The 70,127-nt window shown below is 35.5% G+C and overlaps 8 protein-coding genes and 1 pseudogene across 12 annotated transcripts in view; 4 read left to right on the top strand and 5 right to left on the bottom strand.

Moving 5' to 3' along the window:
• Positions 1-52, top strand: part of LOC133872758 (uncharacterized) — a 10,589-nt gene extending 10,537 nt beyond the window's left edge. Inside the window, exon 18 of the mRNA XM_062310355.1 lies at positions 1-52. This exon is cut by the window's left edge and continues 384 nt beyond it. The gene's annotated coding sequence lies outside the window, so the exon portion shown is untranslated.
• Positions 53-2,484: 2,432 nt separating this feature from the next.
• On the bottom strand, positions 2,485-5,306 carry LOC133872663 (probable serine/threonine-protein kinase PBL7). The gene is made up of 5 exons (XM_062310243.1): positions 5,022-5,306; positions 4,447-4,637; positions 3,783-3,972; positions 3,303-3,694; positions 2,485-3,190 (listed from the first exon to the last, which is right to left on the bottom strand). The coding sequence occupies exons 1-5, from the start codon at positions 5,134-5,136 to the stop codon at positions 2,903-2,905; spliced, it is 1,176 nt and encodes a 391-aa protein (XP_062166227.1). The 5' UTR covers positions 5,137-5,306; the 3' UTR covers positions 2,485-2,902.
• Positions 5,307-10,237: 4,931 nt separating this feature from the next.
• Positions 10,238-16,954, bottom strand: LOC133872886 (WRKY transcription factor 44). Of its 3 annotated transcripts, XM_062310524.1 has the most exons (7): positions 16,661-16,954; positions 16,421-16,507; positions 12,649-13,108; positions 12,439-12,570; positions 11,520-12,256; positions 10,919-11,077; positions 10,238-10,787 (listed from the first exon to the last, which is right to left on the bottom strand). In XM_062310524.1, exons 3-7 carry the CDS (start codon positions 12,865-12,867, stop codon positions 10,601-10,603), a joined length of 1,434 nt encoding a protein of 477 aa, XP_062166508.1. In that variant the 5' UTR covers positions 12,868-13,108; positions 16,421-16,507; positions 16,661-16,954; the 3' UTR covers positions 10,238-10,600. The 3 variants fall into 3 exon arrangements, with proteins under 3 accessions (XP_062166508.1, XP_062166510.1, XP_062166509.1); XM_062310526.1 differs by lacking the exon at positions 16,421-16,507; XM_062310525.1 differs by lacking the exon at positions 16,661-16,954 and having other exon boundaries at positions 16,421-16,549.
• An 8,542-nt stretch (positions 16,955-25,496) lies between these two features.
• Positions 25,497-30,305, bottom strand: LOC133872223 (adenylate kinase 1, chloroplastic). The gene is made up of 4 exons (XM_062309671.1): positions 29,956-30,305; positions 28,764-28,904; positions 26,495-26,767; positions 25,497-26,220 (listed from the first exon to the last, which is right to left on the bottom strand). Exons 1-4 carry the CDS (start codon positions 30,226-30,228, stop codon positions 26,077-26,079), a joined length of 831 nt encoding a protein of 276 aa, XP_062165655.1. The 5' UTR covers positions 30,229-30,305; the 3' UTR covers positions 25,497-26,076.
• A 200-nt stretch (positions 30,306-30,505) lies between these two features.
• LOC133872188 (thioredoxin-like protein AAED1, chloroplastic) lies at positions 30,506-35,263 on the top strand. 3 transcript variants are annotated; one of them, XR_009900990.1, is made up of 9 exons: positions 30,506-30,753; positions 30,934-31,075; positions 31,168-31,213; positions 31,514-31,573; positions 31,952-31,988; positions 33,613-33,692; positions 33,830-33,921; positions 34,491-34,573; positions 34,968-35,003. XR_009900990.1 is itself a non-coding variant. In XM_062309629.1 (9 exons), exons 1-9 carry the CDS (start codon positions 30,561-30,563, stop codon positions 35,025-35,027), a joined length of 771 nt encoding a protein of 256 aa, XP_062165613.1. In that variant the 5' UTR covers positions 30,506-30,560; the 3' UTR covers positions 35,028-35,263. The 3 variants fall into 3 exon arrangements, 2 of the variants coding, with proteins under 2 accessions (XP_062165613.1, XP_062165614.1); XM_062309629.1 differs by having other exon boundaries at positions 34,513-34,573; positions 34,968-35,263; XM_062309630.1 differs by lacking the exon at positions 34,491-34,573 and having other exon boundaries at positions 34,968-35,263.
• Positions 35,264-37,464: 2,201 nt separating this feature from the next.
• Positions 37,465-39,105, top strand: LOC133872789 (DNA topoisomerase 6 subunit A). The gene has a single exon (XM_062310394.1). It carries the CDS (start codon positions 37,602-37,604, stop codon positions 38,865-38,867), a length of 1,266 nt encoding a protein of 421 aa, XP_062166378.1. The 5' UTR covers positions 37,465-37,601; the 3' UTR covers positions 38,868-39,105.
• Positions 39,055-45,180, bottom strand: LOC133872788 (pentatricopeptide repeat-containing protein At5g02830, chloroplastic). Its single transcript, XM_062310393.1, has 12 exons — positions 44,592-45,180; positions 44,035-44,122; positions 43,581-43,785; positions 43,126-43,233; positions 42,447-42,611; positions 41,680-42,273; positions 41,364-41,429; positions 41,136-41,216; positions 40,703-40,800; positions 39,977-40,187; positions 39,683-39,746; positions 39,055-39,512 (listed from the first exon to the last, which is right to left on the bottom strand). Exons 1-12 carry the CDS (start codon positions 45,124-45,126, stop codon positions 39,196-39,198), a joined length of 2,532 nt encoding a protein of 843 aa, XP_062166377.1. The 5' UTR covers positions 45,127-45,180; the 3' UTR covers positions 39,055-39,195.
• A 967-nt stretch (positions 45,181-46,147) lies between these two features.
• On the top strand, positions 46,148-52,498 carry LOC133872283 (zinc finger CCCH domain-containing protein 11-like). The gene is given in 9 exon segments (XM_062309762.1): positions 46,148-46,516; positions 47,152-47,236; positions 47,348-47,488; positions 47,633-47,721; positions 48,889-49,044; positions 49,046-49,078; positions 49,270-49,400; positions 49,532-49,634; positions 51,962-52,498. Coding segments are annotated over 9 exon segments (1,074 nt in total). The 5' UTR covers positions 46,148-46,345; the 3' UTR covers positions 52,127-52,498.
• An 8,791-nt stretch (positions 52,499-61,289) lies between these two features.
• On the bottom strand, positions 61,290-63,791 carry LOC133873331 (uncharacterized; annotated as a pseudogene).
• Positions 63,792-70,127: the final 6,336 nt, after the last annotated feature.

The raw sequence follows: 70,127 nt of genomic DNA, 5'->3' as shown, positions 1-70,127 counted from the left end.
CATTTTTTATTAGTCATTAATTTATAAGACTAGTTTGATTCAATGCACATAATCACCGTCTCAGAATTGATATAATTTTTTTTTTTTTTTTTTGTCAAATATATGCGTCAATGGTTTCCTTTGCTTGCTATGTCTTCATCTCAAAAAAGTTAAATACACGACCTCAAGAAAAGCGTTGTTTTTTCACACATGCAGGAAGGACCCTACAATCAGTTTGATGGAGCTACGAAAGAAGGGTGAAGCTGAAGGGGCTAGAGCTTTGTCTGATCTCTTCAAGAAACAAAAGATCAGATTCTATGAAGTCTAGGCATAAGGGAGCAAGAGGTTAGAAAACAAAATGGCCAAAAAAAAAAAAAAATTTGTTAGAAAACAACGGTCCAGCTCGCCTCCCAATGCCTTTCCAATGCCTCTATGATCTTCAAAAAAAAAAAAAAAAACTTTCTATTCACGGTTCAAAATATGACAACTCATCCAAACTTGATCCATTCTAATTTGATAATTACTTGCCCAAAAAAGAAAAAAGAAAAACTTTTTCTTCTCTTTCCAGTCATTCTCCCCCTTCTTCACCATCTCCAACCCCCCAGCCCACTCCTATAATGGGTCCACCACCATTTCGAAGGTTTTGGTTAGCAATGGAGGCAACCCACCTTGTGCCGCGCCCTCCATTGACCATTGGCTGTGGTGACCCGCTCGAAGATGAAAAGGGTGATGATCCTGCAGCGCCTTCCCCAATTTTTTTTTTTTTTTTTTATTATTATTGGTAAGATTAAACTTTATTAGTAAAGGAAAGTAATTACAAGAGGGGGGTGGGGGCCCCAACATCAAAGCCCCAAAACAAATAAATTCAATGCTTGAAAAAAGCTAACAAATAAATGGAAATGGGTCAAAAAAAAAAAAAAAAAAAACTCGGACCATTGTTTCTTGGATTGAACACCAAGAATAGCCTCTCTCCTTTCTGGCAATTTTTTATGCAACAATGAGTGAGTCTGCTTGAGGTGACGCTTGCAACAATAAGAGGACTTGGAGGCCGCGGCAGAAAGGGTGCACCGTGATTAATTGATTTGAAGCCATTTACAAGGAACTTCGTATTGATGTCCAACAAGAGGGGTGGCCAATGAATGACATGCAGAGGACATTGATTTATGCAGTTTTCACAGCAAAAGGCGGGGCACTTGTAACGGAGGAGACGGGAAACGATTGAAGATAACAAAAAACATAGATTTGCAACTTTTGTGGGGTGGAAGAACAATAGGGAGTCGTGAGGCACACGTGGGAAGGCTAGGGAGGGGGCATCAAAGGTGGTGGTTGATGTTGAATGGCAAATCTTAGCTTGAGAGCCCTAGATCTGGCAACTAAGGGTGGCACGTGAGGCTTACTCAAAGAGGGAAAGGGTTGGAGGAGCGAAGAGGGGGCGTGTGAGGGCGGGGGTGAGCCGTGGAGGTGGTTATGGTGGAGGCTAGGGAGTCGTAGACTTGGATTTGCAAAACAAAGAAATGAGAACGGAAGAAAGGAAAAACAGAAGAGTAGAGGGAGGAAAAAGGCAGAGGAAAAGAGGGTGGGGTGGTGCTCATAGGGGAGGCGGTGAGGGCGCACACGGGAGAGAAGGGGGTCTCTTACTGAGGAAAAATGAGAGCTTCTCAACGTGGGCCTTGTCACCATTTATTTTTATTTCACTATCACTCCTTCCATAGCTTTGTTAGTTGGGGAACTTTGGCGAGTTGATATTTGAAGCAAAGTTGAGTTTAGTTGAGATTTTATGACTACTACTTATGAAGCTTGAGATTTTAAGACTACTACATTTTTTACTACTTATGAAGCAAAAGAGAGTGAATTTAGCTTCTGGGGGGGGGGGAGAGTTAAGGGGTGAACAGTGAACGTGGGCACAAAAAAGATAGGATTATGCAAAGTCATCAATGTTTTGGCGGTGGTGATGGTGGTTGGAAATTTGGAGAATGGGCCAAAAGATTTTTGTGGTTTGTTTTGAAAAGTATATTAGTTGGGCCACGTGTGAAAACCGTTTAGTCATGAAGAAGAGATCAAATTTAGATGAGATAACATACTTTTTTAACCATGAATGAGAGAGAATAAAGGAAACAGAATGTAATTCAATGTATGGGCCTTCACAGTATGTACTGGCGTGTGTAAACTACAAGACATCACCAAACCACCAACTCAAGGATTTCCAGCCATATGTACTAATGTACATAGGAAGCTAGCTGTACCCACTTTTAAGCTACATTATTATCATTTCAAGTCAGTGATTTTCATTCAACAACTGTAGTCTTCATATGCATTCATGGAACATAATGCAACTCCCTTTCCTCTTCTTTCTTCTTTTTCTTTTTCTTTTTCTTTTTTCTTGGAAAAGAGTAGCAATTCCTCTTAAATTGGATGAAATGGGCATAGTTCATATTTTATAGAGATTTCATAGGTGGAATACACAAAACAATACCAGGAGTAAGCAAAGGCTGAGACAGCTGGGACTAATAAAGAATGTGTGCTTTTTTAAAAACAAGGGAGGAATCACTGCCAAGTTTGAAGGCCTGTATGTGTACAGCAACCTGGGTTCACAAATGCATTGAGCAAAGAACATACAAATATCTTCCGAAGACAAATGTATAATGGTGTAGGGAAATCCACATGTTATTTAGACCGTCGCAAAATTTGACGACTAAGGAACGACTGTAATGCAATGAAAAACCGTCGACGACGACTGTTTGTGCTTCTGATCACCAACCACAATATATAATGCCATCCCGATGAGCGTCAACCGCTATATTACCACGGCGGTGGCCATGGTTGGCATGGCTGGCAGCAGCCCACCCAACATCGAAGGAACCATTTGGATTCACAACTATCATAGAGCACTCTTAAGTTAATCTTCTATTTAATCTCTCTCAGATCAACGACCACCATTGATCTTCTTATCACCATTCTTTGTTCGAGGGGAAGAACAGGGGGCCTGGCCGGAGCTTTGCACCCGCTGTGCATTAGGATCATATTTTTGCCCAGCAAGGTAAGTCAAACCAGTGACAACGTCAGCTACGACCGGTCGCAAATGAGGCTCTTCCTGAACACACATTGCTGCAATAGCAAGAGCTTGGTACAAACCCCTGTAAGGATACTGACCTTGAAGCAATGGATCAGCCATTTGTGAGATTCTCGCTCGATCTTTGAACAAGGGTCTTGCCTGTCATCAAGTCAGGATAAAATTTGATAATCAAACATACTTCAACAATAACAAGGAAAGCCTCAAAACCCTATCAACATCAGTAAAAAAAAACTACGTTGCAACCTCTTACCCATGCAACCAGATTCTGCTCTGCTGGAGCTTTTGAACTGTCAATGGCTTTCCTGCCTGTAATGATCTCCAAAAGAACAACCCCAAAGCTATAAACATCTGATTTCAGAGTCAGTTGACCTGTCATTGCATACTCTGGAGCACAATATCCATAGGTGCCCATGACCCTTGTGGATACATGTGTGTTATCCCCAACAGGCCCAAGTTTGGCCAACCCAAAATCAGATAGCTTGGGATGATATCCTTCACCAAGCAAAATGTTGGAGCATTTCAAATCTCTGTATATAACAGGAGGACTAGCTTTGTTGTGTAAATATTCCAATCCCTTTGCTGCCCCAGCGGCAATTTTCATTCTTGTATTCCAATCCAGTCGTTTCTTACCAGGTGGAATGTCTGCAAAATAGCCATATCAGACCAATATCAAGAAGGAAAAAGAACAGAACTAAAGCATGGGGCTGTAAGTGTAACACAGTATACATACCATGTAAATGGTCTTCCAAAGATCCTAGAGGCATATATTCATAAACCAGAAGCCTTTGATCTCCATCAGCACAATAACCAATCAAATTAACAAGGTTAGAATGGTGTAGCAGACTTAACATCAAGACTTCAACAAGAAATTCCCTGTTCCCTTGTAGCCCATTACGATCCAGCTGCTTGATAGCTACAACCTATACCAAACACCATTAAAAGGATAATGGTTAATTGTCAACTTAGTTCACACACATTAAAACCTTAATTATTCAAATCAGTCTAAATTATTGGAGATGAGATTTCACTTTTTTTTAGCACTCCTCTTCCTTTCGGTGCTGAACGTGAATTCCTATCGTGTTATTCAGTGAGATTATGAATTACGTGCGATTTTATCTTTATTTTCTTTTGTTCATCCTTTGTCTCGCATCAGTTATTTTTGTATTCCCATATCTTGTAGGCTATAAAAACCATTGCAGAAAACAAAAGCAACTGTTGGCAGAAAAAAAAAAAAAGGAATAAATATGACTTTTTTCTTTTCTTTTTTATCTTTATATTTTTTGTGGGTTAAGCAATCAAATGTGCAAATTATAGACAGTTAAGTATGATGAAATTATTATAACTTCATCTTTTCTTCTTTTATAAACAGTTCAAATATAATGAGCTCAACTAACCTGACAGGTATTTTCCAAACGGCCCTTATACACCCTACCAAAACCTCCTTCACCCAAAAAAGAGTCCGCTCTAAAATTTCTAGTTGCAGCAGCCAACTCACGGAATGCAAATGTCTGCGCCGAAATCTGATCGGAGCCTCCACTTTTAGCGGCCTCCTTGACATCCAGTGAGGAACTTGGCTTCAACTTTTCTGGAAACTCGCACGTGGAAAACAAAAGCAGAAGACAATGAAAAACTTCGGAAAGAGCCAAAAGATTTTCAGAAAAAGGAGATCAAACCAGAATCATCAGCACCTCAACAAAGAATGCAAAAGACAGAATATGCTTTATTTTTTCTTTAGCATCCCGAGAAAAAAAAATAATAAAATAAAATAAAATTCAGAACTCCAAATGGGCATGCAAATACAATCGAATTAATCAATATCGATCAATTTACCGCAAACCCAGATAAGAAATCCAGAAAATTTATCAAAATAAAAAATTTTAGAATCCAATCACTGCAGAAACCGATTGAAAGCACGATCAACGCAAAAGGGTCACACAGTCGTTCATGTACTCACACTAATGTTAAATACCTGAAGTGGGTTCGATCCGATCAAGTGGCTTATCCTGTAGCTTCACTTTATTCTGCTTCTTCTTCTTCGTCTTCGCTTTACTGTGTGATCTTCCAGAGCAGGGAATCCAACCCATGTTTTTATTCTTGAAATACCAGCAAAGTTTTAATCGAGAAAGGAAGACGAAGACCAGTGTTTGATATAGAGAGAGAGAGAGAGGCCGTAGAACTTGAATTGGAATAGAGCCCACAATTCTCTCTCTCTCTCTCTCTCTACTTTTCCTGTAACTTTTACTTCTGATTGGGAGGCCAGTTTTGAAGATAGATAGACGTGCGACGCTGTGGTTTGGGACTAAAAATCTTGTTCTTTTTTTTCTTTCTTTTTTTAATTTTATTTTAGAACATGACTAAAACTTGTTCTATAATTGGATGTTTGACCATCGGAATTTTTTGTTTACTAATTTAATTTGTTCCGTGCAGACATAACACTGTAACTAGGGACCCGCCACCTATCATAATAGGATGCTCTTTTTCTTCTTCTCTCTTTGTTTATACATGAAATCATATCATCATTACCGCGTTGATCTGGGCAAACCAACATCTTCTTAACAAGCCTAGTCTTCTTTCTCTTTTTCTCTCCATTCAAATCTAATCGCTGTCAGATTTTGGAGTATGTCGCTGCTGTATATTTACCTTCTAATGGTGATTTTCACTTTTTCGAAAAGAATATGCATTTAAAAATATGTTTTTTTGAGATTGCTAGAACTAGCGTTTCTTTTGAATATATTAACCGCGCAACAAAGACAGGATGTAAATCAGGTCTTACATACCTAATATTAAAAATTCACGTTCACACCGAATTGAATTTGTTCTATTAAAATAAACCCACTATTTTGACAGGCAATCACCTTAGGGGTAGCCGTGCGGCCATTCTTGCCAAAACGAAGGGCATGTTTGGTAAGTAATTGTGTTAAGAAATATTTTTGTGTTGTATAATAAGAAATAATTGATGTAATGTAAAATTTGAGAATGTTTTATAAAAAAGTGAAAAAATTTTGTTTTGTAGTGAATTTTTTTATTTTAATAGTAATAAAATATGATTGATGTGATATAAAAAGTGTAAAAAAGTTAGAATGTTTTTTATTTGATTTTTTTAAGAAAAGTTAAAAAAAAAAAAAAAAAAAAAAAAAAAAAAAAGAGAAAAAAAAAAAAGGAAAAAGTTTGGAATGGTTTGTCAAACAAAGTACTATGGGTTTCTCTTTAACTAGGCATATTCGATTTGGAATGGATATGCATTTTGGGTATTGTGTTCCAACTTTCTAAGTTGAAGTGATGGCTCCCCATAGAAGGATATAAAGGACCTAATTTACTAGGTTTACTTGAAGTTATTCTCTTTTCATTTGTGGGAGACAAACCTTTAACAAGAGACATTATTATGTTCACATCCTAAATTGTCTTTCTAAAAAAAAAACCCCATATGAGCTTATGATTTTTTTTTTTTTTGGTACGAGCATTTAACCGTTGAGCCATCTTAATTTAAAGTGAAATTAAGAGAAGTCATTTTACAACTAAAGTTTATCGTATTATTTTATTTCATATAACACCGCATCATTTAAAATTTTTAAATAACATGGTAATATATCCTCCACATAACATCACTTAAACTACTAAATAAAACTAAATAAAATGCAAAATCTCTTATAACAAGTGGTTGGTGCAACTTTGTGTGAGGACATTGGTGATTTTGATATTATTCTTGAAGATGATTCCTAACAAGTTGTGAAAGAGATTAATGAGGGGTTCCCAAATGCTAGTAGGTATGGTCACTTTGTGGATAGCATAAAAATTATTTTACAATCTTTTCTATCTTCTCGGGTAGTCGGGTGATTCATGTGAAGCAGAATGTCAAATCAGTTGTACATTGACCTATAAAAGAAGTTTTCATTTATGTCATAGATATTATTTGAATGGAAGAAACTCCATTAATCGTTTATAATATTTTAAGCAAGGAACTCTTTGGTTCCTAGTTTTTCTAAATCTCTATTTATTTGTTCAAAAAAAAAGAAAAAGAAGTGGAATTAATATCAAATGAGAGGTATATAAATCAAGACCCCAAAGTGTTGTGCAAGCCTTTAGTGCTGTTGGAGTTGTTTCCTCCCAGTGTTTCACTGGTGGAGGTTGTTTTGTTGTGGTTGTTTTTTTCTTTCTTTTGTTTTTGTTTCGTCTTTGTTGGTGCAAGCAGAGGCTTTGGTTTCTGACTCGTGGAGATAGACGGGTGCGGGCGAAGGGCTGATGGAGATGGCGGTCAAAGCTAGATCTATTAACCTCGGTTGGCTCTCCTCCGACAGGAATCTTCCTGTGGCGGTCTTCGGCCTTCTCCGGTCTTGATGGTCACCTGGCAGAACCGTGCTGCTCTCTCCTGTACGACGCGTGATCCGCACGCGCCGGGGGTCTTCCTTCCTGCCCTCGCGCGTGCGGGTTATGGCTTGTTCCTCCGGCTTCGCAAGGTGTCGATCTGGACTTCTGATGGTCGTCCGCTGATGGGGAGGTTCCCGGAGACGATGTGTGTCCTGCACGCGCTGGCTGTTTCCAGCCGTTTGTTTCCTGTGCTAGTTTCCTGAGCTTCTTCTTGTTTGGTTGTAAATCCTTCCTTTGTTTCACAGTCTACCGGTTTCCGGTAGCTGCTTTAAGTTAGGGTATACCCTGGCTTTGTGATTAGAGGTTCTTTACCTTTAGTTACTGATTTCGGCCTTCGGCCTTTGTTTTAGCTTCGCCTTTGGGCGACTGTAATTACCTTCTTTCTCTGTTCAGTGTATTTGTTATGATCTTTGTAATCTTTGGGTGCTTTCGGGCGATTGTTCCGGAAATGATGAATGAAGAAGGTTTTTACGTTAAAAAAAAAAAAAAGTATGGTTTTCCTCAATCCATATTTACACTCGTCACACACCATTCTGTTGGTTGGTTTTTTTAGTTGCAACTGTCTGTATTTATTTGAGTCTGACTCAAATTGCTTGTACACCTCGGGTGGATGATTGCTGGAATGTATGTAGTCTGAAATGTTTGTTGTAATGATTGATTATATCAATGAAAGTTCAACTTTCCTTCAAAAAAATATTTACACTCGTCGTGACAGCTGTCCACAAACGGCTCTATTTGGCCCCCCGCCAATTTGGTTCCATCTGTTTCATTCAACATCACAATAAATTTAGCTGTTGACATGGCGTTGGCTAGATTATAACGCCAGTAAGGATTTTATAATGATATTATATTTTTATTTTATCTTATTAATTTGACAGCATTAAATCTTTATTTTTATTTTTTTTTAAAAAAAATACTGACTATCACGGATTCACGGACTCATTTTGTTGAACAAAAAATTAGTTTTTAACATTACTTTTTATAATAAAAATGATGAAAAACTTCACTTAATCTCTTTAAATTTTTATTATATTTTTAGTTGCTTTTTTAAATTTAAAAAACTCGTAATTTAGTATATTCATTTTCTTACAATTCCATCCCTTATTTAGGATTTTTTGTTAAATCCTAACCGTAGGATGTCAAAATTTTTAAAATAACCCTCAAGAAAAATAGAATTTACAAAAATACCCACGCGTGAATTTTTGAATTTTTTTTTTTAAAAAAAGAAATATAAATATTTTAAAATTTTTGATTAGATTTAACGAAAAAACTTAGCGGATGAAAGAATTGAAAACAATTAAAAGATGAATATAAAAGTTAAAAGGAGGGTGTGTATTTTATTATGATTTTTTTGATGGTGGGTCATGATTTGGGGTATCGATATTCAACTGTGAAACCGTGTTTGGGGGGCAGTTATTCCTCGTAATCTTTTGAAAATCAAATAAAACCAAGACCCAAGTTAGGTGGGAAGGAATTGAATTTTCGTAATGATTGAGGAGGAAGAGTATCCAACTTCCAAAAGACGCCATTGGAGAAATGTACACGACAACACTGTAGGGACACAGCACCTTAACCAAGTCCCCTGCAACAAATACAATCGTGCCACCCTCCATTTTTCTCATTCTATATCCAAAAGCTCCATCTTTGCTTTAAAATAAGGGGGCATTTCTGTTATTTTATTTGTTCCCTCGATGATAATCCATGGGACGGCCAAGATTTCTCAAGATTCTCTAAGCCATAACGGCCGTCCAGGTGTCCAGCCTGGAAGACACGATTTATATATTATATTAATCCTCATTCATCCCTCAACCATTCTCGAGTATAATTATAGTATATATACTCGGACGGTGGCTTCTTTTAAGAGTGTTTGTTGGGCTCAAAAAGTTGAGAAATGCTTTTTGTAATATCCTTGCTGGACCTGCTGCACTTTTTTTTTTTTTTTTTTTTATTTTTATTTTTATTTTTTAATTTTATGAAAGGCACTAGTTGCGTAATATTAATTCTCACGTTTGAGAACAAGATAAGAAAATGAATGTCTTGCTTTGAACAAACTCTAGGGCAATAATCATCCATAAATGGTTGGAATTACTGATGAATTGAGGTCCGTGTAAATCTCTAGAATTGCAGAGCCTGCAATTTCTTAAACCTAGGCCGTTAGTTGAAAAGGAGCATACTAAATTAAGCCATGTAAACATTAATATTTTTTTTTTTTTTTTTAAAAAAAATAGTTAAAAGAGGATAGCCAGATTATTATTTTAAAGTAGTCGGTCACTCCTAAGAGAGTGACCGACCATCCTCACCCTTTGAGAAGATGGTCAGATATCCTAATAAAATGATTTCAGTAATCCAACCATATTTAAAAAAGTGATTGGGGTGGTCACTCCATCCCTCACCCTTTAAGAAGACGATCGATCATCTCAAGCTATTGGTTTTAGTGGTCCGACCAGTTTTAGCCTCATGTAAAAAAGTGATTGGAATGATCTGCCACTTAAAAAAAATAAAGCTTTAAGGGTGATCGACCACTCTTGAGCCATTTATAAGGGTGGTCGACCACCTTCTCAAAGGGTGAGGAGGTGGTGAGCCATACTTTTGACTTCTTTTAGTTTTTTAGGTCTTCTTTTTTTCCGTTTAATATTTACGCGGCTTAATCTAGGCTGTTCATTTTTGAATGAATGGCTTGGATCAAAGGAATTGTAGGCTTGTAATTGTCTAGAGTAATTATCTTAAATTGTAGGGACCTCAATCTCTTAAACTCATATGCATTGGAATGGTGGAAACGCGCAAACCATGTGGGAATGATAAATATAAAGGAAATTCACATGTTGAAGAAGGTTTGTAATTTAAAGCGCACATATACATTACATTGGATGTGTAATGCAAGTCTCTACTTATTATATGGAGTGGAAAACAATTAAAAAAGTGAAAGAATGTACTCATAAGCTCAGTGATCCATCAAGAAGGCTTTAAAAGGACTGCTTTTTAAGATGGTCCAAGTTGCTCACGAAAGGAGGGAAAACAAAAAAGCTGTCTTCATCAAGAAAGCTATGAGATTCAAGGAAAAATTATCCACCATTGCAGATTGCTTTAGCCGTCTGGCTGCTGAAGCCCTTGAACTCTACCTGACCCTACTTTGCCTGATTAAAATGATGGGGTTGTTGAAGTTTCCAATCCACGGTCTCTCAATCACCGCTTGTCTTTACTTTTAGGAGCCTGTGGCTCTGTTTCAGAGGCCACTGGATTTGTGTTCCTCACTGGCATTTCATGGTTATGTTTCCCCTCGTATGTTGTGACAAAAGCTCTTGGATCATCTGATGCTCTTTCCACATGTTTGCGCACATTGCATTTGAGACTGGTACATCTGTAATAACTTCTGCAAGACAGATCAAAATGGTGGTTATGAAATATTCTCTGGAAGGAAAGACCAAACACTTTTTTACTTTTAAGAGGATCCTAAAAAGGCCACATTATCAACATAAAATGCATATGCATATGAATCTCAACCTGGGATAAGGATTTCCTTTGACAACCTTCTGCCCATATTTCCTCCAGCGAAAGCCATCAACCATAATCTCGGTATCCGTGGAGTTTTGCACCACAACGCGGGGCTCTTGTACGCCTTCCCCTGATACGCCTGCCTCATTGGATTGATTCTCACTTTTCCTGAAGCAGAGAGAGCATATTTCAGCAAAACATATCACTTTCAACTTGAATGAAAGGAATGATTATGATGATGTTCACAGAAAAGAGAAAGCTTACTGACTGTGCAAGGACAGCAGGGGAAGATTTATAGGAAGAAAGAAAAAAAGGCAAACAAATTAGCATAAGACAAACTTATTTAGTTCTTTAATATTCTGAATTTTGGACATATCCCTATAATTCTTTCAGCATATATTGGATAGGGCCAATGACCTTGGTGATACCTGTTATTGGTTTCACTTTAGGTCGCTATAGGCATTCATTATTAATCTTACCTTCTTTTACTTTTTTTTTTTTTTTAAGTAATTGAGATATCATTGAAAAGCGAAGGAGCAACCCAGGTACATAGGAACTATACAAGAGAAAACCCCTAGCTAGAAGGAGAAAAAAGAACAAGAAAACTTACCTTCTTTTACTTCTGGGCTCATCATCCTCTGGCTCTGTTGCTTTGCTCCCTTCTTCACATTCTCCGCTAAGACCACAGGAATTATCAGGAGTTCCACCACCAGCATTAGTTACTCCAGTTGCTACAGGATCGTAAGGCAGTGGAGCATTGCCCTGATAAGTCAAACGTGAAGATAATCCTACTTCATTCTGGTTTTCAACTCTACCTTCAGACCCTTCATTTCCTTCATTGTTGTGATTAGCCCACAAAGGAATGTTAGTATCTTGAACAGGCCCATCAGATACAAATCCTACTGCTTGTGACCCCGACGAGTTGCGCTTAGGAGGTTGAGGCTTTGAATGGTTGTGCTCACCCTTGTAGACAATCTCTGCAATCTGACCGTCCAACGATCTCTCAACCTTCTTTTTCACAGGACAATTTGGATGCGTACACTTATAATAACTTCTTGGGTACTCACTTCCTTTGACTTGCTTTTGGCCATATTTCCTCCAATTATATCCATCATAAGAAGGTCTATCAGCATTAGCTGTGATAGGCAAAGATTTTGGCTCCTCCTCCATGTTCTGGGATGCTACCTTTGAGGGCCCGACTGTCTGATTTGTTTCAACATGTGATGGAATGTTCTGGTGAAGATTCGAGGTAATTTGGGATCTGAAATTTTGTTTATCTTGGCTTGGATGTTGGACAGAGGCCTCAACTGATGGTTGTAGTTGTTGATGGCTAGTATTGAAGTTTCCCTGGTAACAAAAGAAAAAAAAAAATTATTATATTTTTGGAAGTACACACCTATCCAAGTTCCATTTTTTGTCTTCTGCACATGTATTATTGCATAGGATGGCAAGTTCATTAGAGGACAGAACAAAGAGATAAAGAAAGAGGTACCCCTATAAAACAACAAAGACAGGTTTTAGTAACTGACCATATTTGCCAAGAGAGAAACAGTTGTCTTCGATACAAGTTTAGCCAATGGTTTGTATATCACAGTTGATTTGCTATCAAATTTCGAAACCTTGTCAGATGAGTTACAAACAGCTGTTCCAGAGACCTCAGCCTGAAATTAACGGGCACCATAAAGATCAGATTATAAGAAGAACTGAATGAAGGACACTTTGAAGAACTAGAAGGTCACCTGGGAAGAAACCAATCCAGCTGGAGCATGATTCACCATTGGCTTGAACCTCACTGTCTTTGGTCTAATGGCAGTAACTGCAGTTTCGGCGCATACATTAGAAGGCGAGGCATCAATTGCGCCTGCGAGAAGTTCTGAGAAAGATCTAAAACTGGAACAAGTAGGCCTTGAAGCAACTGGCTTAGCAATAACTATTCTCTCTGCTTCCTTAATATCCATCCCGAACGATTAGAATGCTCTTCTAATTACGTTTTCATGGAGCATGATATATAAACCTATGAACTCATGGAAAGCTTTGAACTCCATTCATCGTATGCCTGGAGTACACGGTATTCCTCTAGTAGAGATAGCAAGATAAATTATGAACCTAGGAGGTGATGCTTTTAAGTAGAAGGACAAGTAAGATATGCTTTTGTCCACATTGGTTCCAGATGTACAAAGCTGAAATTCTTCTTCAAATCTGCACAATACCGTTATTATTAGATAAACAACTAGTGAGTAGAATAATAAAATGACGAGAAGGAAGAAAAGCGAAGGAATTAATGCCACATGCATCCGCACACATCACTTGATATAAAAATGCCTGCTATATGAAACATGCATTGCAAATCTGACTTGTAACCCAATGCTGATGTAATAGTGCCAAGGCATGTATATCGACATCAGTTGTTATATCTCTCACCTCCAGAATATTCGTTCATCAAACAGACTGACCTTTCCATAATTGAACTAAACATAAATATAGGATAGGATCATAGGAAGATGGGAAGATACCAAAGACATTAGTGAGGAAATTTTGAAGCACGCTAATCAGCTAGCTAACTTCAGAAGAAATCCTCTGCTTGTAAAATCTTTCAAAAAATAAAAAATAAGACACAAGATAAACTCTAAAACTAGAAGCAAATCATATTTTTCTTCTATTTTTGAAGTTCTTTTTAGTTGAAGGACTTTACATTAAGTTTTAACCCTTCCCTTTAAAAGAAAAAAGCAAACACTCTTCCGTATGACTTTTGACTATAAAGCAATTATAATCAGTTCTAAATTTCATTTTTATCCCTTCCTTTGTCGGAAATATGCTGAAAGTGGTTTAGAAAGAAGGATGAAGTAAGGGTAGCAATTCGTGTTCGTGTGTCGGGTTTAGGTCATATTGAGGCATGGGAATAAGATTATATAAGTTAACCCTAACCCGACCCATTTAATTAAACGGGTCATACTATTCAACTATAATCCGCTAATTTCGTGTTGGGCTCGTGTCTAGTTCGCGGGTCGTGTTGGTCAGCCTTTGGATGAAGTTCAATGGTCACCAAATCATTGTGTGATGCAAGGGCCTTATTTTCTGAACCTTTAATGCCTAATCAATTCAAAGTACAAAGAGTAGAAATACTAAGGCCTCGTTTGGTTTGTGGAATGACTATTCCATTAGGAAGATGAATAGTTATTTCTAGGAATAGAAGGTGGCAGAATGGAATGGCTATTCCTAATCTTTAGTTTGGTAAGAATACATATATTTTAATTTGAATTCAATCAAAATTACTAAAAAAACCCCATATTTTTTTAAAAAGAAAATCAAATTAAACAAAAAACAAACAAACAAACAAAAAGAAAACCCATGGGTGGCTGACCACCCATTGAGGTGGTCGGCCGCCCACCGATTCACTTCGGGGGTGGCTGCAACCACCCCCGGAGTGGTCTCTAGGGGTGGTCGCGAGCGAATCGGGGGTGGCCAGGCCACCCCCAAAATACTCGTCTGGGGTGGCCTGTAGCGCCAGGGGTGGTCGCACCACCCCCGGATCCATATACTGGCTGGCCAGCCACCCTAGTCAGTTAAGGGTTTGGTTTTTTTTTTTTTTTTTTTTTTTTTTTTTTTTTTTTTAAATAATAATAAAATATAAAATAATGGTTTTTTTTTGGAAAATATTGCATTTACTCCAAGGAATAGCTATTCCTCTCATTTTTTAGAGGAATAGGTATTCCTCTTCGTAAAAGAATAGGTACTTATTCCAAGGAATAGACCCCTACCAAATAAAAGAATGATTATTCCATAGGAATAGCCATTCCATTATATAGGTCTATTGAGCGAACCAAACGAGGCCTAAAGTAAAATAGTAAAGCCCAAAATACAGTTACAAAAAACTACCACTGCTACCAACTTCCACGCAAAAATATAAGTTATAAAAGAACTAAATTTCTGATAATCCCTACTGAATGATAACAAATGAACATCATCACCCCCCCCCCCCCCCCCCCCCCCCCCCCCCAAAAAAAAAAAAAAAAAACTCAATATCTCCAGAAGTCATTTCCAAAATGCAGGCTGGAGATCACCCCTTGTTTAACTCATATAATATGCACCAATAGAAAGCAAAATACCAACTAAAACGCACAACCAAAATTGCATTGATTCTCAGTTAAGACAAACTGAGCCCAAACAGCATTTGGTACTATAGAAACGCAGAACTAGGAACTTGACCCAGAAAAACCCTTCTGCTTTCAGGTTTTCTCTGCTACTACCAAACAAATTTCTGTAATTTTCACCGTATTAAAGAGGTAGTGCTCTTTATTTGGGGCAATCAAGGAATTCTTCCCAACAAAATATTAATCTTTTCAGTCGTGAAGTCATAACAGGTCAAATTCTGGAACCATTTCCAGGATCAATTGGGTTTTGACAACCATCAAAGTTGCATGAAAATATGAGTTGCTTTTTCTTTTATGGAAACTAGTTCCCTATCAGACAAGCTAAGAGCCATAACTGAATGCCTCAGCACTAAGACATTGGAAACAAGTCCATGCCACTCTCAAAAGAAGGAAAAAAAAAACAAACAAACACCGATGGATAGAATGAGAAATAGCCTATAGTTTCCCCAAATACTCATTTGAATGACTGAAAAGTCTCTCTCAAGCTTCAACCAAGATTTTGCCTTACTTGAATAATGGATTTTGTGCCTCATAACTAGGAAGAAATTCTCCCTCTGCAATCTTCAAACCCTCTATTAAAGCATCCATTCATTCTCTTCAGCAAAAATACAACACAATATCAGATAGATATGAGATATCCCTCGGTGGATTTCGCTATCCAACTTACATCTGTGAGCAGGCGTAATGATTGTTTCTCATTGCAACCACAAGTTTGCCACTTGCAAAATAATTCTCTCTCTAAAAAGATCAGCTCCTCTGTTAGTAGTCGTCATCAATCCAAATATAGATAATAAACCTTACTATATTTTCTAATCGGCCAGCGCCTGAGGACTATAAAGCGTTGTAATAACCTGGAATTTTCCTCTTCAAAAATCACAATGCCAAGAATATAGCTGCGACTCCTTGCAGATCCGAGAACTACCATAAAAGATCTCCAACTGTATATGGGGACAATATTCTTAAACGCTAAATCAAGAAACTCACCAACACCCAACCTAGATTCTTTCATCTTTTCAAGGAAAAAAAAAAAACACAGAAAAAGAAGAGAAAAACCCAACGCAATAGGCAACAAAAGCTTCTAAGAATTCTACAACATCAATTAAAATAACTGCCCGGAAACAGAGCAGCCAGCATATTGAATGACAACAAACAGAAAACAATTTCACCTCAAACCTTTTGCTCCCTCCTAATTCACAACAACAATCAATTAAATTTTCCCAAAAAAGACAGAAAAGGTAAAAATCCCAGAAACTCCAGTGACCCTGAGAACTAAAGCACATACACATAAATCATAGATCAAAACCCAAAAAGATTTACTTGGTCAAAATCAAAATAAACAGGAAAGGAAGTGAGAACTAACCAGACTGACAATAACTAACAAAGCTAAGAAGTTGGTTGGCTTCTTGAAATACCATTTACCAACTCGTTTTATAACATTCAGCTCCACCTGTATTTCACAGTGGAGAACTCTCTAAGAAATGAATAGAATCTGGAACTCAGAAGATTAAAAGAAAAAAGTCTCATAAGTACAAGAACTTGATAGGGGAGAGAGAGAGAGAGAGAGAGAGAGAGAGAGAGAGAGAGAGAGAGAGAGAGAAACCTTAACCAATTAAACAAGTGAAGACCAGTAGTATTCTGGGCTTGTCTTTTTGGTGCAGAACACAACCTTGAAAAGAAAAAACAAAAAACAAAATGAAAAATGATGGGGTTTTTTTTAGTGGTTTCTTGAGTTGCTGAGGTTTTTGGACAGTTCCCAATCTAGAGAGAGAGAGCGAGAGAAAAGTTGAGAGTTTGACACAGAGAAAAGTCGCAGCAGAAAGAGGAGGAAAATCCCACCATTTTCCAACTATTTTCTATTTTGTTTTCTTTGGTTTTTTTGGGGTTTCAGACTTTCAGTAATTTTGTCTCAAACACTGTGATCGGTGGTTTGGACCAGGAGCCCCCCTAAGCCTAACTGTACGGCCAACTAACGGTCTCTATTTCCAACCATTTGACTCTCTCAGAATCTCATTTATATGCGTGGCGCGTGCAATGCACTCGAAATCCCAGTGGTTGGTAAAACGGATCTTGTCCGTTGGTCAGGAAACCGTGACATACTGTGGAAATCTGGCACTCTAATTGAATTTAAATTTAACGCTTACAAACGTGTGAGAGGTCCCGTGATTTTTGAAAGAAACATTTGGATTTTGTAGGATAAATTAGTAAAATTACACTTCAATTATCACCCAATTTTATTAACTCCTTCAAACTATAATTATAATGCACCACAATTCAAACCTATAAATTATCAAAATATTTGAATTCCCCCTTCCATTATTTTAGATTTTATTTTTTCTAAAAAAAAAAAAAACAGTACACGTGTCACATTTATCTAAATCATTTTTTCTTCCAAAAATACCTCCGATTTAGGAGAACAAAAAAAAATTATGAAATTATCTTGATCATCTTGAAGAATGGAGGGTAGGAATGACTTAGGACCATCCCTCTAGCATGAACAGCAACCCCCTAACAAAGGGGTACTACGACGGGTAATGCAACATGTTATATATTTTTTTTTTGTGTATTTTTAAAAAATAATGTGACTTTTAAATTATCATTAAATTTGTAATAGATTAATATTGAATTTCAATCTAATGCTGATTTTAAAAGTTAGATTATTTTTTAAGGGACATAAGAATAACATTTAAAATTACTCTTACTACAACTTCCAATTAGGGGTGACAAATAGTTTTCGGGTGTCAAGTTCAAATCATGTTGAGGTATGAGTATAAGATTATATAGGTCAACCTTAACTCGACCCATTTAATTAAAATGATCAGACCCATTAACCATAACTCGTTAATTTTGTGTTGGATTCGTGTTGAGTTCGCGGGTCATTAAAAATTACCATCCCTAAATGTCATGTGTCGGTTTGGGTCATATCAAATATAAGACTATATAAGTTAACCATAATCCGACTCATTTAATTTAATGGGTCAAACTGATCATCAACCCTCGTCCGCTAATTTTGTATTATATTCGTGTCGAGTTCATGGATTGTGTCAAAAATTGTCAAACATACTCCTAACCCATAAGACGTGGTCACGAGTTTCTCAAATTAGAAGTTTTTCTTTTTTTGTACAAAAATTATGGTCAAATTTGATGGAAGTGATAACTCAAATTAAACATTTTAACGTACAGTTTATACGTTACATGCAATGAATTTTAATTTAGTAATGTAAATAAAATCGAGGTAATAATTTGAGATCCTAAAGATTGAAAGTTGGTAGGGGAAGAGATTGAATTTGTATCGTTGGGACTTGAAGACTCTTACAGGATCGATTTTCTTGTTAGCAACCATATTTCAGTCGAAGAATGTTTCATGTTCTTGTTAGCAACCATATTTCAGTGGAAGAACATATGTTCATGTTCTTGTTAGCTAGCAACCATATTTCAGAGAGGAAATTAATGTGCATGAGTCCAAGATGTTTTTGATCGAGCTGAGAATTCTGACTCTTCTTCTTGTTAGCAACCATATTTCATGAGTTTAATTATCACACGTGTGATAAACTCATTAAATATGGTTGACAATGTACGGACAGGACGACATGATAAATAATGTTGCATGTCGATCAGTTTATCATGCACACGTGTTAAATGTTAAGGTTACGTACCCAATGTCGAGTCAGTTGCATATATATATACAAAACATCGAGTTCGAGTTAATCGTTTGTTGGCATTGGTGGCCGGAAGTGATCTTAGGTCTTCAAAAGAAATTTTGGTGAAAGTGTTTCCAAAATGCACGTGTTTTCTCTATCAAATAATTGGATCCTAGAATCTTTCTTCATGACGTTTTTGATAATTTGAAGAATAAGCTTTTGAAAGAGAAAAATATATAGATTGTGGGAGAATTATAGATCCAAATTCTACGGATGGAGCGGTCTATGTTAGAGAATATAGCCTCCGTATAATTATGATCGAGTATGATAGGAGAATATATGAGATTGTGTAATTTAATTGTAATTGATTATAATCAAATCAAAATTGAAAGTTCATAAATAATTGAACATCTCATTGTCAATGTTTAGTATATATTATTATTTAATAATAATATTAAAATATATTTTGTTTTTGGCCTTTTTTTTTTTTAATAAATTAAAATTGAGAAGAATGAATGAGATTCAATAAACATAATTTAATTTCTATTAGAATGTTAATTAATTGATTAAATATGATATTTCTTATTAGTTTAAGTTTTTAGGACAAACGGTGGTTTAATATGGTATCAGATCGAAAATTATGAGTTCAAACATTTTCTTCGTAATTCACATTCCATTTTAATTAAATATTTAACGTGTCAGACTTTACTTATTGATAGAGTTTTTTATCTCCTTAAAGTTTTAGGAAAATCGGTGATTTAACGATTTAATTTCCATCTGAAAATGAATAATCTATTTGTATTTCTAACTTATATTTATTCAAACAAAAAGAAAAGAATGAGAATAAATAGATACGAGATGAGCATATTGTTGTTATATAATATGAGCTATAACTTGCTCTCCACAAAGACGTTACCCTTGTGGAAAGTTAATTAATAAAATTTACAGGCTTTATATTTTTATTATATGTACACATGCACTTAATGGCCCTCCAATATACAAATATATAAATAAATAATGAAAATATCTATAAACAAAAAAAAAATGACTCAACCAAAAAAAATAAAAAATTATATATATATATATATATATATATTAATGTCTAGATAGGGCATAGGTTTGTCATGTAGTATGTATTGGGGATTAGTTGTGGTTCGGACCTTGGAAAGTTAGTTGGGGTTGAAATGGCACGTGTGACGGTTTCATCCACGTATAAGATCCAACCTCCAAATTCCCAACTGACATTCTACGGCTGTGACTGGTAGTTGTGTTATCCAACGCACGTGCCAAGGTAATTGCTCCAAGGTCCTGCAATTCCTGCAAATTGCAATATATCTCACAATCCCCTCTCTAAATATATTGCAATTTGCAGGAATTGCAGGATCACTTATCTCACATAAATTCGGAGAGGTATTGTGAGATATCATTTAAGAGAACCAGCTAACTAAATAAATAAAAATTAATATGTTTAATTACTTATCTGGTCAGGTGGGTCTTATAAGTGGTCTCTCATAATCTTCTGTCCGAATTTTCTCAAATTTTGACAAATATTTTGAGAGGATCTTTATCGGATTAGGATTCTCTACAATTTCAAATAAATTTTAGATTCTCAAATTATGTGAATTTAAACATTTTTTTACATCGAATGACGTAAAAAATGCTATATATTCACTTTTGAAAAGACGCTTCTTCTTTACTAAACTAAAAGATAGTTTTTTGTTTAAAACTTTTATACGACATAAAATGTAAGAACCTGATAAAAATATACTCAATTCTTATTATTAACATGTTACATTTTTAATATATAGCATTTTTCATGCCGTTTGATGCATGAAACGACCTAAATTCATATAATTTAAAAATCTACAATTTTAAAATATTGGAAGAAAAATCGACAATTTTAAAAAATCCGTCTTTATTCATCTCACAAAGCTTTTTTTTTTTTTTTTAATTCATATTCCCGAGAAATTAAAATATATGCACAATTACAATAAAGTCGAATTTCATAAATTTTCCTCGAGGTCAGTGTTCAGTATTGAAAATCACAAATCCCAAAAATATAATAAATTATGGAAAATGCATGGCACGTGACCTTTTGGCTCTTTTCTTTTTCTTAATAAATTCGCTCATAAATTTGATGCGTCATGGATAAATGTACTCTGTTCTGTCCATCTTGTCTTCATAACTAAGCATTAATTTATTTTTCTTAATTTGCAGACAGCTTGCAGCACATGAAAGTTGATGGAACGTAACCATTATTGTTATTATATGTATAATATATCTATATTTATGTTTGTGTGAACACAAAAATAAATAAATAAATAAATAAATAAGAAAATAACCTAAAACTGTCCATGGCCAGTATATTAAATTTCTTAATTATCAGCTTCTACGAATAACACGTGTCCGACGCACATATTTTTTTAATAATATTTAGGGTTTATTATAAAAAATCTTTCAAACTATCGGTCGGTTTTAAAGTAATTTCTTTAACTATCAAATGTACTAATATGACATTCTAAACTATAAAAGAGTGCAAAAAAGTTACTTTTGTCAAAATATTTTTATAATAGTATAATAAAAGCTTTAAAAAAAATAATAAAAAAAAAGAGAGCGGTGGCTCGAGCCATCCATTTGGGCAAAATGGGGTAGTTTGAAGGCATCAAGTGTCGCAAATGATAGTTTTTGAAATGTTTGCAAATGACCGGTCGGAGTAAGTATATTTTCATGGGTAAGATTAACTTATATAAAATTTTCTTTGACTTTTAAAATTAATTTTTTTAATTGAATATATGACACCTGGCAATGATATTATAAGAATATTTCGACAAAATTTACTTTTTTGGTAGTATACTTGATAGTTCAGGGAACTACTTTAAAAACGACCGGTAGATTGAAGGGTTTTTATAATTAACCCTAATATTAATAGAATTTTCACATATTTAAAGAAGAGATGTCATTTTTATAAGGTGATTTGTACGAAAACTTTGTCCGTTTTGTATTTGCTTGAAAACCATGTTAACCAAAACAGAATCTTGTTTTTATTTATGCAATGTTCAGACAGCAAATGATATTTGTTGCCCAAGAAAAACTGAAAAAGAGTTGGCCTCCAATTATGCTTTTTGGAAAAGAGGTGGAATTATGTCCCCTTCCTTAATTAATTATGTCTCTTTTCTACTTTTTAGGACAAAAAAAAAAAAAAAAAAAAAAAAATCACATTAAATGTTCTAGCATTTCTTTTATTTTTTTGGGTTGATGTGATAGTGTTTATCTTTAGATTTTTATTTAATAATAATTGATTTAATGACTAATAAACACTATTATATTAACCAAATAAGATACAAGTTAGATGAAAGTAGAGGTTGCCGACAATGCCGAGGCTGCATGCCAACAACCTATGATGAAATCTACATTGATTCATCGCCCCAAGCACAAGAATTAGTCAAGTCCAGTTTACAATTATTGATACAGATGAAGATTTTAAGAATCCTCCGAGAGTAAAGAGAGACAGAATTTGTCATCTTATTAGACATAGTGACAAAGTGGGTATTCCGTTAAGGAAGGTAAGAAACAGATAATGACCATGTGGATAAGAAATGCAAGGAAACGTCTCCACGTACACCAAGACGACAGAATCTCCTCATTCTAACAAGTCATCATCAAGATCATGATTCCAATAATCGCAAGTTATATTTTGTCACAAATCCATAAATTGAAATTATGTAACTTTGTGATGATATTTTCTGTGAGAACGACAATGTAACGTGTCTCTAAGTTAGAGAGGGTTGGTTGGATCATAAGGTTAGGCCCATACCCGTAACCCAATAGCCCGATGAATGCCGTGATTCGGCCTATACAACTCTTGCTGACCAGCACAGAAGGCATTATAGAAAATTTTCAGTGCCATGTCACGTAATTTTTCTGATATTTTCGGCGGAGGGTAAGCAATTGTTGTAACTACAAAAGAGTGGGAGATCAATTGCGGTACTCCCCTAAGCCCATACCCTACCGGGAAAGAGGCGGTAAAAGATGCTTTATAAGTAGAAAGGAAGTAGCCTTCAAGAGGTCAGAGCCCATTCATTCACTCACTTGTCTTTTGTTGAACCTCTCCAAAGTTTATACACTTAATTAAGCATCAGAGTGATCCATTATCAGCACATATGATAAGTTCCTTTGCTTATTTTTCTTTTTGTAACATGCATTCTTGATTGAAGTCTGGGTGTTTGGTCAACTGTATAAACAGTTGTGCACCGTAAAACTCAAGCGGGCATAACACCAAGAGGAAGGTAGTCATATAAATGCCCACATAAATGATTTGCAAGCCAAATTAGAAGAGATGGTTAGGGCAATGAATGGTAAACACTCATCTACCGTCTAGAGCCTCCCCTCCCCTCCCCCCACCTTTTTCTTTTTTCTCAAAAAGTTCAAGGCCCCTTAGATTGACATGCATGACGGATTGAAGTTCAAGGTCCTTTATCTAGAGTTTTTCATAACCCTAAAACCAAGTCCTCTCCAAATGAGGATCTACAACAATTAGGTAACAATTTGAACAGTTTTTGTGAGAGAGGCCATGTGAAATTCAACTGCCCAAATAAATTTTGGGCACCTAATTGTTGTGGATCCCAATCCGTCCTCTATCTTCACGAGCATTGCTTGTCATGGGGTATAAGAATATCATTAATCAATAAGAAGAGCATTTTTATTCATAAGGAAAAGCATTGAATTAGCTACTGGTTGGCCTTTTGTGTTTTCACTCGCAGTTGGCCGCACAAATTGTCCTCAAATGCGAGGTCGCTTATGTACTACAAGCTCTAGTTTTTCCAATGATTGTTCTGTTCAAAAGCTATAAAATGACCCCAAAAAAAAATCCCATATGGCTCATTATGAGGATTATTACTGTAAGTTTATTTCAATTTTCAACAAAAGAACCTAAACCATACTAACTACTGTGTTTTTCTTTTTTCTCTTTTGTTATTATTATGTTTACAAGTAAAAGAATCTAAATTCCAACTAAAAAAGAAAAAAAGACGGCCCTAATAAGGCTAAAAGGGACAACTGTTGTCCGAAGAGACATCTAGCAAAGGTAATTTACTTTGCTATCAAAAAGACTTATGAAGACGATATATGTATTATGTATTTATTTTATTGACCGAGGTTATTAATTTTTTTTTTTTTCTTTTTCATTTTCGAGCGACTGAAGTAATTACTTAATAGTTTTGACTTTACACTCGGTTGCCTTTTTAAGGCTATTACATTGATGCACAAGCAAACTAAAATAAATTAAAAAATGCATTTGGTCCCAGATTTTGCAAGCCAAACACGCATTTTTAAACAAAATCTTAAAAAGCATTTCGTTTGAGTACATTTGAAAAATTGACGATTTGATAATGTGAGAAAAAAAAAACCCCGCATTTTTGGTCAAGCAAGAGTGCATTTATAAAAATGTATAATTTTAAAAGCAAATTGCAATTTAGCATATTTCATTAAATGCATTTTAAAATCGCTATTTTTTAAATTTGCTAAACCAAACCGACACTAAAAAGTAATACACAAATGGGAATAAAATGAAATAAAAATGTCAACTTTTAAAATTCATAATTTTACACTAGATCCTTTCTTTCATACATTTCTTAAAGACTTCTAAAAAAGCTCCTTAAAATTGTTTCATAAAACTAGATAAAGTGTGTTATTCTTTTTCTTTTTCTTTTTTTAAAAAGAGAAATTTTAATTATTTAGTTTCTGTTAATGGGACCATCACTAAACCTCCAAATAAAAAAGGTCCACGTAAACTAGGTCACTTGTTTGACCCATTTTTTACTTATTGTAATATTATTTTTGCAATGTTTTAGTTTGTGTTGGGTCTATTGTTAGAAAGCCCACTCCATTTTCATTTTTAGGATCATCTACTCTTTTTCGGATCAGGAGTGAGAATGATCCTTCCTAATAACTCTATCCTCTAATTGGGGAAAAAAAAAAAAAAAACTATAAAGTAGAAGATGAAGAGAGCAAAATGAGCAGAAAAGAAAGAAAAAAGGGAGGTCAAACGTGAAAACAAAGGGACGTAGCTGTCTTTCATGTGCAAAAGCTGGAAGGTAATGGAGAATGCTAATTTAAATCGATCCTTATGTGCCTAGAAAAAGAAAAAGGAACTCCATCCTTTTTTCAGGCATCAAATCCTGCTTCACTAATTCTTCAAGAACAGAACAGAGGATCTTATAAAGCTATAAACGCTCCAAGCCAGAACTATCATAGATAGTAGGGACATCCATCACAAGAACCAAAAGCTAGACCCTTACAAGAGGATTTTATAACTATTAGAAACTTTTGTTTTGGAGTGTTTAGTGATTTAATAGGTAAAATGTACAGCACAATCTATCTTGCACCGCTAAAACTCTTGCAGTCAAGAGCTGGTAGTGTGCCCTAGTTCAATGTATGCAGCTGTGTTAACTTACTGCCTGGCAATACTTGAGCCAACCAGCTCGGCCAGCTGCAAAGTAAACCTAATCAAGCGCAGTTGGATATCATTTAAACATAACCAAATCATCCAACCATAGTAGGTCTTAGAACCAAACCAACACCAAATCCAGTAACTATCTACGTGGTTCATTGTATCGCTAACACATGCTAGAAATTCAACTGGGGAGAAATATCATAAAGCCCAAGGGGACATATATATATATTAGAGAAGTATCCTATTTAAAGTGAGGTTCGACTCAGAACTCATTCAGTCATTCAGTTCCAGTATAATGTACACTAGTATTTCATGTAAAGAAAATGTCAGAAATTTCAATCCCCCAATAAGAAAGATGAGATCTGGTATCATTTTGAAATCAATATAAAAAAAGATTGCGTTTGTCAGGAACTTCAGATTGTCAAGTAAATCATTAATCATAAGTTACAACAATACAGTATCAATATATCAGCTTCCACCGTTGAAGAAGCTTATTGCTGCCATATAATTGCTTCCTAAAACAACTTATCAAAAAAAAAAAAAAATTTGCTTCCTAAAACAAAACCATCCCTCAAATAATACAGTAACAAATACTCTCTCTCTCTCTCTCTCTCTCTCTCTCTCTCTCTCTCTCTCTCTCTCTCTCTCTCTCTCTCTCTCTCTCTCTCTCTCTCTCTCTCTCTCTCTCCTCTTACACAATAACACACCAGAAACCTCTTCATCTAAAACCAAAAAAAAAAAAAAAAAAACCCTATCCAGGCATCTGATAGAGATCAAATTACTACACAGATTTCAAGTTTTTTTATTTTCAAAAAGGAGAAAAAAAATGTTCTTTCTCATCCTTTTCCCCTCCCCTCAACAGAAAAATCACGGGCATGCACCTTACATGCAAAGAATAACATACCTTCAGAGGTATGGTGAAATAGCTTATGCTGCAGCAGACTGCTTCTCCTCATAATCATCAAGATTAAGAGCTTCCAACAATTTCGGCCAGGACTGTGGGATCCCTCCAGGCAGATCAAACTCCAATAATTTTCCTCGACTACGATAAAATTCCTCCACAGGCTGACTCTGCGAAAACAATAGGTGTAAGGGCACCAAATAAATAGTATAAAAAGATATTTACCAAATTCAAAAGGAGCCATAGATAACAATATGGTGTAATCTACTTTTAATAAAACCATTTGAACAATACAGACATCGACCACATGAACGGGGGAAAATATATTTCAGGCGAAACGCATTTGCAAATATCTTGCAAATGCCCCTCCATAAATAGCATAGTAAAGAATTGAACAATACCTTTTCACTGTATACACGAGCATAGTAAAGAATTGAACAATACCTTTTCACTGTATACACGAAGCCGTTCTTTTACAACTGTTTCAGTATCATCTGACCGAGTAATAAGCTTTGATGTGCAATGTGGTGGGGGAAGAAGTGGAGCCATGCTAATACCAGGATTCCCATTTTCACCCTTGACATTGATGGATGCCAGATTGAAATTTTTCCCACATTCGCTGCAAATTCTTCTTCCAAGACATTTCTCAAGCAAAACATTTTCCTGGAGCTTCAGATTGACCACCAAGTCAATGTCGGTCACCCCTTCCAATATTTCCTGAGAACACAAACAATTAAGCGAAATTTAAGCACATACCATGAAGGCAAAAGGCTGCTAGAGAGAGAATATCACATATTTCTATAAATCCGTGATAAGCGTTGAATGTTACACATTTAAACCCCTTAATTTACATATGTTAAACCTTAGTTTATATTTTAATATAGTATTTTGTTGTGTTTTATCTTATTTTTAGGTCCTAATGGAAAACACAAGCAAACCCATTAAAATTAGGCCTAAAATGCATCAAGGAAAGTTGAAGAGTATCAAGTGGATCAAGCCCCAAAATACTGACGATCGATTACTGCAGAAACTGAAGTCGATCAAGCGCTAGAAGTGTGGATCGATCGCTGCTTGGATCGATCCCCAAAAGCTGATGATCTATCGCCCCCAGTTCTTCCAAAAACATAAAAATATCTGCAGACCTTATCACTTCAGAAGATATTTCAGCTTACTTGACTAAAAATCTTTGATTTTCCTTAATATTTTTGTATTTCCCTTCTCTATAATATAAAACCCATCCGAGAGAGTTGTGAGAGTTAGTTTTTTAGTTTGTTTTTGTTCTAGTTTTATCTTAAGCTTATTTTTGTTCTAGCATAAGGCAGAAGCACGACTCACAGCTCCAGAGTACTCTAGGAAATGGTTTTCTCTTCTTCAATAGAGAATCCCAAATCCTTCATGAGTATCTAAATATTTTATAGGGTTTTGATGTAATTCTTTCCAAGTGCTATGGTTTGATTGTGTTTCTCGTAGTGTTTTCTGCATATGTATAATGATTGTATAGCTTAGAGGATTGCAAAACTTTTGTAAATCGTTCTTAATGTTTACATTCATTCTTGAAGAAACGTTTATCTTATCTATGAGAATTCTTTTTAGCTTGAATGAATTCAAATGTTTCCATTTTCTGTGATTGTGGGAACGATGGCTATGCAATAATGCTTTTTGATATAATTTATATGAATTTGATGAGCCATGCTAGGGAACACAAATCAATCCATATCTTAGTGTAGTTTAACATAGGTTGATTGATGCGTGTGAAACTAAAATGACTCATGCTTTTTCCGTGAATATGTATGCTTATTAGGAGATTTTATAGTCCATGCTAGGAAACACGACTCGTTTCACAATTAGATATTAGGTGGACAATTAGTGCGAAACTAAGATTGCTTATCATTATTTCTTAACAATAGTTTCATATCAAGGTCGTTGTATGATTGACAACCATTACGCGCTTATATTATGCATATAATGAAAATCCATGTGAGACACATTTTGCCATTGGTATGCAGTTTGGATGAAATCAATTCCCTATACTTCTCCTTCTACCTCTATCTTCATTTTAATTGTCATTAGTTTATGCTTATTTTAGTTTTAAATTCAAAAACAAAAACAATATATTTTCGAATTGGATAAAGTCTTCAATATTTCATAATCAAACAACCACCACAATCATTGAGGTTCGATACCCTCTCTATAGCCCTATTCTACAAAAATTCGTTTTATTGCGAGTGGTTATAAATTTAAAATCCACGTATCAATTAAGTTTGGTATCAATCCACAAAGAGAGGGAGAGAGATTCATGTAATACTGTTTGGTTAGCTAAATCTGGTCGGGGAATACTCGCAAAACGAATTGTTATTGGGCCAAATGAATGAGAGAGAGAGAGAGGCAACATCGGGCCAAATTTGGAGGATGAACCCTTTGAAACGCAGGCCTACTTGTACTGTTGGATTTTGGAAGGGTAGGGATATTCTTTAGTGGGTATTAGATGATTATAACCTGGGAAAGTAAAGAAAATCTAGACTTCGTTGTAGGCAGCAAAACAATTCCTTTCGTTTTCTTCTATTTTGGATTGAGATACAATAATATTGCAGGGGTGGCAACCTTCTCAATCAAAAACTCCATTCATTCATTTTCATAAAGTAAAAAAATAAAAGAAAAAAGAAACAGAGTTTACGTAATAACAATCTCTTTTGAAAACAGCGAAGATGCTCACCGCTTGATTTATTGTTCGAGGAAAACCATCAAGAATAAATCCTGAATCACCTTTAGCTTCTCCAGACTCCAGTCTTTTTGACAATAAGCTTATTATGATTTCATCTGAGACCAATTTACCTTGGTTCACAATCTCCGATAGCTGCAGCAGACAACAGAGGTTTAGAGAGAGAGAGAGCATAAAATTTAATCTTCTCAAAGCACTTATAAAAAAAAAAATGTTTTTACGTTAATGAATTGTCTCGCCCCTTGAACCCTATAGACTAAAGTGGAGGATGTCATAATCTAATAACACATAAATACAATAAAACATGAATACAAAAGCATGGCAAGACTGAAAGCTCATATAGCTCTTCTTAACTACTTGTCACAAAGCATAGAACTAAATAGTCAAAGTTATAGGCGACCAACAAGCTACACCCATTTCAGTATATTAACAAGGACGAAGAAGTTAAGATTACAAAAGAATTATTAAGGAAAAAAAAACTACTGTTTTCAGAGAGCTAGCCTTTGTGAAGATGGCTTTCAAAACAAACTAGAATGGAAAAATTAAGAAACAACTTTTTCTTTTTTAAGGAAAATGACCTTTACCATGAAAACCTACTGCATGAGACCTTTGAGTAGTAGACTGGCATTCCCAAAACCTAAGCATCTGGACATGCCATACACAGGTTCTAAATCCTACAAATAACAATCCATTCTGGTGCATAACTGTCCAATAATACCCGTAAAAAATGCACATTGCACGCAGGGGCGGACCTACCTCTGAGGTTGGAGGGTGGTCTTTGGCAACTCCAATTTTTTTTTTTTTAAAAAAAAAATCTTTATAAAAATATTATTTTCTACATCATGGCCCGTCAATGATGATTTTTTCACCCAGGGTTAGATGATTTAGCTTTCTATCCTCGCAAAAATTCCTGATTGCACGTAATTCACAGTGAGTAGTAAGGAGATTAATATCTGAAGCGTCTCAATTTGGAGATATAACTAGCCGCAGACTCGATCCTGAATACCATTTTCTCTTATTTCTAATCAAGCAAGCACCCACAGCAGGCAACATATCGTACACAGCAGACAATTCTAAAATCACTTTCAGCCAATCAAGAAGTTCAAAGCAAAATCATCCATGTAGTAATGAGAATCCAAAGTAATACGAGCTCTAACAAATAGATCAGCGAACGAGACAGAATAACCTGTTGAGAGAGGGGCCCTGAGGAGGCGAGCTCTTCGCGGACGAGATCGCCGGTGGCGATGTGGGGAACGCCGAGGAGCTTACAGAGGCGGCTGGCGTAGGTGCCCTTGCCCACGCCCGGGCAGCCGAGAAACACCCATTGGACATTTCTGTCCTTGGGATCTTTGCGGCTTGTAAAAAGAGGATTGGTTTCTGATGAAATGGCTGAAGATAAGCATCTTCTCAAGTAAGAAATGGAAGAGGACGACCTTGCCAGGCGGGTTATGGCCGCCATTGGAGGGGGGAGAGAGAGAGAGAGATTTGAGTTGCGGAGAGATGGGGTTTGGGCTGAGAACCCTAGTTGGACACTTTTGTGGTTTTAGTTATATCCTGAATGGAGAGAGGAATGTTCTGTTGGATTTGGTCCAAAAAGGAAACGACTTGCAGTTTACAAGAACGAAATAAAACGTCATGCAGTTTGAATATCTAGAGCATGGCCGTCCGATTGAGGGGCCTGTTCGTCATTTTGATTTAACTTCTTGCCACGTGTAGCTCCACTTCCCACAATTACAACCAACGGTCTCAGGGTCGCAAATCCCCGCCAGAGTTTCTGCTTCTGGAACATCCATGGCGACTTCTCTGTCTACTCTCTCAACCAATAATATCCGCTCCAACAGAATCACCAATCCATATTCGACACGTGTGCTCCCTAATCGCGCTCTCAGCCTCTCTCGCAGTCCCAAACACTCTAAGAAAACAGCCAGTCTCTCACCACGGCAAAGCCACGTAATCGTACCATCTGCAATTTCCGGCTCTTCCGGTACTTATTTTTTAATCTTTTTTTTTTCTTTCTTGGATAATGAAAATTCTGATTAACGAATTTTCCGGGAAAACTTTAATTTCTCTTTTTTCAACCATCTTCATTTTCTCGGCAACCAAACGTAGTTCTGTATGGTAGTTTGGAGCTGATGAAGTATTTTGAATGTGCGGATGTGAACAGGGATTGAGACTTCGGCGGTGAGTGAAGATACCACAAGTTTGCTGGACACAGTGAAAGTATTGGACTTGAATGGAAACGCGATTCCGATTTCTGATTTGTGGAAGGATAGGAGGTCTGTTGTCGCATTCGCTCGCCATTTCGGGTGAGTTTCTATAGAAAATAGCTGGTTGAGGCGATTGGATTTTATGTAGCAAATCGTTCTTTTGCTTAGATTGCTTGTCTTTGTTTTCACAGATGTGTCCTTTGCCGCAAACGAGCTGATTATCTTGCCTCCAAGCAGGTAAACTATGTGGAAGGGATAAAGAGGGGCACTGGCATGCTTTAGATTTAGTTGATATTGGGGTATCAATCATGTTAACAACAAAGGAGTTCACATAGATTGTTGATAAGCTGAGATTAAATGGACAGGTCAATTCTGATTAGAAATTGTTGGATCTTTGTGTATGAAATTTTGCTTTGTATTACAACTAACTGCAAATTAATTCACTGAACGTTTCTGAAGAAGATGATATATGGGAAATGATTCCTCTTGCATTCATGTTCTGTTAAAATGGTTCTGACGTAAGTGCTATGGTGACAGGATATAATGGATAAATCTGGTGTGGCACTGGTTTTAATTGGACCTGGTAGCATTGATCAGGTATATCCCTGAAAGGGCATATTGAACTGTTGATACTTACTTAAAATTATTAGCTTAATAGATGACTTAAGTATGCAATGATAGCATGCTCATGCGGAATAGGGGTAATTGCAGAATATGTTTGAATGTCTAGTGAAGTTTCATGAATTAATTTTCCATCAAATTTGGGTTTTGGCTGGACAAAAGTACCGAATGACATTCTTCAATGTTACTCTTTTTGGTTTATATTCGTTGCACTGATTGTAACCTAATATCGTCTAATATGTGACTCACCTTGTGTTGCTTCACTGAAATCAATTTTTGTCATATTTTACTAAAGCTTTTGTCATGTATATAGCCTAAATCTTTGTCGTAAACATTAGCAGTAATTTTATGCAGGCTAGGGCATTTACTGAGCAAACAAAGTTCAAAGGAGGTATGTTCTGAAGAATTTGTAGGCTATGTGAATCATAATATGTCAGCAGTGGTTTAAATTTTTACTGTGATTTTACTGCCAATGGAGTAAAATGGAGACCTGAAACCTTTTTTTTGCCTCATTTTATTTTTTATTTTGGGTTGGGGGGCCGGTTTTTTAGGTTTTGAGGTCTAAGACAACAAATTTAAGTGGGACCTTTTTTATATATAAATATTAATTAGATAATATTAATGTTAATTTTTAGTTTATATTGTTTTATTTAAAAACCATTCTTCTCTCTTTTTGCGCTTAATTTTTTCCAAACGACATATAGAATTCATCTTTGCTGCAAAACATTTAGTTTCAACAGTTGACATATTTTGTGTTGAGTTACATATAATTCTTTTTATGTAGAATTTAATTTGCACAAAACGAAATTTACTTTATTCAAAACAATATTTTAATAAATAAACTTAAGCCAACAATTTGGTTTTAAGTTCATGCGAAATTACCAGTTTAGTTATTGCTTTAAGCCTTTAATGGTCCGTTTGAGTGTTGAATCCGAATATTATTCGAATTTACTGCGCGAATTACGAAGTTTGACTTTATGAGATAAAATTTGAAAAAATTTAAAAAAGTTGAATAAAATACGATTTATTTTTTAAAAAAGTAGAATATTATTCAGAATAATATTCAAAACAAACACACCCAAGTGCCATTGATCTGACTTTTCATTTTTTTTCTTCCTTTCCCTCTAAAGTCAACATCTTGGTATTCAATTCTTTGTAATTATTTTTTTACCATAATTGAGGCCTTAATTAAAGAGCATTGACTAACTCTTTATCATAATTGGGGCATTAAAGTTTTTGTATAAAATTAAACTTAATTATTCTATTGCTATTTAGGGCCTCATTTCATGAGGGGCCTTGGGTAGCCGGGGACCGCCTAATTCACCTTGGCAATAAGCCGGCCCTGAGGGGGGACATTGAGGTTGAAGTTACCATTTCTGAGCTGATCATCCACATGGAATAGGCTAATGGAAATGCAATATGCAATCTGGTGATTGGGCATCACATATCCCTTTTTCATCTAAGTAGAGTTTATGTCCATAAAGGTTACTGATTTACGCCAAATCTTCTCCTCCCTTACCAATATCTTCCACTTGTGTAAATGATATGCTAAATTTGGTGGTTTAGTTCATCTAGTTTATTGCTTTTCCAAACTAATACATCAGGAAGAACATCTAGTGAATGGTGTCACTGGGCTGTTTACATGTGTGCTTTGTGTTCCATGTTTAATCTTTTATTTTTGAACTTTCAATTACATTATAATATAGGGGCCTGTACTGGATATGTCACCATTATTTCTGTTGCTAATGATAGTAATCATGACGATAAAGTCATGTTGATGAGGAGGAGGAGGATGAAGAATGGGTGGTGATGGTAGCAATGATGGTGTTGTTGGTTGCAAATCAGTGTGATTTGTGAAAAAATATTATTCTTCATCAAAAAGAGGTGTAAAGAGTGAAAGAAAGTCTTCAAATTGCAGACTATATAGTCTATGCCGTCCTACAGGCTACAGCCAAAGGCGTGTGTGTGTTTATTCTTATTGCAGCCTACTAACAAAACCTTGTTATTTGTTTCAGAAGTTTATGCTGATCCTAGCCACTCATCATATGAGGCTTTAAAATTTGTTTCTGGGGTTTCAACTACATTCACTCCTAAAGTACGTGAAAATCCATTCTTCATTAATGCTGTCATGCATATAATTTACTAGTGGCTTAGATGGGGTGTTTGTGAAAATTTGGCGTTTTGCGACTGCATGTAGGAATTCTCAGTTTAGTTCCTTCCATGACACTCTAGGCAGGTCTCAAGATAATACAGTTATACATGGAAGGTTATCGACAAGACTGGAAGCTCTCATTTGAAAGGGACACCGTGAATAGAGGTGGCTGGTATGTGAACCATCTTGTTACAAATACCAAGTACATATCTTAGTGCTGACGTTCACAATTCACAAGTTCTCAACTTGTGAAAGAGAAGTTAAATTTTGAACTCTTCGGAAATGTTATCATAATGCAGAATTGTTGATCCAAAACGACTAGAAATTATGAACAGAATCTTGGTAGTGATAAAACAATAAACACAAAGCTTACTGGTTTTTTCCTTTTTCTGTTCTCTTTTTTTTTTTTTCCTTCCTGAGTGAATAATATTATTGCATCCATTACAAATATTTGTAGTCTACTAAATCACTTGAGTGGCATCAACAAATAACAAGATCCTGAGGAACTAACCACAGAAATCTGGCAACAACTTACTCCATTTCATTGGGTAAAGAAAGAAAAAAAAAATACAATTGCATAGAAATGTAAAGATTATAAGGCCTACCTCCAATATGTGTCAGATTGATTTAATGAACCTTATCTATTTTAAGCTAAACTTGTCATATGTGAGTTGTGTGCTGTATTGACAATCGTGGCAAAACATGCAAAATATGTTTTCATCCTCACAATATTTTTAACAGACGGAAGTTTGTCCATCCTCAGGCAGCAAGGTGGAATTATAGTTGCAGGTCCTGGCAAAAGTAACATCTCATACGTTCACAAGGTAATCAAGAACCCCATCCTAACATGTTCCTTTTTCTTCTGTCCTTATGGCCAGAACTATGTTGACCATCAAATATAACAGTGGCCTTAAAATTGAAGCTCCAACCGATTAGAGTAATCATGCGACGACACACATTTGTTACTGATCAATGACACACAGTGAGGATGTTGACCTGCATATCATTTTAGCTGATGTTTGGAAATTGTTCTAAAGCACAGACAAATCAACATATTTTTCAACAATTTCTTGAAGCTTATCTAAATACCTTTTCCTTATGGCATTAAGATTGAAGTGTCTAAAGACTCCACTTGAGATTTATGTAAGTTGTGAGTTCCTGTGCTGGGGACTTCTTTCTAGTATTCTGACATAATTTTGAATTTGTTCATTCGAGTAGGACAAAGAAGCTGGGGATGATCCTGATATTGAAGATATTTTGAAAGCATGTTGCTCATGAAGAAGAAATGATGCATCCTTTCTCTTCTCCATCTATCACTTTCACTTTGTATTTGCATACTTACGACATTCCCTGGCCTGCTCTGTTCTGGGTACTTCCTACCTTCACCAGTGACTTGATGTATATGCCATGTATTGGAAGCCCATCAAAGGAGCTGGCCAAATGATATTACTGTAAATATATTACTGCCAACTCGGCATTATATTACACTGATAAAAAAATGCGTCATTTTCGGAGGTGTCTAGCCAGCAATCATCAATTGGGCAATGTGCCCGAATTTTAGAAAGGGAAAAATCATATTTAGCTCCTACGTTTTGGTTTGATTTCGATTTAGCCTTTGAATTTTCAATTTAAATAATCAAGTTTTAAAAGTTTTGCTCAGGTTTCAAATAGATCTCTCTGTTACTTTATCATCAAAATTAATATTTATCCGCCTATCATGTGTGACACGTTGTGCGCATGGTGTCAAAGCCATGTTGACATATTTGCCACAAGATTATATATGTCCAAGATATCAAAACCCAACCAAAAAAATATAAATTATTGTCAAATGCTTACAAGTAATTTAAGTACACGGGGCTAAATCTCCAAAAGCTTCGTAGTAATGACTATAAATCATAAAACCAAGAGATATGATACATGGGGACGCGAAACTGTCCTCCAGCAATATCTTTTCAATAAAAAATTGTCTCTTTTGTCACATCATAAACAACTTTTTTATTAAAATCAATGTTTTTAATTCAAAGAGTGTGCTGACGGGTCTCGCCCCCACAAATTATTCCCCCAAAAGCAAACACAAGTAAATCAATAAACAACAGTTTATATGGGGCTTGCTCCAAGAGATCGAACTGCTACTTGTCCTTCAACTATTCTCTATTATCTAACTTTTTTAAAATCAATTGGTTTTATAGGATTTACACATTATTTAATGTGGGTCTTATAGATTCAATAATTAATTTTTAAAAAAGTTGAATGAGAGAATGATGTTTAGACTTTCCCCTTGCTCCAATGCTTGTATGGGTTTACTCAAAGGTTGCGGGGCTTCAAAATGTAGTGTTAGGTTTTTAGTGTTAGCGTATTCGGTGTCAAAACTTATTTGGTTGTAAGTTTTAGTCTACTGATCAAGTCGGTGAAGAATTTTATCCAATACTGAATCCAATTCAAAATTGGAAAACCTAGAAGATGTGGTAAATTTTAATCAATTAAGGAAATAAGCAAATTGGAATTTCATTAAGTAGAGTTTAAATCAGATTTGTCAATTCCATATTGAGCACATCTCCGTATTTTAACCATAACTTTTGGCTCAAGTATTGAATTGTGGTGAAATTAGCGGTGTTGGAAAGCCAACATAAAAGGCAACAAATATCTCTAAAGTAGGTTTTCCATAATTCGGATGTTTACTATACCAAAATCGCTCTGTAATATAGGACCGAAAATCTAGGCAAGTTTTTTTGAAATCCTATTCCAATTCGAACTGGTTTTCTTCAAATATTTATTTAAAGGGATTTTCAAACACAAATTTATTAAGGATTTTACTCTATAATTCAGTGTACTAAGAGATGATTTTAGACCTGGACTATTAATGTTAAATCTCTTTTAGACTTTTGGTTATTGTTTAAACATTAACCTTGAATAATTGAAGCCAACTGGAGCTCCGGTTAAGGAGATTAAGAAGAATAACTCCTCCAAAGGCTCTGGGAGAGAAGCAGATAAATGGGTCACTTGTAATTCAAGAGTGTGATGACTACAAATGTTTCGTGAGAATTAACATCTTGTAATTCGTGTATTATTCGTTATTGGATTGATTTATTGAGTTGGCTACCCCGAAGTGGTTTTTCTCTTTGAGTTCAAAGAGTTCCTACTTCGTTACCAAATATCTGTGTTAATTGCTTTTCATATTTTGATAATTGTTTGTTTGTGGTTGATTAAATTTCTGAATTATATTGTCATAAACCTATTTAACCCCCCTTCTAGTTGTTGTTTGGAGTCTATTTATTATTTTCATGTAGCTTGTCTTGTTTTCTTTTCGGTCAGAAAGTCTATAAGCCTTAGTAAAAAATAATAATTAAGGTTTTGTGTTTTTTTTTTTTTCTAAAATGATTTTTGAAAAATATTTTATATATTTCCGGTTTGACAGAAAAAAAAAACTTCTTTAATTTCTTTAAAATGTTTTCATTTTTCAAATTTATAAATCATTTTTTGAGTTTGAACCTTTCATTCTCTCATTGCTAGACCTCTACTAGGCCACCGCCCGAACACCGACAGGCCTCCACTGGACCACCGTTGAGCCACTATCAAACCATCGCTCAACCACCACCAAAGAAAATAGTTATTTTTTGATTGTTATTTTCTTTTAGAAATCGGACAGAAAGACCTTGGAACCTGAGGTACAGAGTCGTATAAGTATAACAAAGAAATACGCCGTCGTATAAAGACGACCCCTCACAGCCTCACCTAGCCCTAGAGATAGATCACCCCCCAAAGGCTTTCCCTCTCAATTTCCCGCCTTTCCACTCTTCAACCGATCCCCATTTCTCAGACTCCCTCTCTCTCTCTCTCTCTCTCTCCCCTCAAATGGACGACAAGAAGAAGAAACGGCGGCGACTCGACCCGAGCTCCGACGAAGAAACCCGGCTTCCCTTCAAGAACCGGCTCAAACCTGACTCCGTCATCCTCGAATCGCTCCGAGACCTCTCCAATGCCTCCTCCTCCGCATCTACCTCCAAAACCCTAACCCTAGCGGACCTCTCCCTCGCCTCCACGTGCCGCGAGGTGAACGAGCTATCCCTCCCCTCCGTCGAGTCGGCCATCGAGTCCCTGATTCTGAAGATCGCGCACTCCATCCTCGGCGGCCACGGGTTCTCCTTCGACGTGCCGTCACGCTCCGCGGCCAACCAGCTCTACGTGCCGGAGCTCGACCGCATCGTGCTAAAAGATAAGACTTCCCTCCGCCCCTACGCTAACATCTCCACCGTCCGCAAGTCCACCATCACCACCCGCATCCTCCAGCTCATCCATCAGCTCTGCGCCAAGAACATCCACGTCACCAAGCGTGACCTCTTCTACACTGACGTCAAGCTCTTCCAGGACCAGACTCAGTCGGACACCGTCCTCGACGACGTATCGTGCATACTCGGCTGCACCCGCTCCAGCCTCAACGTCATCGCCGCAGAGAAAGGCGTTGTCGTGGGTCGCCTCATTTTCAGCGATAACGGCGATATGATCGATTGCACGAAGATGGGTATGGGCGGAAAGGCCATTCCGCCCAACATTGACAGGGTCGGGGATATGCAGAGCGACGCGTTGTTCATACTGTTGGTTGAGAAGGACGCGGCGTATATGCGATTGGCCGAGGACCGGTTCTACAATCGATTCCCGTGTATAATCGTGACGGCCAAGGGGCAGCCCGATGTGGCCACGAGGTTGTTCTTGAGGAAGATGAAGATGGAGCTGAAGCTTCCGGTGCTTGCGCTTGTGGATAGCGATCCCTACGGGCTGAAGATTTTGTCGGTCTACGGATGCGGGTCGAAGAACATGTCGTATGACAGTGCGAATTTGACGACCCCGGATATCAAGTGGTTGGGGATTCGGCCGAGCGATTTGGACAAGTATAAAATACCAGAGCAGTGTCGGTTGCCGATGACGGAGCAGGATATTAAGACCGGCAAGGATTTGTTGGAGGAGGATTTTGTGAAGAAGAATCCCGGCTGGGTTGAGGAGCTGACTCTCATGGTGAAGACGAAGCAGAAGGCTGAGATACAGGCTTTGAGCACGTTTGGGTTTCAGTACTTGTCTGAGGTGTATTTGCCGCTGAAGCTGCAGCAGAGGGATTGGCTGTGAGTGGCGTGGTTTTGGGTCAGGGAGAGATTCTGTCACTGTAATTCCTTGGTGTATCTCTTTGTTTGCTTTACTTTCAGAACGAGTACTGGGAAATTTTTGTGCAGTCATGCTGAAATTTCCCAGATGTATCCTTTCGGTTTTTGGCCCTTGTATTGGTTTCAACATCACAAGAAGCAAAAGGACCAAATGAGCAAGAAGGGTTGTCTTATATAATAATTTGGGAAAAATTTACATTTAATTATTATTGTGCTACTTACAATTGACATATTCTGATAGCACATCTGATATCATGTACAAACTCCTAAAGTGGTTTCCGATACAAAAATAGTCATATTCTGATGGCTCCTACTCTTCTCTGCAACCAATGATGCAATGATTTCCTTGTGACCTTTAACCTCTGTACAACCGCAGGTCTTCTAGTGGAAGAATCCAACTCTAAGTTTAAAACCGATTCAAGAGGGCATTCCATATTCGTCTTTTCATGAAGTGCATTTCTAGTTCCGGCTGAAAGAACCTCAAGGCCCAATTCATCTTGCAGAAGCTTAATCATTGCATTTTTCACCTCTAAATTGTGTTTTCCTGGATTTGGATCTAATACTTTCCCGATTCCTAAAACGATCAAGATATCGTCTTTTACTGAATATCCTGCAACCATGAATCATTCAAACATCAGCCTGTTAAATATGTATGCATTTAAGTTGGGATTTAGATTCAATTAACTCCTTTATCTCAATTTTAAAAATTATGTGAATTAACTTAAATGGACTGTGCAAGACAGTTTCCTGCAGATGTCATGGAAAGAGATTCTTTCATACCATGAGTATGGTAGTTCTCCTTGATCATTCGCAGAACTGCAAGAACAACAATCCGAGCTTCAACCTGTTGGACACATATTGCAAAAAGTTGATGAGAAATAGCATGAGAAGGCAGAGACGAAAAATTCTGAAAGAGTAAAAACATTGGTAATTAAATTTGAACTGCAATCAAGGCAAGCAAGTATCAAACTAGTTATCCTCTCCTTATAACCAGTAAAACACAATTGAGGCTTAAACCCAATATCAAAAGTAACTTCGCCAAAAATATGAGCGACTGGATGACAGTAACCATACCTTTGTAAGCCCCTGAAGGTCAATGGATAGTCTTTCAGCATTACTCTTTTGCAAGTGTGTCGCAATTTTTTCTAGAAGTAGACTTTCAGGTCTCCCTAAGTTGGTCCTGTTGCAGGAACTGCACTCTCCTTGGTTCTGATTGTTGTCTTGTATTACTCCTTCACACCATTCCTCTATGAGCGCCTCGAGATAATAATCATTGGATTTGTACCTACATTAACATGCTCGATTAACAGAAGGAAGAGTGTATTCAACTAATATCTAATTATCTATCACAAATGAGAAGGATGTTGCTTATCGTTCCCCTAATCACAACAGGCAATGCCAAGAAACTCTGATTATTCTCTAGTCTCTCCATGACCTTGGATACAAGTGCTTTTTAGAATATGTACGAACATTACTTGTATGTGGCTGTGCATGTATATATGAATAAAAATTAGGTTTAGCAAAGACAAAATTAATGGAAATATGTAGAATATAATCTTATTGATAACATAGTTAAACACATTTTTGCGGGAAAATTTTCCACCACCCCACCAAGCTAGTTGAACAAATTTTTGTGGGAAATACATGCATCAGAACTGATATTCCATAACACTTGAGAGTACTTAATAAAGCAATATAATTAATTGGTAAATAAAGGATAGCAGAACATATTCATAGTTATCTGGAAACAGGTAATAAGAATGCAAGAAAGATTTATACAATCACTTTATAGTAACATACCCTGCTTTACGCATATCTTGATATATAGACAAGCATTGTTGTACTTCATGTAAGGAACCGTATCTGGTGCGGGCCCTTAGAAGCGTATTATAAGTCACCTGAAAAGAAACAATTTAAACGAGTTATATATGGTGAACTGCTAATGCTTTTCTTCATCCTTGTCACAGTTTTTAGAATGCCATTCGCAACGATTATACGCTAAACTGTATTTAGCGTGCAATATGAAACTGCAATCATTTTGATTACAATTTCATTACAATACCATGCAGAATCATATTCAGAAAACAGAAAATCCTTTTGTCAGGTCAACATCTTATAGCAGCCTCTTCTAGAGGGCAAGCGACAAGGATCTTCCCTCAACTGCTTTGCAACAGTACATCGTAAAATTCACACATGCATAAAGAACAGAAGCATATTAACTCTAAGCACTTACCAAATTTGGACGTATCTGATACTTTTTCATTTCCTCAAATAATGAAAATGCTACCTTCAAATTTTCACTTTCCACACAAACCTGTAAACCAAAGGGCACAATGCAGAAAGATCCAGGTACAACAGATTTGAGATAATAATAATAATAATAAAAAAGCATCTTATTAAGTGGTCATGACAAGACAACAATTTTACAACAGCCAAACTAGTGTAAGAAGAAAGATGTAACCTTGATGGCTGTTGTATATGTAATAACGTCTGGTTGAATTCCAGCACCAAACATGTTTCTCAAAATCTGCACTGAAAGAAACAGTAGTTATCAGAGAACTTAGATCCTAATGAAAAGGACATGAATGAAGACCAAAAAATTACAAGTAAAGGGTTAAGGTTTTTTCTTTATTGGTATCTTCACTCCAGTTCTCACCAGCATCAAGAATAATTCTAGTTTATTCTAGTGTAAGAGAATCAGCTAATTAAGCACACTATGAAAATATGCAGAAAGGAACAGCAAAGATGAAGTAGATCAAGATTAATTTGTACACTACCTGTATGGCACCTTCTACATTCCTTAAGCCTCCACATATATCAATCAAAATTGACCAGCTTATATGATTAGGGGAAAGAGCCACTGTTTTCATCTCATCCATCAAAGCTCTTGCATGGTAGTAATCAGAACCACACGCCTTCATCAGAATATTATATGTGGTTGTTGTGGGTGTAAAGGGAAACTTCTTAGTAAAGTTTAAGTGATGTGAATTAGATACACAATTTGCCATGCTAGTACTGCACTCTTCGTCCGCATTCTCTGCAGTTAAATTGCTATATATATTCTTACTACAATCTCCATCAGTAGTCTCCATGACTCTATTTTCCTTCCAGGACTGGAAAAGCCGGAAGGCCCTGTCATACTGGCAAGCCTCAACACAAGCATGTAAAAGGATGTTGCAACACTGTGTGTTGGGTTCACAGCCAGCCTGCAGCATTTCTTCAAACAACTGAATTGAATGCTCTACAAGACCCGCATTGGCACAGGCATTGATCAATGATGACCATGCAACAGTGTTGGGAGTCACACCAGCTGACAGCATATCGTCTTTGATGCGCAGTGCCATTTGCCACAATTTTGCATCCGCAAAGACCTGGAAATTGATACATGGACCAAGAAGATGTCAAAAAGTTTGTGCAAGAGTCTCAAATAACCATATTCCACTTCCCCCAGAAAAATGAAAAAGAAAACCTACAGTCTATACAAAAGCAATGAAATCATGAGGATGGAGGTATTGAGGTTAATGTTCCGTATACAGTGAGTTACCTTTACAATGGTGCTGTAAGTGAAAACATCCAATTTCAACATTCCCGACGATTCCAAATGCTGTACTTCCCTATAAATGTCTTGGGCCAAATCAACTCTGCCAGCAAGACAGCATGCCTTCAAAAGGATATTGTAAGATGCCATTTCCGCCTTGACACCAAGATTCTGAATATATAGAAAATAAAGGTTTATGAGTTTGTACTGTTTTTTGCTGAGCTGAATAAACAAGCAAAATTAAAAATATAAAAAGCAATAGAAAGTATTAATTATACTGGCTAACAAATCAATGCATCGTTTCTTATTGTTTTATCGAAAAAGGAAAATTATAGCAACGCTATGAACTCAAAACTTAATGCATCCGATCAATTTTCTAAAAATAAGACAGGAAGAAGGAAAAAGGCAAGGGATGCAGCACAGTAAGCATGCTAACCATTAGAAGCTCCATTATTATGTGTCTCTAATTAAGCATGGCAGAGATTATTCACTCTGATTGGTGGTCAAATACGATTATACATGGAAAATCCAAAAAATGAATTGTCAACAGAACACACCAAAGGTACAAACTTCATGTTTGTGTGGAGAGAGAGAGAGAGAGAGAGAGAGAGAGAGAGAGAGAGAGAGAGAGAGAGAGAGAGAGAGAGAGAGAGAGAGAGAGAGAGAGAGAGAGAGAGAGAATTACCTGCATATTCTTGTATACATGCAATATGTAGCTCAAATCATGGGCGTTCACGTTCATGAGACTGTTGAAAACATAAATATTCGGGGTGATCTTTTGGTTGAGTAACTCCTGCAGCAAAACCCATGTAAATGAAAGCCCAATACTCCATGGCAGCATAAAATCTCTAATTGTCCCAAAAAGATGCCAAAAGAATTATGAAAACATGATTGTTATGAACCTTCAACACCAAAAGAAAGAAAGAAAGTAAACTAGACTTTACTTAGATTCTGCAGATTGAATCAACTTTGGCAATGTGCTCAAGTTTAGACTTCATAGCCTACATGTTATAACACTAAGTGATGCACATGCTGCTTCCAATCAAAACAATCTTCAGATTGGTTAAATTTCCCAAACCAAACAAGCATTCAGAAATAAGTTACACACTAAACAATATATAAAGCGGTCGGAGAAAGTACCTCATATATGTACCTAGATTTGATGTAGTCACCACAGAGACCACAAACATCTATTATTGTGCGGAAGACATACATGTTGGGAGTACTCAAATTTTGCTTGGATGCTTCATATGCTGTCAAAGCAGACACCAGGTCCCCCTTCTTCCCAAATTCATGTATAATGGTACAGAATAATATCTGCGCATGTGGAAGAATACAAGCATACCTGCAAAACATGATACTGGCACATAAGTAGTGACTAACGTAACAACAAATGAACATACATTAAATGAGAACCCACAGCCAGTGAAGCTCTAGTCAAGAAAACTGTGCCATTTACAAAGGAAAACTTGCATTCTAAAAGACAGCACATTTTAACAATACTCATCTGGAAAGATGTCTCACTGATGCATATAAAATAATAGAGAAAACTTGAACCTTAAAAATACCAATCCATAATAGAAGTGAATCATACCTTATTGCCAATCGTGGGTTACGTCTATCGACGCACACTTTAATCACGTCAGAAGCCTTCAGTAGTTCTTTGATTGAGAAACGAAAACCTAAATCAAGTAATCATCTGTTATCCAATGCACAAAATCCCAATTATGACAAAAAGTCAACACGCCAAATCTTCTAACCATGATAAAAATATGAGAAACTCTTAATTTTTTTCCCCTTCCCAGCTAATTAAGCCCCTTCACATTGCAGTAATTTAGTTCTTTGAATCGAGAATGATCACATTACAACACATCAAATTTAAATACTTCCAATGATCCTTTTTCCAAAAACTTAATACAAACTATACAAAACTAACAAACACTGAAACACACAACCAAGAGTCCTGCAGTCAATAAGTCCAGTATATACAAATGTAGACGTAGTATAATTTTTTTAAAAAAAAAAAAATTAAAAATTACCATTAATCTAATAATTTGAAAATTTCTTGAACTACATGAATTTCAATCACACAAGACGCTACCAAATTGGAGATAGTTAAACGCAAACCGATATATTCAACATGAAAATCACCTGCAAGAACCTCCATCAAGTCAACAACTTCCTCGACTTCCCCACATTTCACAATACGGTGGCACTCTACGCCCAGCAACTCCATGGTAGACCGGTCAGCCTGCTTCAACGGCCCAAGCCGAAGCTTCTGGACTTTCCTCAGAACCTCAGTCACAGTTCGAACCTTCCCTTCTCGAAGACCCGTCAAAATCCCCTTCGCCACAAGCTCCACGCTCAACGCAGCGCCAAACTTGGCGGCATTTGCCCCCGAAAGAATCACACTCTCCACAATCATCGCAAAATCTTCGAGCTTTCCGTCCCCGGCGAGCTTGGAGGCGAGGTGAGCATAGTAGTTGAGGTGGATTCTGTCGGGGCTGGAGCGGAGAGGAGAAGGAGAATGAAGAAGGCTTGGGAATGGTGGTTTGGAGGGAGATAGTTTGGTGGGAATGGGAATTGAGGATCTGTAGGGCTTGGTGGAGCGGTGTTGGTGGTGATGGCGGTGGTGGGAAGGAGTAGCAATGGAGGAGGAGAAGCCAAGGATGACGAACTCTCTCATTCTTGGCCAGCCGTTTGGTGGGTGGCTGTGTACGTATGGGGGTTTATATGCGTTTCGGAAGCTGCATTTGGGATTGGTTTTGAAAGGCTTGTGTTCGTCTTCCATACGAGAAATGCTAACAGTAAAAATTAATCATTAATTTTTTTAAAAAAATTACCCACTCAAACAACCATTCATTTAAATTATCAATTGTATTACTGTTTTTCTCTAAAGCACTAAAAAATGTCAACGCCTCTCTTAATGAAAAAATATTTTTCATAAAATTATTAATTTTTTTTTTAAAAAAAAAAACCTAAAAAAATTATTAAAAAAATCTAAAATATTAAAAAAATTAAAAATAACAAAAAAATAAATAAAATATTAAAAAACAAAAACTGGCTTTTCAATCTTTTTTTTTTTTAAACTTTGGTTTTTTTAAATTTTATTTTAGTTTTTAGTTTTTATTTTTATTTTTTAGTTTTAGTTTTAGTTTTTTTTTTTTCGAATTTATAAGAACATTTATGTTTTATTGAAATAATTTTAGGGTCATTTTTATTTTTTTTTGTTAGTATTAAGAAAATATTGACATTTTTTGATAGTTTGAAGGAGGGCGCTGACACAGTTAGTAGGTTTTTTTTTTTTTGGAGACATTGACAATTGAGTGGTAGTTTAGAAGGATATAAGTATTTTTTCTTAATTTTTTTTATAAGTTTTTGTCATAAAAAAATATTATTTAGTATACTGTTATATGATTTGTTTTATAAGAGAATGTAGCAATAAAAACTAGTTATTAATTTTTATTTTTTTACAAGTTTTTTGTAATTTAAATGTTAATTTTTACTGTCATGTCATTTCAATTATATAACAATAGTATAACAATTTATTAAATAACATTACTCATTTAAAAATTAAAAAAAATATATTATTTACGGACATGTATATAGGCAAGATTGAAGTTATTTTTTAATATATGTTAATCCCTCTATTGGATGATATTCAACCGGTTATTTCAGTTCAATGTTGTCCACGTTCGCAAGCATCAAGGGCACAACCGGGAATTCACCTTTGGATTTAGCTCCCCAGTCCCGGCTCTCTATCCACTGCCGTACATCTCCTCCAAACGTGAATTGTGAGATCGATTTCCCAACGCAGCTACATTTTGATTTTGCCTTTTGGTTTCGTAAATTTCAAAGAAGAAGAAGAAGAAGAAGAAGAAGAAAGTTTTTGATGCCGATAAGAGATGCCGCCGAAGCAGCTGTTGAAGGCCGATTTGGCGAAGAAGCAGAAGATCGTAGAGGACAAGACCTTCGGGCTCAAGAACAAGAACAAGAGCAAGAGCGTCCAGAAGCATGTCCAGAGCCTCAAGCAGACCGTGCAGCCCAAGCCTGATACTGCCAAGACCGCTGCTAAGGTTCCATATTTATCTCTCAACTTCAATTTTTTTTTCTTCAATTCATTGATTTATTATACCATTTACCCTGCGTTTTATTTTTATAAAAACAAGAAGCTCACATCTTTAGCTCTCTGTTAAGTTTCGAGATTTATGATTGATCAGATTTTTTTAGATATAAAATTTCTAAAATTATACTTCTATTTTATTTTTTTCCGTAAGTTGGTGATCAACTTAAGCAGAAATAATCAAACGAAAATGGCGTTAAATTTAGTTTCTTTTTTTGAGGATTTGACAAGACAGAACACCGCTTAACTCCTATATAATCTACGGCGATTTAGAGCTAATGAATAACTGACAGAGATTGTTGTTTCCATTTTCGTCGTAAGTTGTTGCCTAGGAAGCAAATGGACGGGTGCTGTCAATTCATTCACCAAAGAAAAGAAATTAGGCTTCTGAATCTTAGAGTTTCATTTTATAAAAAGAAATTCCACTTGGCTAGGCCTAGTACTAATAATTCAAATAGTTGAGGCATACACTTTTTAGATGGTTAAAATATTTGTTTGTTAGTAATGTAATTTCTCGATAGGCAAGCACAGAGATGATAAATTTATTTGAAAAGGAATTTTGCTGACAAGACTTGTATAATTAAACAGAAGAAGAAGGAGGAAGAGAAGGCCAAGGATAAGGAGCTGAAGGATTTGTTCGAGATTGCTGTCAGTCAGCCCAAAGTGCCACTTGGTAATCATCTTACTCTTTGGTTCTTTTCCGCATGTCATCAACAAATGAAGTTTGTGTTATACGCATTTTGTGGTTTGCATGCAATCAAGTACTAATCGGGTATGTGATCAGGTGTTGATCCCAAATCCATGTTGTGTGAATTTTATAAAGTGGGTCAGTGTGCTAAAGGTTTTAAATGCAAATTCTCACATGATTTGAATGTTCAGAGGAAGGGAGAAAAGATTGATCTTTACAGCGATAAGCGTGACCAAGGTATTGAATAGGAATCTTATCATCTTCAGGTGTCAGTGGATTTTGCTACCTTTAGTTTAATAAAGTGTGTCCATGCAAATGCAATTATGGGCTTTGATTTCTTTAATTCAGTCTGGCTATCATGTGATATCTGTCTTTTCAAAGAAACGATGGAGGACTGGGATCAAGAGACTTTGGAGAAGGTTGTTGAATTAAAGAAAACTGAGTATAAGCAGAACAAGCCAACTGATATTGTAAGTTTTCTCTATGATTTGTTTGTATGGTGTGTAAACTAATTTGTTTGTTGAATCTGAGTGATGGACATTTTCGCAATTTTTCTGTCCGTTCTTGGAGTCTTGGTGCTTGATGTCGAGCTTTTCTACTGATAGTATTAGGAAAACTAGGAAACTCTGGGGAATATTGGTGATTGGGAAATATTATTGCCAGATATTTTCTTGTTGCTTCCATAGCTCTTGCATGCCCATATCCATTGGGATTCTTCAGCGCACAGAAATGAAAGAGGCAACTATAGAAATAATAGCACCCTTTAGAAATGAAGGGTTGATATTGTTTGTCATGATAATAGTATCTCACTTGTTAAGCACAAAACAAATTTGGTCATACTTTGGTTACCTTTGAGAAAAAAGGAAATTGATATTCATTTTTTTTTTTTTGGGAGGTTGGGGGTGGGGGGGTCGATTCCGTTGAGCTACCAAAACACATTTCTTTTGATTCTCTACTTCATGTCTAGTAATTAGCCAATACCATGAGATGAAAAGAGCAACTGGTTGGAAATGTAATTTTTGTTTGAAAAATGAATAAATAAATTTTGGAAACACGAAGCTGTTTAAAATCAACTGACAAACCTTAAAGGAATCCTATTGAGACATTTTCACAAATCAGATCTTAAACATCAAAGAACCATTGTTAAATTATAGATAAAAAGTTGTGGAAAAGATTTTTTTTTTTTCCAAGCAAGTTGCGGAAAGATTTAAAAGCATGCTGATAGGCCTTTCCAAATTAAGTATAAATGATCTCATTGCGTCTCTGCAAGTGGGGATCATTATTGGAAATCCCAAATTTAACTATAAACGATCCCATCTCAGTTCTACGAGTAGGGATCATTATTGGCAACTTTGTTTCCCATCAGTTTGGTGTACGTGGGACACAAACTTGAGGAAAAAAGTTTAAGGAAGTAGAGGGAAACACTTGTGATTTGCGTATCAAGCAAATCCATTGTCATCTAAGATTAACTGGATTCATGGCCATGATTTGAGTGAGATTGGCGATATACATTCAGCTGATTTGGCGATCTTTTAGTTAATATAAGGGCTGTCTGCACAACATATGACACTCTTCACATCACACTTGCTCTAAAGAGCTCAAATTGAATGTTCTTTTATTTCTGGTCATTCCTCCAGGTCTGTAAATACTTTTTGGAAGCAGTGGAGAAGAAACAATATGGTTGGTTTTGGGTCTGCCCAAACGGTGGTAAAGACTGCCATTACAGGCATGCTCTTCCTCCTGGATATGTTTTGAAATCTCAGATGAAAGCTCTGTTAGAGGAAGAGGCTGAAAAAGATACCCATTGAGGAGGAGATTGAAAATCAGGTGATTATATAATTTTCTGGAGCAAGCCATGTCATCCCCATAGAAACAGTAGGATTTCTAGTCTGAGTATATTATTCTGGCCATAAAAAAGAGAGGCCTGAACCTTACAGATTATCAGTTGCCTTTATGGTTCTGTCATGACTATCATTTCCGATCACATCATCTAACTTAATATTTGTTTTTGGCTTTAGCGTGCAAAATTAACAACTTCAACTCCTATGACTCCTGAGTTGTTTATGCAATGGAAGAAGAAAAAGATAGCAGAAAGACATGCAGGCTTGGCTGCACAGCAGGCAGAGAGGGCTAAGAATGACCGTATGAGGTATATCTTCCCTCATGTACCTCCCCTCTCTAAATTCGAAGAGATACCACCTGGCAAAATGGCAGGTGGTCAGTATGCTTGATGTTTTTTGCTGAACATGTTGTACTTTTCCCTTCATTTCAGTCATTCAGTGGACGTGAGCTGTTCCTATCAGATTCTAGCTTGTTTGTGGATGACGCCGAGGCATATGAGAAGTACCAAAGAGAGTCAGGATCTGATGTTGCTGAACAAAAGGTGAAGCTTTCACTTGTTAGTTTTCAGCCTTTACTTTCTCCTAGATCTCTTGCAGCCTTCGCAAGCTACTCTGGTGGATGAAGTATTGTCTTTTGATGCTATGCCTATAAATTTCTACTACTATCATTTTATAAAGCACTGCTTCTAATCTTTTGATGTGATGCTTATAAATTTCTACTACCATCGCTTTATCAAGCCCTGCTCGTACGTGTAAACATGCATAAAATACACTTCTACGATGGTGTAGATGCAACAGGTTAGTTACAATTTTGAAAACCAAAATTAAAATTATGCTTTTGCACTTTGGTGATCTTTCTCTATTGTGGTGGTGATCTATTGTGGTGCTTTGAGCATTGAATTATATATATATATCGAGTTGATGGTCACCAATTTCAACAACAAAACAATAGAGAATTACACGCGATAACTCCAAAGGTTCTAGAATCTATAAAAAATAATAATAATAATTATTATAAAAAAAAAAAAAAAAAAAAAAAAAAAAAAAAAAAAAACTGGAATCCACCAAGAAAATAGAGAAAATCTCAAAGGAATTTTCATTCAATGAGCAACAATGAAAACAAACACCAAAGCATGCCTTTATATGGGGTACAAATCCAAATCCTTAGAATACTAGAAATCCCAATACAAATTAAATAAGGACTTCTAATCCTTAAGGGACAGGAAATCCTAATTCTTATAAATGAAGACTCCTAATTTCTAATGAACAACAATTCCTAATGGGTTTATTATGACAAAAGCACCTTTTAAAAGAACTAGCAAAACATAAAGAAATTCATGACAATTGGATCTTTTCTCCTACATCCGTCTCCACTCTACAAAAACGTGTCCTCGAGTTTTATCATATCTCTCTCGATCTATTGGAATGCCAATTAACGCCTTCCATGCTTTTCTTCCTTTTCTGTCTTCTAACCAAAATCAACATATAACCACACAGCCTTGTAAAAACTCGTACCTTACTAGTTGGATCCCAAATAATCTTCCTCAACTTTAGACACTAACCAAGCAACATGCTAGAATCGCCATGTATCACTAAATCTTTTTCCAAGTAATGGTGAATTTCAATTCTTGTAATTTTTGAAATTTGTTGAACCAAATATTGCGCCAAAAATTCCTCCCAACTTGGAAACAACTACCTTTTTTTTTCTTTTCTTTTTTGATAAGTAACGCATTTCATTAAAAAAAAATTCACAAGAAATGTTACTTATCAAAAAATAAAATTTCACAAGAAATGTTGCAGTGCTTACTTATCAAAGAAATATTGCAATGCTCATCTTTTGAAGAAAATAATTGTTCACCAGAATTGTTCTTCACCTGCACGGTTAGATGATAAATAGATTTATCAACAGGTAGGCCGTGAGCAACTTCACCAGCGCGTACCCTATTGGTAGTGAGACCTCGGTTATCAACCTCCATTCTTGAAACTCAGTTCCCACAAGCACCATCAATGGAAAATCTTCTTCTGGCTCCATAATTAGCCGTCTAGCCAGGCAAACTTCTCGCTCAGTACTTACCAAAAAAAAAAAACTTCTCGCTCAAATACCAATTGTGTTGCAGTGCAAGGTGGGGGATAAATTGAGTTATGTACAATAACTCCAAAGGTTCTAAAATCCACCAGAGAAATAATTGAAATCCACCAGGAAAACCTGTGGAATCCACATAACGGAGTCTGCATTTTCAGGATTGTTTAGCAATGAACTGTTCTTGTTGTTGGAGCAACAAAGAAGTCTTGCCTGTGTTGGACAGTGACATGACTGATGTGAGCGAGTACATGCTGTTCAATGCCATGTGCATGTTCTGATTCTTACAATTTTTCAGAATGAGTGTTATCTTCTGCTGAGTGAAGAATGGTTTATTATAACCATACTTTTGAAAAACAACCCCTACATTATCCAATGAAAAAAGTAAAAACATACACTGATAAATTATGATGTGCCTAAATATAAGTATTGGCATACAGGTGCCAATGTGGCCTGAGTTCAGAGGAATGTCCTCCTTACATCAAATCTATGTCACACAATATCATTAATGATTTTTTAATACAATCCCTGTACTAGAATTGAAGGTTAACCTATTAAAAGATCTCTGCACAATTTAGTAAATTGTATTATTTCCGCTGTACTTGTTATTTCAGAGTAATGCTCTCATGTCCCTGTTGAAAGATACAATAAATGTTTTGATCTTATTGGTAGTGAACTCCAGCCAGGGAACTGGAACAGTGATTGATAATTTTCCCAGTTATTCTTCTTTGTTTGGGGATTGGACTAGCTGTACATGAACATTGCTTGTTTAATTGGATGCAACTTCAGGTCAATGATAATTCTGCTGGAGATGGACCAAGGAGCTCAACAAACGCCAGTGATATTGCTGAAGACGATGACAGTGATGAACTGGACATGGATGAATTAAATGAGTTGGAAGCAAGCTTGTCAAAGACATCACTCCAAATTCAGGAGCCAGGCACTCATACTTAATCCTGAGAGTCACAATCTAGTCTTCCACATGCTCTTTTTGAGGTTATGCTCCTGCTACAAACGAAAAGCCTCATTTTTGGCAACCTCAATGAGTTTATAAACTAAAGGCAAGATATTATGAACAATCAGTATCCTTGCTATCAAGTCCATAATTATCAAAATTATATATCCTGTAATTTTTAGTTAATAAGGTTTGCTTTTGGGACTCCTGCAAACTTCTTTGCTTGAAGATATGACATTTTTTGCAGTTTGTATTTCGTTTCATTTCATGTTTCCCCCTACTTATTACTAGGAAGAGATGTTGGAAGTGATTGTCACTCTATAATTTTCTTGAGAATTAATTGAAGCATACAAGCAAACCTTCTGTTTTTAGTTTATGAACCTTTTGGAGTACTAGGTCTTTTATAAGTTAAAAGGGCTAACATCCTCAACTTTCCATGGGAAATGATTGTTACTCATAATTTTCTTGAGAATCGATTGAAGCATACAAGCAGTTCTTCTCCTCCATGTCGTTTGTATGGTTGTCTTTGAGGCTCCAGCTGGTAATGAGGAAAGTTGTTCAAAGGAGAGAAAGTTACTTCCAGCAGGACGTCTATTTGACAAGAAAAGTTGAAAGCTCAAAGATCTCAACTTTCCATGGTGCATTAACTTGTTAAAGATAGAGGGCAGGATTCGACAGAAAGTTAACCTTACGCAAATGCTTCCGCAGAAGTTTGGTTTTTGTTTGTCCTCTTCTTGTCAATCGATAACGATTACTGTCATCATCATCATCAACCTCACTTTCTCTGAAAGTTCATGGGGGTGTTTGTTACCAAACAACCAGGGGGCTTTTTCGACAAATGTTTTTACAGAACAGAGTAGTAGGTTGTTGATTATGTGATATAAAGTAAAAAGAATTTGTATAGAAAAGTGAAAAAGTTTTGTATTGTAGTGTATTTTTTTTATTTGAATAGTAATAAAAAATTATTGATGTGATATAAAAAGTGAAAAAAGTGTGAATAAATTGATGTTGATTGTTATTGAAAAATGTGAAAAAGTGAGAAAAAAAAAAAAAAGAGAAAACAAGTCCCCTATTCCCCTCCTTTATTATTACTTTTTCCAAAACTAATCAATTTCAAACCATTCTAACTTTTTTTCACTTTTTATATTACATCAATAATTTTTTATTATTATACAAATAAAAAATTTTTACTACAATACAAAACTTTTTTATTTTATATCACATCAATTACACTTTATTATAACTCCAAAAACAAAAAAAAAATCAACTCAATACTCTTAAATGTTTCTTTTTTTTAGCATGAAAACTAGGTCAAACAATGATGACTATGACTACGTAACGTTTTTTAGGGTAGTTTTTTTTTTCTTCTTTTTACTAGAAAAGTAAGGGATTAACGAACAACTCAAATAAAGAAATATATATATATATATATATATATATATATATATATATATATATATATATATATATATATATATATATAAGTGCTTTTACCTTTGTATCACTTCACAATAAAAATAAATAAAAAAGTAGGTTAAAATTTTTTACCAAAAGGAATCCATATTTGTACAAGATTTGGAACCTTGAAACTGATTAAATTCGGAAACTGATTTGCCTGCATGTGCACTAGTATTGCCCGGATGGTCCTGTCCCTTCCCTGATTGCCTGATTGGCAATACAATTTACTACAATTATGATGAAATATATAAGGAAAGAAAATAAAAATTCATCTACATCCTACGGAAACACAATGTCATCTCTCACTTTCATATGACATAGTAACTTGAGCCACGTAAACCTTTTAAAAAATATAAATAAAAGTATGGTAAATAAAAGGGTGCGGCTGGACCATCCCTTAACGTTGTTAGCTACTCTTTTGAAAATTGGTCGACCATCGTTTTATCTTTAAAGAAACTCTCATAAATCACCATCACACCTTCGGAGTAGACCACAGCCCTCAAGGAACCCACACCCTTGACTATTGACCACTCCTTTGAAGGTGAGGGTAGTGTAACTACTCTTTAAAGAGTGGCCGACCCACCTTATTCATTATTTTCTTTTAATTTTTATTTTTTTCAAAAAAAATTTTACATTGCTTAATTCAGACGAGTTGAGTAATACTAAAGTCTACACTCTTATTTTACTCGCGCGCATTTTATTAGATTGACGTGACAGTCCATTAATAGGAGAAATGATTATTGTATAACTGTACGTAAACACAACTTTCATCCAACTTTACATACGTGACAGTTTATTTTAATTTTAATTTTTTTCAAAAAATGATGAAACCATTGTGGGAAAAAATGCTAAATCATTTTCTTGAAAAAAATAAATAAATAAAAATAAACTGTCACACAGTCAAAATTAGACAAAAGTTATGTGCCTATTGTTGTATAATAATCATTTCTTATAGGAATAGAATGAGAGTTGTGACTTGTTAACAGGTGTCTTTAAATTAGAAAAAAATAATAATAATCATTTCTAATAGGAATAGAATGGGAGGTATGACTTGTTAACAGGTGTCTTTAAATTAGAAAAAAATAATAATAATAATCATTTCTAATAGGAATAGAATGGGAGTTGTGAATTGTTAACATGTGTACTTAAATTAGAAAAAATAAAAAATAATAATAAAAATAAAAAAGTATCCTTAGAATGACTTTACTTGTGTACCCCAATCCATAGAAAGTGCCCCCATTTCAATTATTGAATGGCAAACAAGCAAGAGGGTTCCCATGTGAGATTCTGGGCTTCCTCTAATCAGACTTGATGGTTTGACAATCGCCTTTATAAATATTCAAAAGAGCATCGAGGAGGGTCGGCAGTCGGCTGCATGCGTCGGCACGGCGAGCAGTCCAAGTCCAACTTAAAATCTTAAGTGAATCCAAGCGAGCGTCTGCATGAAATATGAATGAATAAAGACTTATCGTGAGGAAGAGTCACGACCACCACTACGGAAACCAAACGACAGTTTTCCCTGTTTTGTGTCTCGTGCTAACCCGACATCTTACGTCAACACGTGGCAGTACGTACCCCTGCCAAACGTGTGCATCAGGACATCAGCCTTACGCGAGCAGCCAAGCCTTTGGTCCGCGAGTAATGATTAAGTGGTACCCAAAAAAAAATTTAGGGAAGACGCGTCTAAATCTTTTATTCGGATAAATTCTTTTTTTTTTATTCATTTGATTGTACATAATACTTTATTTATAGAGAAATAATTTAAACGTTATAAATCTCTTCTAATTCTACATTAACAACAAAAAATTTAATTTATCATCTTGTAACTCGTGTCTTTTTAGTATAGGTAACTCTTGTCTTTTGAATGCTTGTAACTCTTATCTCAATATACCATGTTACATTACTATTTATCCCAAAGCTTAAGCCGATAAGAAGAGGTAAATTTAATCATTTAATTATACTTTAACACTCACCCTCACCCTCACCCTCACCGTCACATGTGGGGTCAAACTCCATTTTAATAGGTGAGGCACAATACATAAAATACTTAATTGAAATGAGAAGTAAATGACGAAGTTAAGGTTCGAATTCAAAACCTTTGGTTCTGATACAATTTAAGAACACAAAATCTAGGGAAAATGTATGTATAAATTAAATTTATGCTTGAAAAAAATAAATTATAAGTTACATTTATATATGTTTTAAATGATAACTATTTTTTTTCTTCAATTTTTTATTTATTTCGTTAGATATAGCCTTTAATATTTTTAATCAATTTTTGTTTAACTATATCTTTTAATTTTGTTTGGTGTGAATGAAACCCCTAACTCCACCACCGCTGACATGGCAACAAGGTTGGTTGACCCGTTGATTATGTCACGTGTCATGCGGGTAGAGGAGCTGACATGGAGGTTTAATGGTTTCGTCTACCATGTGGATGGTGTGGAGTTGTTGACCATTTTGAGCAGTTAACTTACCCTAGTGATCAACACAATAATTTTGGTACATTAGAGATATGCTTGGTACAAGTGCAAACTTCATGAATCATATTAGGCCGAGCACCACCCCTTATGGTAGAATTTCAACCTTACCTCACCTCTGGTAGGGGTGGTTTTGAGAAATTTTTGCCAATCCACATGGGGCCCCAAATATTTTTGAAAGTTAAAAGATTAAATACATATTTGCCCCAAGTGTTTTACTACCTTTATTTTTTGCCCCCTCAGTTTTACTTTTTATCAAATTTGGTACATGTGGTATATGAAAAGACGGAAATGGTACCTCCGTCTGATTTCCCGCCCAAAACTAACGTCCACCTACGTCATTGGGTACTTAAAAATTTGAAGCCCAGAACTCAATTCTTTATATATCGTTTCCAACAACATCCAAATAACAACATGACAGAAAATGCCGTTGGTAGACGTTAGTTTTAGACGGGAAATCAGACGGAGGTACCATTTCTGTCTTTTCATATACCACAGGTACTAAAATTGATAAAAAGTGAAACTGAGGGGGCAAAAAATAAAGGTCATAAAGTACAGGGGGCAAATATGTATTTAACCCAAAGTTAAAACTGCTTTATGTTCACCTTTTTTTATTTATCTTTCTTTTTTTTCTTTTTCTTTTTTTCTTTTATCTTTTATCTTTTTTTTTTTTTTTGTTAATTAATGTTATGTTCACATTGTTGATTAAGCAATTTTCTCCCCCAAAAAAATAAGTAATGGCTGGAATTTGCCGAAGAGAAAAGCTATAAGTACATATAATAGAGCAACCTTTTCAACAAAGAACCTGAAGAATATATATATTAATTCAAACATAGTGAACTTTAATGCTATTTTATTTGTTTCTTATAACTAGAAGAGAGAGGTAAAAACCGATTATATTTGTGTGAATAAATATATGTAGATATCGTTTTAATTACGAACAGAAGTAGTATTAATATCATGGAAAAAAAAAAAATTATCAGATTTTCCTCTCTTTTTTTTTTTTTTTGGTAGTATTTTTTAATTTTATTTTATTTTTGGGGGGGCAGATCATAGTTATTTGCCCAAGCCCAAAAAGAATTACTTTTGTATGAATCCTTTTTACAAAATTCGAATATAGTATGACTTAAAAAAAAAAAAAAAAAAACAAAAAAAATGGGACATTATTCGAAGTGCAAGTGTAATTTAGATGCCGGGGGGATGTTCTATTGCTTACTACACCAGCAACAAATGAAGTAGCTAAGGGTGTGTTTAGTAGATAAAAAATGTGATTTTAAATCAAATTATAAAAAATAAATTGTTTAGAATAATGTTTTTAAAAATTTGTAATTTCAAAACGTAAAAGATTTTTGTTTTCAAATTGTAAGAAATGTGAGAGTTTTTTGAAAACCCACAATTTTAAAAGTTAAACTATGATTTTAAAGGCCAAATTATAATTCTTTCAAATACTCTTAATTGCATTTTTAAATTTATTTACATTTTAAAATCGTTATTTAAAAATTATATATTTTTAAAAACACATATCGAAACGGATTCTAAGAAAATCACCGGCAACATTTTGCATTTGATGGTTGAGAACCAAACTTTCCTCGAAATCCATTTTCAATGAAGGTGATTTTTATTTATTTATTTATTTATTTTTCACATAAAGTTGATCGCAACGATGGTTGTCGGATAGATGATACATGAATGCATGTCATTCAACAAATTGATCATAACTAACAGACTTTAGTTAAAAATCTTCTTTACATTGTGGACTCTCGTCTTCTTTTTCATCATAATTCTCTTATTTTTGCGCTATTTCAATTCACTCCCCAAATTATTAAAATCACATTATAACTTTTTAGGTTTAGCACATTTTGTACTTTATTCCATCCGTTTCAAACTAAATAATACTTTGTTTGTTTGAGCGTAAAATATTTTTTATATTTTTCGGTGTTTGATGCAACCGAAAATGATAGTCAACGAAAATTATTTTCAGTTTGACCGTAAAAATTTCTTTAATTTTTAGGAAACGATTTACAGTTTTAAAACCGTAAATCGAATCTGGCACTAGTTCGCCAGAATTCGGGAACGTCCAATACTGTCGTTGCATTTCGGCGACCAGATTCCTACGAAACTGGTCAAAATTTGGTCAGTAAGGTCGGAATTTGGCTAATACGGCTGGAATCCAATTGTACTATGCCAAATTCTGACCTTCATCGCCGGAATCCTACCGGCCAATGACGGAATCTCATCAACGGTAATTTTTCGTTGTTAGTGATTTTTTCGTACAAGCCAAACGCCAGAAAATATTTTCAAAAAAATCATTTTTTCTTTGAAAATATTTTACGATGAAAAACATTTTACGTCGAAACAAATGAAGCATAAGTGACATTAACCATATTAATCTCACCTAAGTAGTTTTGTCACATCACATACCACATGTTACTTCTTCTTTTTTTTATTCATTAAAAAAATACCACTAAAAAAAGAAAAAAGAAAAAAGATAAAAACAAGTTGAGGGAGATGGAGCCATGCCTCCACCCTTACAAAGGGATGGGTACACTCTACAAGTAGCTTGCACAATCACCCCAAAATGAATGAGTAGCTCTTAGGACCACCTCTCATAAGTGGGGTGGCTCGCACATCCATTCCTAACAAAGGAGTGACACCTATTAGGTTAGCTGCACGAGTCACCCCCAATGTTGGTGGTGGTCACATTAGCTACCTTACTGCTGAAGTGGTTGCGCGAGCCACCATTCTATTGAGAGATGGGGGTGGCCGCAACACCACACCCTAAAAATATGAGTTCCGACAGTGATCCGACGAACTCTGGCAATTTGAGGATAAGAAGTTCAAATTTAGAAAATTATTTATAGTTTTAAAAAAGAGAACTTTTTATGGAAATCAAAGAAACTCGAAAATATTTTCTGTTAACTATTATTTTCCGTCGTACCAAACACCAAAAAATACGAAAAATATTTCTCGAAAATCATTTTACGAAGAAATAAACGTAACGTTAATTTTCTAATTTAATCCCATTATTCTGGGTTCAATACCAATTGGTAAATTGACTCCCCTAGCCAACACAAAACAAAAGAATTGGCCCACGTGTCTGTTCCCTTTGTTGGGTGAAAATGCCAAAATGGCGGTTTCCTGCCCAACTTGTAGCAATCATATTCATGTAGTACGCAAATAGAACTGGAAAACAGAGGATGTAAGGACGTCAATCTCTAAAGAAAGCCTCCACGTAAATCTGCAAGACACTTTTGGTCTGCCAGCTCAGCTGCTATACGTTATGCCAATTCCAGACCTGTTCTTCAAGTAGATCTTGAATCTGCCCATGCCGGAAGAAAATCGAGTTAATGATTGATTTCTTTTAGTCTTCACATATTGAATAAATAATGAAAAATAGGCCACACCCAGATATAAGGTTTTGCTTCAGAGGTTGCAGAAACGAAAACGAAAAGGAAACAATGAAGAACTCATCATGTGGGCCAAATTAAAATGTTCAATATAGGCAGAGGAGCAGATTGTCAAAAATGTTAGAAGGGAAGTGCGGTGGAGAGTCTTGGCATCAGGAAAATTTAGAAAAAACCAGAGGAATCTTGAGCTATGCTTTGCTTGGAATATTCCTGTGTTGGTTTTGGAAAGATGATGATACTCTGTTCATATGCCCTGTTTTACTGGTTTGGATGTTGATGGCTGGTTGCTCGACTGTGAGCTGTGTTTGTTGGGTGATATTTGTAATTCTGTTCAAGCTTTTTAGCTGGAGTGTTTGGAAGGTTGAGTTTCTTCAATGGAATTAATCATTCATCTAAAAAAAAAGAAGAAAGAAGAAAGAAGAACTCATCATGAACAAGTCAGAATTTACAAGACTTGTGAAGCCTTGCCACCAACTTTAGACACTAACCAAGCAACATGCTATAATCGCCATGTATCACAAAATCTTTTTCCAAGTAATGGTGGATTTCAATTCTTGTAATTTTTGAAATTTGTTGAACCGAATATTGCGCCAAAAACTCCTCCCAACTTGGAAACAACTACCTTGTTATCAAGTCAATAATTATCAAAATTATTATAAACAATCGATCAGTATCCTTGTTATCAAGTCAATAATTATCAAAATTATATATCCTGTAATTTTTAGTAAATAAGGTTTGCTTTTGGGACTCCTGCAAACTTCTTTGCTTGAAGATATGACATTTTTTGCAGTTTATATTTCGTTTCATTTCATGTTTCCCCCTACTTAATTATTACTAGGAAAGAGATGTTGGAAGTGATTGTCACTCTATAATTTTCTTGAGAATTAATTGAAGCATGCAAACAAGCAAACCTTCTGTTTTTAGTTTATGAACCTTTTGGACTACTAGGTCTTTTATAAGTTAAAAGGGCTAACATCCTCAACTTTCCATGGGAAATGATTGTTACTCGTAATTTTCTTGAGAATCGATTGAAGCATACAAGCAGTTCTTCTCCTCCATGTCGTATATATAATATATGTATGGGTATGGTTGTCTTTGAGGCTCCAGCTAGTAATGAGGAAAGTTGTTCAAAGGAGAGAAAGTTACTTCCAGCAGGACATCTATTTGACAAGAAAAGTTGAAAGCTCAAAGATCTCAACTTTCCATGGCGCATTAACTTGTTAAAGATGGAGGGCGGGATTCGACATAAAGTTACCCTTACACATGCTTCTGCAGAAGTAGTTTGGTTTTTGTTTGTGCTTTTCTTGTCAATCGATAACGAATACTGTCATCATCGTCAACCTCACTTTCTCTGAATAATTTTGTATGGGGTGTCATCCGCATAATAGGGTTTAGGGTAGCATGAAAACTAGGTGAAAAAAAAACACATTCAAAATTACTTTTACTTTCATTTTTTTTTTTTTTTTATAAATAAAGTATATTTAAAAGGCGCAAAGAGGCGCAATCTATAGTACATAAAACATATACATGAAGCCCTTAAATCAAAAAAAAAAAGAAAAAAGAGCACCTATCTATAAATTCAAAATAAGAATACTTATGCGTAAACTGAAATTTCTCTCTCCACACAGTGGCGGACCCAGGTAATTGACATTGCAGGGGCCGATTAATATAATTTAAAATAGAAATTGAATAATTTGTCACACAATGCGTATCACAAAAGTACATTATAAAAATTCATTATAAATATGTGCCAAAATTAATATATTAGCAACAAAAACATGTTGGCACTAGTACAAAAAGACAGAAAAATAAAGTGTTCAAAAACCTAGTTTACGTCCTTTTAGAGAAACAAAATCATCAAGTATCGAATCTAAATTGAAGCTCTCAGCAATTTCCCTTTCAATATACACAACTAAACTATTTGCAAGAAATTCATCTTCCATTTTGTTGCAAAGTCTTGTTTTAACAATTTTCATAGCTGAGAAGGCTCGTTCGGTAGTCGCTGTAGACACTGGAAGAGTCAAAACAAGATGAATCAATCTATCAATAAGATAGTATGTCTTTGATTTTCTTGTCTCTACCAATCCTTGACATAATTCTGCAACGGAAGACAAATTTTGCAACTTCAAATCATTATGCACATCAAGTTCAAAATACTTCAACTGGAATCCCAAATTAATTTTCTCCTGCTCAGAAAAATCAAGAGGATAATACACCTCTGCAATACTACATATATCATCAATTTTAAATGATTTATAACCATCCTTTGGATCCAAAGCTGAGCTAAGTGTCAAAAGTTTGATTGCCCTTTCACCAAACCTACAATTAAGCTCTTGCAGTTGAAAATCTATAGCAGCATTGAATATGTCAAAATGATAATGATGCTCCACTGTAATGTGATTCCGTTGATTACGACCTCGACCTTCAATATAACGAGCACTCAAGTCTGGGATGTCAATTTCAAATTTCTTGGAGAAAGAGACAACACTCTCAAGCAATTTCTCCCAATCATCATCTCTCAGCTTTTAGATAAGTTTTTTTGCAGTAGAAACTGAATTAATAGCATTCAAAATGTCTTAAAATTTTTGCTACAAAGCTTGACAAAGAACATCAGTGATACCCATGATTTCCTTCATCAAATGTAAAATAAAAATGAATTCGAAGGATGTAACCATTTTATAAGCAGCATTAGCATCTCCCCGTTGAGAGTAATTAGCTCATTCTCTTCTAATTATTTCAAGCACTGAACAAGTAGCATCAAACATACTTATTAGGATGCAAATAGAATTATAATGAGAACCCCAACGAGTATCACCAGCTCGTTTCAAAGTGTCAATTTGGTTAGCTCCTTTTCCAGTTTCAAGATCACCAATAGCTCGCATATGTGCAATTTTTTCTGCTTGAGCAGCTTGTAGTTGATCGTGACGTTTACATGAAGCACCAACCATATTGATAATGAAATTCAAATTTGTGAAGAACTCATGAACAGAAACCACTTCTCTAGATGCAGCAACTAATGCTAATTGCAATTGGTGAACAAAACAATGAACATAGTATGCATAAGGACAATCATTAAGAAATAATGTCTGCAATCCTTTCCATTCACCACGCATATTGCTAGCACCATCATATCCTTGTCTACGAATATTTTGAATGTCAAGTCCATGATGAGAAAGAACATCAGATATTTTATTCTTGAGAGTCAATGCCGATGTATCTTTAACATGCACAAGATCAAAGAAGCGTTCTTGTATAAAACCATATTTGTCAACAAATCTCAAAACAATAGCCATTTGTTCTCTTTTAGACTCATCTCGTGCTTCATCAACAATAATACAAAATTTAGAGTCTCCAATATCTTCACGAATTTTATCTCGCACTTTACTTGCCATGACTTGCAAAATCTCCTTTTGAATTCTATGTGAAGTATATTTTGCAGATTTATGAGAATTTTTCAAAACAACTGTTGCAACTTTTTCATTATATGATGCCAAAATTTTAATCATCTCAAGAAAATTACCTCGATTTTTTGAATCAGGAGTCTCATCATGACCTCTAAAAGTACATCCTTGAAATGCAAGCCACCGAACAACATCAATAGAAGTTTTTACATGTAGTCGATTATTTTGAATTTATTCAGTACTTTGTGCATTCAATAATTTATCGATATGCTGTGATTGTTGTTTTAAATCCTCACAAGATTTCACAGCATTATTATGGAGTGAACAAGGATCATCTCCAATATGAGTCAAAAATGCACATTTTTTTTCATCGTGAACCTTTTTTCAATTTCTAAATCCCTTGATGATAAATACATCCCATCCATGACGTCCAACTGGTTTCATTGTAAAAAGATAACATGGTAGACAATATGCGGCATCCGTAGTAGGAGAATACTCAAGCCAAGATGAAAATTGTGTGAACCATGAAGCTTGAAAACGACGGGGATGATTTTTTGGTCCAGAAAATGGATAGTCTTGACGCAAAATTTGATATGGACGTGCTTTCAAATAAGCCATTCTTATTTCATCACGCCGATTGACTGGATAGTCCCACATCGGAGGACATTTTCCAGGATCCCGTTCTATAGAAAAACCACCAACTTCGTTAACATTAAGCGTGGAGGATTTAAAAGGAATCTCTTGAGCTTCCACAATTAGAGATTCATAAGGATGTTCTTCAACTTCAATCCTTTGAGATTTAAGAGGACGTTCTTTGAGATTTGAAGTTTCAGCATTAAAATTCAATGGTGGATTACTTTCTGGAATATCAACTTCTTTTCTTTTGAAGAATGACTCGATAGTTTTAAACTTTGACATGCTTGATGAACTTAAATTTTTCAAATTAAATTACAACCCCATAAGATATAATCAAACTATCAAACAAAAAAAAAAAATTTAGCAGAGTCTAACAAGTAACAATCATACAATCTAAAAAAAAAAAAGCAAAAAAAAACAAGAGTCTATATAACACTAAACTAAAAAAAATAATCTGAAAAACTAAAAACTTCAAAACTAACATCATTCATAATTTCATATATAACCCAAAACCAAAATATATTCTGAAAATTGGAATAGAGAAATTACCTTGTAGACAAGAGTCACAAGATCAGCACAAGTATAGTAGAGAAGCAATGCCCAAAAATAATGAAAAACCTCTTGTCCTCTTCCTTCTTCTGCTCTTCAAGACTTCAACACCTGCAAACCAGCTAAACCTCAAAACTAACCTTTTTTTTAAAAAAAACAAAAGAGAGAAAAAAGTTTTTCATACTCATTGAACACTAAAAAAAAAATACCTCAAAAAAATGCAAATTTCCACACTTCACAGTTTCTGAGTTTCACACTTTCACTTCAGCTTCTTTTTCCACCACTCACGGTACTCACCAATCAGCAATCACCAGCAGTGGCGCAGTGCAGGCTTTTTTTTTCGTTCGTTCGTTCGTTCTTTAGTTCTTTGTCTAAGATCTTTTATAGGTTTTTTTCCTTTTTTTTTTTTTTCTTCTATCATTTCATTTCTTGAGCCGTGCGTGCTTGAGGTGCTGCAAGGCAGCAAGTGAGATGGACTAAAAGTCTGAATCGACTGATGAACAGATGGAGTGTCTTGGACTCCTGATAGACTGCTAATAGAGGGCTAGAAATTAGAATAGAGGCAGATGAATAATAATGGACGGAAGAACTAAGAAGCAATGAATTGATTCAACTGAAAAAACCATGCTGTGGGCCCCTAAAAAACAAAAAAAAAAAAAAAAATGCTATTGGATAGTAATGGTGGGGCCAACTTGGGAATTCCAAGTTTGAATTAACTGCAGACTGTAGTATAGTAAATTTTTTTTTTTTTTTTATTTTATTTCAGGAGCCAGCAGGGGCCGTGGCCCCTGCTGGCCCTAACACTAGTCCGCCAGTGTCTCCACATAAACAACAAATTCATCAAGTCAGTCTCACAATCTTCAAAACAACGCTCATGTCGTTCTTTCCATACACACCACATCAAACACAATGGAGTTATGCGCCAAACAGTATCTAATTGCCTTTTTGCCCCCTTCAATTCTCCAACATATCTTTCACCTACCGTGGCATTACCCACTCCACTCCAAATATTTGCAGTATCGTCCCCCACAATTCTGTAGTAAGTATACAACGCAGAAACAAATGGTCAATAAATTCTCTAAAATTACTTTGACTTTCATGTCAAGTCACAACTAAAAGATAAAAATAAAAATAATATGTTAAAAAATTTCTGATTAAAAAGTATGTTAAAAGCATGTGCACTAGTCTTGCCCGGATGGTCCTGCATGTCCTTTCGCTTGCTGGGGAGACAATTCACTACAATTATGATGAAATACTTAAGGGAAGAAAATAAAAATTCATTCCTCTCCCTCCTACTGAAACACAATGTCGTTTCTCACTTTCATATGACATGGTAACTTGAGCCAAGTAAACCTTTTAAAAAAAATATAAATAAAAGTAAAGTAAATAAAAAGGGTATCCAAAAAATTGAAAAAAATAAAAAATAAAAAGTAAATAAAAGGTTGTGGTCGTACTATCCTTTGACGTGGTTGGCTGCTCCTTAAAGATTGGTCGACCATCTTTTTAACTTTTATCTTTAAAGAAATTCTCATAAATCAATCACAAACCTTCGGAGAAGACCAAAGCCTTCAACAAACCCACGCCTTTGATGGTTGATCACTCCTTTGAGGGTGAAGATAGTGCCAATCCTTACAGGGTGGCTGACCCACCTTATTCATTATCTTCTTTTAATTTTTAATTTTTAATTTTAAAAAAGATTAAAATTTACATTGCTTAATTCAATCTACGCTCTTATTTTACTTGCATTTTATTAGATTAATGTGACGGTTCATTAAATTTTGCTAAAAAGTGATAAATACTAGCGAGTTAACCCAATGAGAATGGGAGAAATGATTGTTATACAACTGTAAAGACAATTTTCGTCTAACTCTACATACGTGGCAATTTATTTTTATTTATTTCAAAAAACGATGAAACCATTGTGGGAAAAAATGTTAGATCATTTTCTTAAAAAAATAAATAATAAAAATAAACTGTCACGTAGACTAAATTAGACAAAAGTTTTGTGTCTACGATTATACAATAATCATTTTCTATACAAATAGAATGGGAGTTCTGACTTTTTAACATGTGTCTTGTTAAAACAGTTTCCGGTAGGTGACGTGTCGATCAGAAATTTGTCTTGTATGCTCCTGGTCCACCTGAAAAAGAAGGCTGCGTCGGAGGGTTCCGACAACCCCGCTCCGATGCTTAAGTAAGTGTATAGTTCTGAGAGTAAATGCGCAGAATAATGCCAGAAAGATTGATTAGCATGTATCTTAATATCTGAGAGGGTTCTAGTATTTATAGAGGTTGAAGAGCAGTTCAATTAGCTTCTCAATTCATGCACGAGGCGGTTGGAGGGACGTGGCCCCGGGTGCACGGATATTTCGGGTTCCGCTTACCTCAAGAGCACAATCAAGTTTCATGTCGTGCGTCGTGTCCCTTAAATTTTGGGTACTGCCGAGATATACGCGGACGTAGATATCAACTAGTATTTGGGTCGGCAATTCGGGCCAGTTGAACAGATTGGGCCCAAGTGGTCTTAACGGGCTCGGGTGGATTATGATCTCTTTAATATTTGGACCTGGTCGGGTGGACCCAATGGGCCTGACTACCGAGAAGGCCGATATTTTTTCCAACATGTCTAACTTGAAAAAATGATTTTTGTACAACTTAAATGCACAATTCTTACATAACCCAAAATACGTTAAGACCTATATATTGTGAGGCCTACATACATGAATCTCACTTATCTATCTTGAATTGTACAACAAACACGTAATGTGCCTCAATCCGTTGAAAGTGCCCCCATTTCAATTAATTATTGAATTTGAATGGCAAACAAGCAAGAGGGTTCCCACGCGAGATTCTGGGCTTCCTCTAATCAGACTTGGTGCTTTGACAATCGCCTTTTATAAATATTCAAAAGAGCATCAAGGGTCGGCTACCTGCCTCGGCAAGCACGTACGTGTGCATGAATGAATAAAGACTTATCATGAGGACGACCACCACCACGGAAACCAAACGACAGTTTTCCCTGTTTTGTGTCTAGTACGAACCCGACATCTTACGTCAACACGTGGCAATAAATACCCCCCCGGCCCCTGGCCAAGCCAAGATTAAAATAGCACACGTGCATCAGGATATCAGCCTTACGCGAGCAGCCAAAGACTTTGGTTCAGTGAGTAATGATTAATAAGTGGTACCAAAAAAAAAAAAAAAATTTATTAAAAAATTATATATATTTAAGAAAGAGTTGAGAATAAGAAAAAGAGACGTATAAAATTAAAGAGGTCCGCTCAATGGCCTATATTCACAGGTCAAAATCTTTTATTTGGCTACATCCTTCTTTTATTTATTTGATTGTATATAAGACTCTATTTATAGAGAAACAATAAAAAATCTAATTTATCATCTTGTAACTCATGTCTTTTTAGTATATGTAACTCTTGTCTCAATATACCATTTTACATTATCACTTATCTCAAAGATTAAACTGATAGGAAGAGGTAAATTTAATCATTTAATCATACTTTAACACTCACACTCACATGTGGGGTCAAACTCTTTTTTAATAGGTGAGACCCAATACATAAAATATTTAATTGAAATAAAAAGTAAATGACGGAGTCAAGGTTCGAATTCAGAACCTTTGATTTTAATACCACGTAAAAACACAAAATCTGGGGAAGATGTATGAATAAATTAAATTTATGCTTGAAAAAATAAATTATAAGTTACATTTATATATGTTTTAAATGATAACTAATTTTTTTTCAATTTTCTTTTAATAAATTTTTGTTTAACTATAACTTTTAATTTTATCTGGTGTGAATGAAACCCCCAACTCCACCACTGTTGACATGGCAACAAGGTTGATTGACCCGTTGATTATGTCACGTGTCATGCGGGTAGAGGCGCTGACATGGAGGTTTAATGGTTTCATCTACCATGTGGATGGTGTGAAGTTGTTGACCATTTTGAACAGTTAACTTACCCTAGTGATCAACACAATAATTTTGGTACTTTAGAGATATGCTTGGTACAAGTGCAAACTTCATGAATCATATTAGGCTGAGCACCACTCCTTATGGTAGAATTTCAACCTTACTTCACCCTTGCTGGGGGTGGTTTTGAGAACTATTTGCCGATCCACGTGGGGTAGAGATTGGTCATATCTACTCCTAGCATACAGATATTTCCTTAGTCCCCGTCCATTTAACCCAAACTGTCGTCTTTTTCCCTCTTTACCTCCTTAGCTCGGCTATTCGATCCTTCGCCCCCGTCGCCCTTTCCTGCCCTCGCTTCTTTTCTCCTCCCCTTTCTTTTTTTTGTTGCTTTCTTCCTTAAATTTTCCATGTTATCATCCTATCACTCATCTCTTTCCTCCTTTCTGTTGCTTTTCACCCATTCCTTTGCTTAATGAGGCTCTTTCCAACGATGTCCCATGTGATGTGGTTATGCTTGGCGGCCGAGCAAATGAGTAGTATTCGCAACCGCATTTTCTTAACTCATTATCTCATTAGTTTGGATAATGGAGAAAAAAAATTCCCCCATTACCCTTATAGGGTACAGAGCCGGGCGGACAAGTTATGACCGGCCGGCTGAACACCCCTAGATCATATCAATAATTTTTCCCTATATGATTTATTGTAAAGCAAAGTTGATCAAGGATAGTGCTGCTTACATGTTAATGGTGAAAAATCATATCGTATAAGATAAGTCAAGAAAATAATATGGAGGGGAGGGCCAACAGTTTGCTGATGAAAAGGTTGTCCATGATGTGGTCCCAAATGTTTTTAAAAGTTAAACTGCTTTATGTTCACCTTTTTTTATTTATCTTTTTTTTTTTTTTGTTAATGTTATGTTCACATTGTTGATTAAGCAATTTTCTCCCCCCAAAAAAATAAGTAATGGCTGGAATTTGCCGAAGAGAAAAGCTATTAGTGCATATAATAGAGCAACCTTTTCAACAAAGAACCTGAAGAATATATATATTAATTCAAACATAGTGAACTTTAATGCTGTTTTATTTGTTTCTTATAACTAGAAGAGAGAGGTAAAAACCAATTATATTTGTGTGAATAAATAAATGTAGATATCGTTTTAATTAGGAACAGAAGTAGTATTAATATCATGGAAAAAAAAAATTATCAGATTTTCCTCTCTTTCTTTTTTTTTTTATTTTTGGTAGTATGTTTTAATTTTTAATTTTTAATTTTATTTTATTTTATTTTATTTTTTTTGCGGCAGATCATAGTTATTTGCCCAAGCCCAAAAAGAATTACTTTTGTATGAATCCTTTTTACAAAATTCGAATATAGTATGACTTAAAAAAAAAAAAAAAAAAAAAAAAAAAAAAAAAATCGGATATTATTCGAAGTGCAAGTGTAATTTAGATGCCGGGGGGATGTTCTATTGCTTACTACACCATCAACAAATGAAGTAGCTAAGGGTGTGTTTAGTAGACGAAAAAAAAATGTGATTTTAAATTAAATTATAAAAAATAAATTGTTTAGAATAATATTTTTAAAAATTTGTAATTTCAAAACGTAATAGATTTTTGTTTTCAAATTGTAGGAAATGTGAGAGTTTTTTGAAAACCTACAATTTTAAAAGTTAAACTATAATTTTAAAGGTCAAATTACAATTCTTTCAAATACTCTTAATTGCATTTTTAAATTTATTTACATTTTAAAATCGTTATTTAAAAATTATACATTTTTAAAAACACATATCAAAACGGATTCTAAGAAAATCACCAGCAACATTTTGCATTTGATGGTTGAGGACCAAACTTTCCTCGACATCCATTTCACATAAAGATTTTTTTTTTTTTTTTTTCCTTCACATTAAGTTGATCGCAATGATGGTTGTCGGATAGATGATCCTTGAATGTCATTCAACAAATTGATCATAACTAACAAACTTTAGTTAAAAATCTTCTTTACATTGTGGACTCTCGTCTTCTTTTTCATCATAATTCTCTTATTTTTGCACTATTTCAATTCACTCCCCAAATTATTAAAATCACATTATAACTTTTTAGGTTTCTCACATTTTGTACTTTATTCCATCTGTTTCAAA

The sequence above is a fragment of the Alnus glutinosa genome, chromosome 7 (assembly GCF_958979055.1).
Source record: "Alnus glutinosa chromosome 7, dhAlnGlut1.1, whole genome shotgun sequence".
NCBI lineage: Eukaryota > Viridiplantae > Streptophyta > Magnoliopsida > Fagales > Betulaceae > Alnus > Alnus glutinosa.
The sequence above is the reverse complement of the archived record's forward strand: the minus strand, read 5'-3'. Positions and strand labels throughout refer to the sequence as shown.

Bases quoted from the DNA above. Each gene is read 5' to 3' on its own strand.
- LOC133872188 (XM_062309629.1), top strand. From the start codon at position 30,561: ATGGCGACTTCTCTGTCTACTCTCTCAACCAATAATATCCGCTCCAAC. The intron at 31,076-31,167 runs GTGAGTTTCTAT...TTGTTTTCACAG, and splicing joins GCATTCGCTCGCCATTTCGG to ATGTGTCCTTTGCCGCAAAC. The intron at 34,574-34,967 runs GTAATCAAGAAC...TCATTCGAGTAG, and splicing joins ACATCTCATACGTTCACAAG to GACAAAGAAGCTGGGGATGA.
- LOC133872223 (XM_062309671.1), bottom strand. From the start codon at position 30,228: ATGGCGGCCATAACCCGCCTGGCAAGGTCGTCCTCTTCCATTTCTTAC. The intron at 28,905-29,955 runs GTTATTCTGTCT...TGTCTGCTGCAG, and splicing joins CAGGGCCCCTCTCTCAACAG to CTATCGGAGATTGTGAACCA. The intron at 26,768-28,763 runs GTGAGCATCTTC...TTGTGTTCTCAG, and splicing joins CTCGAACAATAAATCAAGCG to GAAATATTGGAAGGGGTGAC.
- LOC133872789 (XM_062310394.1), top strand. From the start codon at position 37,602: ATGGACGACAAGAAGAAGAAACGGCGGCGACTCGACCCGAGCTCCGAC.
- LOC133872886 (XM_062310524.1), bottom strand. From the start codon at position 12,867: ATGGATATTAAGGAAGCAGAGAGAATAGTTATTGCTAAGCCAGTTGCT. The intron at 12,571-12,648 runs GTGACCTTCTAG...CGTTAATTTCAG, and splicing joins CTGGATTGGTTTCTTCCCAG to GCTGAGGTCTCTGGAACAGC. The intron at 12,257-12,438 runs GTCAGTTACTAA...TTTTGTTACCAG, and splicing joins TTTCTCTCTTGGCAAATATG to GGAAACTTCAATACTAGCCA.
- LOC133872663 (XM_062310243.1), bottom strand. From the start codon at position 5,136: ATGGGTTGGATTCCCTGCTCTGGAAGATCACACAGTAAAGCGAAGACG. The intron at 3,695-3,782 runs GTATGTATACTG...GCTATTTTGCAG, and splicing joins TTTGGAAGACCATTTACATG to ACATTCCACCTGGTAAGAAA. The intron at 3,191-3,302 runs GTAAGAGGTTGC...ACTTGATGACAG, and splicing joins AGCAGAATCTGGTTGCATGG to GCAAGACCCTTGTTCAAAGA.
- LOC133872788 (XM_062310393.1), bottom strand. From the start codon at position 45,126: ATGAGAGAGTTCGTCATCCTTGGCTTCTCCTCCTCCATTGCTACTCCT. The intron at 42,274-42,446 runs GTAACTCACTGT...ATCAATTTCCAG, and splicing joins CTTACAGCACCATTGTAAAG to GTCTTTGCGGATGCAAAATT. The intron at 41,217-41,363 runs GTTACATCTTTC...TTTGGTTTACAG, and splicing joins CATATACAACAGCCATCAAG to GTTTGTGTGGAAAGTGAAAA.